This window comes from Peromyscus eremicus, chromosome 1, assembly GCF_949786415.1.
Source record: "Peromyscus eremicus chromosome 1, PerEre_H2_v1, whole genome shotgun sequence".
Classification (NCBI taxonomy): domain Eukaryota; kingdom Metazoa; phylum Chordata; class Mammalia; order Rodentia; family Cricetidae; genus Peromyscus; species Peromyscus eremicus.
In genome coordinates, this window is record NC_081416.1 from 187,405,078 (window position 1) to 187,477,166 (window position 72,089).

Below are 72,089 nucleotides of genomic sequence, written 5' to 3' on the forward strand. Positions count from 1 at the left end.
GGGATTATGTCTGCAGTGCAGGAGAGCCTTTAGGGTGTCTCTAAGTGCTACCATGTCCTGTGATTAAAGTCAATGGGAAACAACAACAGCCTAATCCAGGAAGGATGACAAAGGGCACAGACACATCTGGAATGAAGGAATGGGTCACTTTTCAGGAAAGGAGCCAAGACCTGCTGAGGGTGGAGAAAATACAGAATGGGTAGTAGAGGAAGGTAGTTAATAAGCACTTGTTAAGGCCACGTGACCAGCAACAGAGAGGAAAATTACAGTTGACATTAGTGTTTCCATTGTATTTTTCTAAGTATGCTTTTGTACAGGTATTTGTTGTCTTTCAATTTCTTTATCAAGTGATGTAATGTCAACTAAGAGAATACCAATGGTTATCATATTTAAATTTGAGATACTAAAGTACTGTTCCACAAGTGACATTGACACCTATTCTAAATTTCAAATGCGTTTGCAGCTGTACAAAAGTGGGTTATATCATGTTAGGTGTAATTATGACATGGTTAAATACATAATGCATTTTTTATTCTATTTGGTACAGTTACATTGTGTTTAGCTGTTATTATGACCTGTTTAATGTTTTCAGTTGGAAATTAATCATGACATAAGGAAATGTGATTGTGTGTCAAGTTGACAAGGGATGATGGACTTGTGATGGCTACTCTTGCTTGTCTAAGTTACTACTTGTGCAATGAACTACAATCCAGAAATGGAGGGCACACCTGTGAGAGATTATTTTTGCTTGGTTTGAAGTGAAGTGAATCCACTATTAGTCCAGACCTTAGAGATAGGAAGACAAATGCCTTAATCTATATCTGGAGGTGAAAGGACACATGCCTTCGAAAAGGATCATGAGCCTGGAAGATACAACTTTAATCTGGGCCACACCTTCTGCTGGAAGTCTATATAACAACAGGGAACAATGAAGCTTTTGCTCCCTGTCTACTTGTCCTAGCCTTGATAGCACATCCGTTCCTTCACTGGCTTTGGAGCCTATTTCTTTTGGGTTCCAGCATATACTGACAACCAGTTGAGACATCCAGCCTAGTGGAATGCGTACTAGATTCTTGGACTTTCTGTTCACAGCTAAACATTGTTGGATTAGCTGAACAGTAGGCTGTAAGTCATTCATAGATATCCCCACTATATATATCTTATACCCACTTCTTCAAAAAATTTCCTTGAGTGTTTTATATATGTATTCATTGGGCCTGGCATCCACAACTCTGCATTTTGATTAGATGTGGTTTATTTGTAGTGGTCTCTGTCTGTTGCAAAGAGAAGTTTATTTAATAACTGGTGAAGACTATGCTTATCTGTGGGTATAAGGAAAATGTTTAGATTTTTGTTAGGGATTATGCAGGTTTAGCAAAGTGGTGGTTGTTGGTTCTCCTCCAAGACTTATGACTTCACCAGCACTGAGCAGTCATTCAGGTTTCCAGTACTAGTCAAGGTTTCTCTTTTGTTAACAATTTAAGTCCAATTAAAGAGCTGCTGGTTACCACCAAGGTATGCTTGCCACTGCTGCCCTCAGGAATATTGTACCATGATGATCACTGATGTGGTTCATAGGCATCACAGCTGGATAAGACTGTCATTGTCTTCCACCTTTGGAAGCTTGAATGGTGCTTCTGGTACCATGAAAGCTATTCTTCAGGGTGAAGTTTTCTTTGTTTTTAGACAAGGATTCTCTGTTTATTACCAGTTGTCCTAGACTAACTATGCAGACCAGGCTGGCTGTGACTTCACAGTTTCCCTTTGCCCCTGGCCCCTGAGTGCTGTGATTAAAGGTCTGCATAATTTTGAAAACTATACGTAACTTTTTAACACCATGTCATGACAAACTACTTGATAGACATGAGTAAACAAGTGGATCTTATTTCTGCTAATATTGAAGACCTCTAATCTACTGAATTGGAAACTCTAAATGAAATAGATGAGTTTCCAGATGAAATTTAAACACATGAAATAAATATGTAAACACAATCAGCAATGACACTGAAGCAGTAATAAAATGACCCTCCCTGAAACCTCCCAAACAACACCATGACCTGATTGACAGGATTCTATCAGAGCTTCAAAGAAGAACAGCAAAGCTACATAAATACTTGAAACAAAAAGGAAGACTTCCTGACTCTTAGTATAACCTGATGGTGTACTGATATAACCAAACAGAACAGAGTGCCACGCTCCCTGTCTTGAAAAACCAAAAAAAAAAAAAAAATTCTATTATTAGTTCTCTCTCTCTCCCCCCCCACACACACTCACAGAATGTGTGTATAAAAGTGTGTGTGTGTGTGTGTGTGTGTGTGTGTGTGTGCCTCAAATACTGTCCATTCTCATGTGCTACCTCTCTACTATCCTGGTCCACAATTCCAACAAATCTATTGTGTTCATCTCCATTCATTTTCCTTGTGACTCCATGAGAGTAACCAGAGCCATCTGTGAGACTGTGGGTTTGGACCAACGTGTTGGAGCCTGGTGGGCTCAGCAGAGGACTGCAGCTAAAGGCAGTGATTCTTCTACAATGCATCCATCGCCAACATTTGAAAGGTAAAGGTGTGCCCTGTGAGCCTTTTCCTTTCCTAGACTGATTGTGGTCTAGTGTGAGGTCCATGCAGTTGCTGTTGGTTACTGATTACAACAGCTGTGTGGAGTCTAGAGAATGGCATGTCTTAGCCCTTCCTCCTCTTTCCCTTCTTATTACCTTTCCTCCACCTCTTAATGTTCCCACAGCCATAGATGGGAAGGTGTAACTGACATTTTCAGGGCTGGGACTACATACCTTACTCATTTTCTGTATCTTAGATAGCCAAGAGTCTCTGCATTCACCGCTGCATTAAAAAAATGTTTTGTTTGTTTGTTTTATCTCAAATTACCTTTAGCATGAATCACAAAAGACTAGTTTCTGAGTTAGTAAAATGACAAGACCACCATCTAGTGGTGAGAGCGGTACAGCGCGGGATGAACTCAGCCCTGGGCTGATGGCAATGGGGCTGACCACGGACTTCGGGAGACACCTATTTCTTTCCAAATTCCACGTTCCTGAAATGTCTCTCCCCAAGGCACAAATGCAGTATTTGGTTCTGGATTTTCATGTTTGTGTTAGCGTTGGGACGCTGGAATCTGAATTTAGCTTGTTTTCATTTGGTGTAAGTTGTAGCCCAGGCTGCTGGTAGTCAAGTCGAGGTTAGGCTGCCTGTCTTTTGTCTGAAGATTTCAGAACTCACTGTAGGGGTCAGATACCAGGGTGCAGCGTCCTCCTAGATCCAGTTCTGGTCTAGGCTGGCAGCGAGCATGTGGGGAGGCTGTGCAGAGCGGGTCCAGGGCAGCCTGACAGCTGGAGCTGTGTGGAAGGCAGCCTGAGACCGAGTGGGAGGGACGGTCCCCGATGGGGCGGAGACACACAACCGGAAACAGCGGATGGGAGGATGTGGCACATTGGCTGAGCGTAGGGGAAGAGAGGTGTGTGGGAGGGCTTAGAGTGGTGACGTAAAGGGAAGCTGGGACAAACTATGAGACCAGGGATGTTGGAGCGGGGCCAAGGTCAGCAGTGCTGAGGGACCATTAGTGTTCCTTGCTGCACCTTGGGGAATCGTGGGGGTGCAGACCTGGGTGCGGAGGACCCGGCGGGGTGTCGCGGGGACCTGAAACCTCCCGGGAGCCGCAGTCTCCGCGCGGGGCGGCCTGGGAAAGTCACCAGTCAGCAGCGCAGTGGCGGGAACCGCAGCCCGGCGGCCCTGGAACCTCCCAGGTCAGAGGAGCTGCGGGGCTGGGACACGGGAGGGGAGGGACCGGGGTGCGAGCAGTTTCTCTGCTGTTTATAAGGAAGCCGGCTCCGAAATTCTGCTGTGGATGTCTTTCCCTTGGTGTATTTTAGATCCTATGGAATAAGCCTGTTTCTTTTTTTTTTTTTTAAACTCATCTTCTGATTACCCAAATATTCTTGTAAGAATAATCTAATCGAATGTTTGAATATATCTGTTGAGATTTGCAAACACGATTCTCTTTGCTATGGTGGAAACGACAAAGCTCTTGAAATTTACAATCATCCATACTAACTTCCGTGTTGTACCGCTTCCCTAGTCAAGAGTGGCGTATTTACCTGGAGACTTGGATTCGCCAGGAGCTTTTAGATAATAGTCATGAAAGGAAAGCCTGCAAATTTCATTGAATCTGAAAGTACATTTTATTTTTTTGCGAGTTCCACAGTTTACTTTTAAACATTAACTTTTAAAAGTAAACGTTTATCCACCATTAATTTTCCCTCTGAGAAGTATGCACACTGGGATGTAAATACAGCATTCAGAAAAGTGTCTTTGCCAGGCCTAGTGGCACAGGCCTTCAATCCTAACACTCAGAAGGCAGAGGCAGGTGGATCGCAGTCTGTTGGAGGCTGGTAAGGTGTACATAGTGACTTTAAGGACAGCTAGCACTGCACAGAAATACCCTGTTTCAAGGGAGATAGAAGACGAAGAAAGAAATTGGAAAGCATTATAATATAGAAGAATAATAGAAAGCATCTTTTGAATACTTATGATAACTCATCTATATCAGAAAAATCTCTGCAATAGTCTTTTGTCTCCTTGGTCCAAGAAAAGCATTCTGTCCATAGACACATGACCAAACTGTTATTTTTTTTTTTGGTTCTTGTATTTGCTGTGTTTGAGACCTGAGCTCACAGTGTTACTCTGTCTAGCCCAAACTCACCATGTAGACCAAGCTGGACTGGAAAACAGATTCCACCCACCTGTTTCTCCCAAGTGCTAGGATTAAATGTGTGCACCAACAGGACAATTGAAACTGTTGCATTTTCTTTTGTAGTCTGTTGACAGCCTTTGGTGTGACTGTGGACATCTCCCAGGAGGTGTGGCCATGCCTGGACCTGCTCTGAGGCCTTTGTACTTGCACTGGATGTTGCAGAATTGCAGCAGAATGGTCTCTGTGGGTGAGAATAGTTTGCTTGCAGTCTCCCTTGCTCCTCCTCAGTATTTCTTGACAAACTAATCTGCAAGTCTGTGAGCTTTGTGTGGATGAGTCTCACATCCCACAGAATAAAGTCAAATCCTCAGCGGAAAAAAGGAAGTTTTCATGAAATCTTCTCTCTTATTCATGTATGTCCTTTTGGGAGGTGTAAGACTTCATCATTATTGGTCCATGATCAATTCAGAACCTCACTAGTGTATAATATTCTCTTCCCAATCATTCAGTTCCATTTCTGCCCCTGAATTTTGATTGAACTGTGATTGGAAGTGGGGATTCAAGATACAATAACTAAAAATGCTTTCTAATTGTTTTCAGTATTCTGACACTGAATCATTTTATAATACTGTATTTAGTTTTCTCTTCATCTCCTGAGCACAGTACTGTGTTAGATGTACCCATGTTTACTGAACAATCTCTTTCCCATGTGCAGGGCTCACTGATCACCATGACCTGCTCACCTGTGCTGCAGAACAAAGAGGCCTGGAAGGAGAGAGGAGACAGTAGCTAAGGGTCCAGGTATGGTGGAGACATTGGTGAAGGAGTGGAAAGGGGATCAAGTGAATGTGTAAGTGGGACATGAAATCAGTTTTGCCACATTCTGTTTCACTAGAGATAATTCACTAGAGACTCCCACTGAGAAAAATCTCAGGATTATCCTAATGTGGGCATGTTAAGATCAATCCATGTGAGTCTATTTAATGGGTAATAGGGATTTATTAAGATATAAATACACTCACGAATACAGAACTGAGTAAACAGCTCAGAGTGAATCCACCTGGATTCATGACCCTTCTCCCTTTCCTTTTAAGAGGTCACAAGGGCAAGAAGCACTGCCTCCTTTGGACCCTATAGCCCAAGGTCATGGGCAGAGCAAATACCACTACATTTCCCCTTTTTGTCTAAATAAGAAGGTTCTAAACTTAATGCAAACTATGTACAATAAGAATGAGTATCAAGTATTGTCCAGGAAGAAGAAAGGGTAATAACAAACAAAAATGGAACTACAACCAACAAGAACAACATCAAACAAGAAAGACATGCTAAATGTCCAGAGATGTCCAGAAGATAGGTAAATGACAAACTACCGAGATTGCTCCAATAGCTCTCCTATCCTGAAGATTCTAACTCTAGTACTTAATATGTTCTAGCTAAGATATGAGAAGATTGTAACTGTTACTACCTAGTCTTTAACTCCATCAAAGAACTGAGAAGGAACATACTAATACCTGAGAAAATGGAAAATGCAAGCAAGCAATTTCTGAAATTCTTAGGAGAATAGACAGACAGTTGGCAGCCTGGACAGTCACCTAAAGTTTCTCAGCATTGTTGGGGCATCCGATTTGGCTAAAGGCCTAGACTATCAGACTATTTTCAGAAGGCCTAGACTACTAGACTGTTTTCAGAAGCAGGAATTTTGAAAGACCATCTTATCCTGTCTTGGCAGAGTTCAGTAGTCACTTTTCCTTGTGTCCTGCTCATCTAGAAAGGACAGCATTTATGCTGTCATCAGTAGAAGCAAGGGCAGTTCTTTGCCCAGCAGGCCATTTTGTGCCAAGAAGACAAACTTCCAAACGGAAATGTCTTAGAAGCCCAACATTCTCTCGGGATCAGTTCTGTGCTGCCAGGAGCAATTGTGTCTCACGTCAACAGAATTCTAAATTATCAAAATATCTAAATGCCATGTTCTCTAGGTCTATGAAGTGTTTGAAGATTACCTATCCATCTGACATATCCTTGTGTAAATCTGGAGAACCTAACTAACATAACTATAGAAGTGACAGACATGGGTGACTATAAATCTGTAAGTCTTCTCTACCTAAATAACCTAAGGGCTAAGGCTTTACATTAACTAGGTAAACAGTCTGTAAGCAGACGTACTGTATAAGGACAGTGAACTCAAAATTGTGACAATACACAAAATATCATAAACAGAGATAGAAATGTATAGTGCAATATAGAGTATGACAACAATATCCTTAATATGTATCAATATACAAAGTATCCTAAGCAGGGGTAGAACATACATACAGTATGACAAATATAATTTTACATTTGTAGCAATATACAAAATATTTCAAACAGGAGTAGAAATATAAGTACAACAGATAAAGTTTTGCATTTGTATCAATATACCAATTATCTTAAATGGGAATATAAGAAGAGTTTACATTTGTATCAAATATACAAGAATCTATATCAGTGCAAATTATCCAAGGCTAATAGTTTGCTAAAACAGTTTACTAGATGATACAATAATCTACCTTAAAATACTATACATATCCATTCTCCTTTTTTCTTTTCTAAAGGAGAATACTGAGTCTAAATTTTAGTGTTCCATCCCCAACCCTATAACCATTTATCCATAACCCTGAGAAAATGAAATCTTTGGGAGATTGTTTTCTTAGAATTGCTTCCTGCTGTTTAGGGGGTGACAGTATCTCTGTGAGGTCCTGTAAGAAAGCATAGATAGTTAGGTCTCAGTAGGGCCAGTCTCAGAGTAATGGATAAGGTTGTCTGAGATTCTGGCTAGAAGTGTAGTATGATGGACCATCTCATCTTGGAACTGTCCTGAAGAATTATCAGTCCAAAGCTGATCATTGAGTAATGTGCTTAGGTACAATGGCAGCTTTCTGGATGAGTAGAGTCATTGTTGTGGGGCCCCATCTTCCTTCTGGAGACTTGCTTCAGTGATTGCTATTGGGAAGATTTATTTTTCACTGTGGAAAAGTTGAACATTATTAATATCAAAATGGAAAGTTTGGATTTAGGGTTATTTGATGAAGAATTTCCAAAAATCAAGGATAAGCATGGAAAGAAATAGAATCTTGACAACAGTGATCCCTAGATTATTGATTTTCTTCTATCCCACACCAGTTGGCTTTTCTGATATGAGACAGAATCTTCCAATTTTTTCTTGTAGCAACAAGTTTGGGTTTAGAGAAAGAGAGAACCACATTCCAACTCCAAAGCCAGCTTGATTTATAATTGAATCGGTACAAGAACTATTCTAAAGTTAAAGAGATATTGATGTTAGACTGAGATATATCCCTGTAGAGTATATTGGTACCAATAGGTCCTTCCTTTGTGTGGTAGACATCTAGGTGTCCAAGGCCTTATGATTTCTTGAAGATGGGTATTCCTATTATCCTGTAAAGACAAAAACAGAATCCTGCCTCAACCCTTGTTTGTTAAGTTTTTCTTACAACTTGTAGAGATGTCACATCAGTGGATGAGCTGTCACTACTCCTCATCAAGGGGTTTCTCCTGTTCAGATCAAATTTTTGTTAATTTTGTTGGTATCCATAGCTTTTCTTCTCCTGTAGAAAAAAAAGCAAAAGCCTTTCCCCAATGTAGGAAGTATCCTGGTTTCTATTCCAAGGTCAATACATCTTTGAAGTAAACAATTTGGTTTAGCTTAGGAGTTTTTTTCTGTTGTCCAATGTCTCTCCACAGCTGTTGTCCTTTTCTCATCAGCATTGAGAAATTCAAGGTTAATAAACCATTATGTAATCTATTTCTAGGAGGTCATTGTTACCTCCTTCTGTATATTTAGCATATCCTTTAAAGTTTGGTTGGATCTTTTTTTTTTTTTTTTTTTTTTTCGAGACAGGGTTTCTCTGTGTAGCTTTGCACCTTTCCTGGAACTCACTTGGTAGCCCAGGCTGGCCTTGAACTCACAGAGATTCGCCCAGCTCTGCCTCCCGAGTGCTGGGATTAAAGGCGTGCGCCACCACCGCCCGGCGGTTGGATCTTTCTATGACTGCTTGGCCTATGGGATTGTTGGTATACTTGTAACATACTTTATATTGTAATAAGCAAAAAACTGTCTCATTTTATTGGAGACATATGCTGGAGCATTGTCAGACTTAATTTGTACAGGTATTCCCATGATGGCCATAATGTCTAATAGGTGTGTAGTCCAGAATCAGCCTTTTCAGAACTCATAGGAGTTGCCCATTGAAATCCTGAGTAGGTGTCAATGCTATGGTGTACATATTTTAATCTTTTAGATTCTGCAAAATGAAACGTCCATCTGCCAAATTTCATTTCTTTCTATACCTTTAGGATTGCTTCCTGCAGGTAAAGACTTTGGTTATAGAAGAAAAAAGTAGGATTTTTTTTTTTTAACAACTTCCTTGGCTTGTTGCCAAGTGATGGAAAAGTCCTTTTCAAACCTTTGCTATTATCTACAGTGTTGCTTTAGTGCAATCAATTGTGTTAATTTGTGACTATCTTGAAATGCACTTATGTCTCCATCAATTTTAAGAGTGTAGTTTTCTTTGTGCAACAATATGGTTGGTGATGGTTATCACTTCGAGTTTCAAGTGTCTTTCCACGCTCTCCTGGCTTTGGGATCATTGACTAGACACCTGGTAGAATTCTGTTGCTTGGGATTTTTCATGTGGTTTGACATTGTTTTCTGACAACTTTCAGTATTAATTTTAACTCTTGCTTTTTGACCCATTAATTTGAAAGAGAAGCAACCATGTATTCATTGTTCCTGAAAGAGAAACTCAAAGAAGAGAAACAGTAAGAAATGGTTGATTCTCCAGTAAACATGTCACAGGTCAGTGGTCCTTTCCATTCTTTATCTAAATATGTTATACTTTCATGTATTAAAAGCCTTTAATTTTCTGCTTCTGATGATTTTTTAAGACTTTATTATGAACAATTCTACAAAAATACAAACAATAAAATCACTCACTGAAATTAAGTATGCCCAAAGACTATACAAGTCAATGTACTTATATACAGTTAGAGTTGTTATTGGGAACAGAAGCTCTAGAGCCTCACATGTGATTTTATATTTTCACAGTTGAATATATTTTGATTTACTTCATTACCAAAACCCCAAACACCTTTGGCAGGATTAAAACTAGAAAAGCACTTAGCTGTATATCCTTTTTCGTAACTAGTGTTCATTACCTGCATCAGTCCCTGATAATTTAAACTTTCCTGTTCTCTTTTCTCCATGTTATACTGTGCTGACCTATACATTGCTTCTATACACATATTATTACTGGGTAGATTCTGCATATGAGTGAAAACATGGTATCTTCTTTCTAAAAGTATATGACTGCTTAATATTACACATTTTGGGTCCATCCACTTTCCTGAACATTTTCATTTTATTTTTCTCTTCAGCTGAATTATACTCCATTTTATACAATTTTCATTGTCAATTCATCTTTTGATAATTAGTTTGATTCCAATACTTTTCCTTTTGTGATTAAAACAGCAATAACATGGGGTGTGTTGTTCTCTGGGTATATGGCCTGGAGTTAAAGTGGTGGGTCATATGTTAGTACTCTTTTCAATTTTTTCAATAATCTCCAATTCCCACATGACTGTATTAATTAGTCCATCCCTCCATCAACAGTGAATAAGGCTGCCTTTTTCTCCATATCCCCTCAAACATTTGTTGTCAGGTGAGTTGATAACAGCCATTCTGCCCGAGGTGAGGCAGTATTTCTAAGAAGTTTTAATTTCCATTTCAATGGTTGGTCTTTTGGGGATCCTGGAGTCTTTTGCAATATTTATTGGCCTTTTGAGTTTCTGTCTTTGAAAAGTGTCTATTTATTTCATATGCCCATTTATTGATTTGTAGTTTTATTTCCTCGGTATTTAGTTAATTTAATTTTTGGTAAATTCTTGCTATGAGCCTTATCCAAAGTGTCACTGGTACAGATTCTCTTAGCTATACCATAAACGTTATTTGATGTGTTTTTAGACTTCCTTCAATTTTTATTACTCTTTGGGAGTAAAGTGAAATATTCTTCAAAACTCTGTTGGCTTATGCATATTCTTAGGGAGATTTTGGATTATATCCAATATGGCTGTTGCAGATTTTTCTCTCTGTTCATAGTGGCCCAAGCATGCTCATGAAATTAATTCCGTAGAACACTTACCTTACATGTTAATGTTAAAATTGACAGTATGTAGTGCTGTTACAATCCTTGCTACTGTGGAAAAAAATCAGAACTCTTTGTCTGCAAAATTAGTCATGAATTCTGCCTTCCATACCTACCCCTTTGCTATTTAATGGTGTGACATTGGACCTAGAGTTTAAATATCCCAACTGAGTCTGTTAGAATAGTCATGTAAGGCCCAAGTATACAAAGGATTGAATTGTGTTAATGTTTTAGCATGATGTGCAGGTACAGCATTTAAAGCACATTTCCTCATCATGAATTTTCCTTCTGAGACATGTCTGCTGTGATCCTGTGTAACATAAACACAGAATCCATAACAGATAGACAAGCATGTCCAGACCTTAAATGTATTTCTTGTTTCACGTATACTGCTTGTAAGACTATTGTCTCATCTTGTTTTCACAGAGTTAGAACATTCGTGATAGCATGTGACTGTATTGGAAATCTTCTTTTCGAGTAATGATCTTTGCTCATCTACATTTCACTCCCTTATATATGGAAAGCAATTGCAAGTAGTACATGCTGAAACCACAATTTTTGTTTCAGGGTCTGTTGACATTCAGAGATGTAGCTGTGGACTTCCACCAGGAGGAGTGGGAATGCCTGGATTCTGCTCAGAGGGCTTTGTACATTGATGTGATGTTGGAGAATTATAACAACCTGGTCTTTGTGGGTGAGAACATTTTGCTTGTAGAATTCCTAACCCATGTTTTTTTTTTTTTTTGTTCTACCTTTATAGGATGTAAAATCTGTTAAGCTGTCCTGAAAACACCAACAGGAGACAAGGCAAAGTGTCGTAGTAGGAAAGAACTTTTCCATGCTATTTAGTTTTCTCTTTCCATTTTCCAATTTGAGGTACCGTCCACCCTTCATTTTGGTTCCAAGAGTTCATAAACTCAGTAGCATATAATATTTCCACTCATATCTTAAAGCTCTATGTCCATTATTGTAATTGACTGGTTTTAACTGTGAAAAAATTCAAGATATACAAACTGAAAATACTAAATATACTGAAGAATTTGAGAAGAAATATCAATTGAGAAATCTTGCCTAAATTCCTCTGCTTTCTGTTTTCTTGTACCGAGTGCAGTACTGTCTTACACTTGTGTAATCTTTCTAAAAGTTCTAGCATGGGTCATGGGCTGCCTCAAGAACATGTGGATTATTGTATGCAAGGTTGGTGTGATCACCTGTCCAGAAAGAATGAGATTGCCCTGGAATGTGGAGATGAGAGAGTAGCCACAAGTAGGGTGGGCTAGTGTATGATCAGGAGAACAGTGAAGGGATTTAGTGAAAGAGAAAGCAAGAGCTGAGAATGGTTTTGTCATATTCAGTTGCACTTAAAAGGATTCCTGGTCACTTAACTTAGTGTAGTGTCCTGGCCCCAGGATGCATCCTGTCTGTTGTAATAACTGTTAGAAGGTATTGTGAATTATGCTGACTTAATAGTAGTACAAAATGCAGTTTTATTTGACTATGCTTATAACAGATTGGAATAATTTTACAACATTTTAAGTCTAATGTGAGTCCATGAAGTAGGGTTATTCTGTAATTGCCTTCCTTGTGTGCCTATCTTCTTACTACATCCTTCATTTTCTTCCCAGTGGAGAATACACAGACACCCTTATGGAAAATAATCTTAGGAGTCAGTGTATGGAGTAGACTTGAGAATAACCCTATGAGGAAAGTTAAGAAACACAGCAGTGTGTGGAGCTCAGACAACAGAGAATAGAAATAAGCAATAGGTGCCCATGACAGTCCTGCCTCAAACGATCTAGAGCCTCTGATGTCTGGCAGAATACTGTCTTTGCATCCATTATGTCTGAAGAATCTAATGTGTTTTCCTAGTGAGAAAACTAAACTCTTTGATGCTTTTAAGTAAGACTTTAATCTTTTAAGGGATTGAGTCTTCTGAAAAGTACTCTTTATTGCCTATCACTTAGTAAGTAAAAATACTGTGAACCTCAGATTGGATTAAACTCCATCAATTTCTGAGAAGAATTATTTAAGATAGTGACGTGTGTATTCTAAATATAATTAGTCAGTGAGCTCTATACCAAAGCTAATTAATGACCTTCAGTTATTTTTTTCATCTTTTTCCCAGTTAGGGATTTTTGATAAAGATGAGATATCTATTATAAATCACTGACCTTTGAAGGCTGTCATGCTGTTCTTGTGAGAATCCATACAATTACCATGAGTGAAAAATATCCATTTCTGGGAGCTCTAATCCAAATAGTTCCAGGTATTTATCTTAAAAGAGAACTTAGGAAGATAGTCATTTATCATGTGTTTATTATTGGAACAAGCCCTATTAATCTGAATTATACTAATTTTCAGAGAACTGTTGCAAATGTGATCCTGTCCGTCAACATGTGAAGACTGAAAAGGAGTCTTGTCAGTGTAATGAGCTTGGCAAAGTGCTTCATGACCCCTCCACATGTGCACTTTATAGAACAAGTGAAACTACAGAAAACTCTAATAACTACACTTGCAGTAATCACAGTGATGCCTCTATCGACTCATCAAATCCAGATAGACATGAAAGCATGCACACTGGTGAAGAACTGTGTAAATCTAAAGACAGTGAGAAAACGTTAAATTTGTGTTCCAATATTATTCAAGATCAGAGACTCTACACTGCAAAGAAAGAGCACAGGCAGCGAGAATATCATGACTATTTCAGCTCTGCTTACAGTCTTTTGCAAAAACCAATCTACATTGGAGAGACACCACACCAGTGTGGGATGTGTGGGAAATGCTTCAGTACTGCCTCAAACCTCAGTGTACATCAGAGAATACACAGTGGAAAGAGACCCTACAAGTGCAATGTTTGTGAAAAATCTTTTACCCAGCGTTCAACTCTTAAAATACATCAAAGACTTCATACTGGGGAGAAACCTTACAAATGCAAAGAATGTGGAAAGTCATTTCGTCAGTTGTCAGGATTTAATAACCATCAAAAATTGCATACTGGAGAGAAACCTTACAAATGTAAGGAATGTGACAAATCCTTTGCCCACTGGTCCACTCTCAAGAGACATCAGAAAATGCATACTGCTGGGAGACATTATAGTTGTCAAGAATGTGGCAAGGCCTTTCATCAGCTTTCACACTTTAGAAGCCATTACAGACTCCGTACTGGAGAAAAGCTTTACAAGTGCAGTGACTGTGACAGAGCCTTTACCCACTATTCATCACTGAGCAGGCATAGAAAAATTCATTCTCTAGAGAAGTTTCACAAATGCAAAGACTGTGGTAAGTCCTTCCTTGAATTATCACATCTTAACAGGCATTATAGAATCCATGCTGGTGACAAACCTTATAAATGTGGGGTATGTGACAAGTCCTTTACCTTGAACTCAACCCTTAGAAGACATCAGAAAATCCATACTGGGGAGAAACCTTACAAATGTATGGAATGTGATAAGTCCTTTACCCATTCTTCAAATCTTAGAAAACATCAGAGAGTTCATACTGGAGAGAGACCTTACAGTTGTCAGGAATGTGACAAATCTTTTGCCCACTCTTCTGGTTTAAGGACACATCAGAAAATCCATACTGGAGAGAAACTTCACAAATGCAAAGACTGTGACATGTCCTATATCCATATTGCAAGTCTTAGAATACATCAGAGAGTTCATACTGGAGAGAGGCCTTACGGTTGTAAGGAATGTGACAAATCCTTTACCAGTTGCTCACAACTTAAAAGACACCAGAGTGTTCACACTGGAGAGAAACTTTACAAATGTATGGAATGTGACAAGTCTTATACTAGCTCCTCATATCTTAGAGCACATCAGAAAATTCATACTGGAGAGAAACTTCACAAATGTAAAGACTGTGACATATCCTTTATCCATATTGTAAGTCTTAGAAGACATCAGAGAGTTCATACTGGAGAGAGACCTTACAAATGTAAGGAATGTGACAAATCCTTTATCAGTTGCACAGATCTTAGAAGACATCAGAGAGTTCATTCTGGGGAGAAACCTTACAAATGTATGGAATGCAACAAGTTCTTTACCCAGGACTTTAATCTTAGAAAACACCAGAGAGTTCACACTGGAGAGAGACCTTACAGCTGTCAGGAATGTGACAAATCCTTTATCCAATCTTGTGGTTTAAGGAGACATCAGAAAATCCATCATGGAGAGAAACCATAGAAAAGCAAAGACTGACACATCCTTTATTCAGAGTTCCAAATTTAGAAGATATTTGAAAATTCATACTGGGGAGAAACATGGTTTGAATAATGTGACATAGCATTTTCCAATATTCTCTGCTTACAAATCACAACAGTATACAAAATAGAAACATAAAGATAAGAAACTTGTGAAACTCTTTAATGAAGGTTTACATTTTAAAAAATATCCTAGTTTATATTAAAATAAAATTCTGCAAATGTAACAGTGGGAAAAGCTTTTTTTTTTTTTTTAATTTTTTAATGTATATGTATGCTTTGCCTGCAAGTATGCCTGTGCACTACATGTATTCCTGGTGCAGGCGGAGGGCAGAAGGGGTCATCAGAGCCCCTGAATGTGTAATTACAGACCATTGTGAACTGCTGTGCATGTGTTTGGAATTGAATACTGGTCTAGAAGAGCAACCAGTGCTTTTACCCACTAAGCCATGTCTCCAGCCCCTGGTTAAAAATATAATGAAAACATTTTCTTGTTCAACATCAAAAATTCATAATCATGCTAGGTGTGGTGATGTACTCCTTTATTCCCAGCACTCAGGGTGCAGAGGCAAAATCTCTGTGAGTCTGAGGACATAATCATCTAAATACTGAGTTCCAGTACAACCAGGACTAAATAAAACCTTTGTCAAAAAAAAAAAATAAAATAAAACTAATAAAGTAACAAGAAATATGACAAAACCTTTAGTTTTCACTCCAATTGTGCTATACATCACAAAATTCATACTTCTGAGAAAACATATAAAGGTAGCGAGTATATACTCCACATGTCTTTCTGTTCATTGGAAATTACACCTCCCTAAATGCATTGAATTTGATAAATCCTTTATATAGTGCTGAAATTCCAGAGATAAAAGAAAATTCATCATTAAAGAAAACATTCTGATGAATTCTTTTATTCACCTTCAAAATCTTCATACTAGAGTCAAACCATACAAATAGCAAGAAAGTAACTGACTGTGAAGAGATAGGCTGTGACTGTGACATCACTGGAATGCTGACATACAACTTAGAAATCCCCAAAGTCTAAGGATGTGATGACATACACCTTAAATCCCAGCTCTCTAGAGGCAGAGGAAGGTGTATCCCTGTGAGTTGTAGGCCAGCATTGTTGACATTGCAAATTCCAAGTCATCCAGGGATACAGAGGGAAGCCCTATCTGGAAAATCTAAAACAATAAAAAAAAGAAAAAGCTCTGAGAGTATGCAGGAATTCATTTTGAAGTCCTTAAGAAAACTTGGGAAGAATTTACTTGAAACTCTATAGTAAAATGATATAGCTTCCATTAACTTCCAGTACACCTTCACTGAGGTAAATGAGACTTGTAGGACCCACCCTCTACCATGATGAAATGGTAATTGCACCAGTCTTACACAGTTGCTTGTTCTTAGTAGTTTTTGAACAATTATGAGTCTATGCATTACCAACTACATTTACCTACTGCAAAAGGAGACTCCTTTCACCAACATTGAGAGTAGTACAAAGTGATCATTTTAAACATGAATATTTAGACGGCTGATTAACACTTATGATCATTATCAAAACATTAATAGGTTCCGCCCTACAACCTATAGTTGTCATGTTTTTTTTAAAACCATAGCATGAATTCCTCTCTGGTGCAGGCTTGAAACCCAATCAAGAGAGTTTATTTATGTCCATGAACAGTGGTGCCAGTTTTGCATCACTGAACACATCATGGCTAGTAGGTTGGTATTGTAAGATGCATGGCCTAGGGTAAGTACAACTGTTGACATCATTTCTCTGCCAACAGCCTGCACAGGACTTTCCAGTGTACAAAAACTGATCATGAGGGAGAGTTGCCTGGTAAGTTCAATATTGCTCTTTCTCTATCTTGCAAGCAAAGTATTTGATGTCTTTAGCTACACCATATACTTATGGTGGGCCAAGCAAGAGCAGTGGGAATGATCTGTTTAGTTTAGGGTGACAATGGAACTTCCCTGACCAATAAGTCCTAGACAGATAACCAGAACACGGTACAGAGAGTTTCATTAAATAGACCTGGTGACTGGAAGCAGCATTATTTACCCATGTTGGACACCTGTGTTCAAAGGTTTTAAAATCATGTTTACTATTAATTTGTAAGGGGGATTTCATAAGGCTTCTTCACAAATCTTTACTTTTGGTTGAACCATCTATGCTTCATCCCTTCTCCCTGTCCCATCCCCAGTTAGAGATTTAGCACACATCATCCAATGCCCCATTCTTTTGTAACATGTGTTCTACTATCCTCTCATTGTATTTTTTACTTGGGTTGCAAATGATAGGTTCCCATCTACCTTCTTCACAGACCTCATTTCAGTTCACAGCCCACTCTCCACTACATAATTGAACCATTCTGCCCCCAGGATTCCCACTCTCTAATTTCATATCACTTATATTTTACTACATATCTTCTCTTACTCCATCTCCCCACTAATGGTCTAGTTCTAGATTCCTAGGTTCTACATGTAGTCTTACTTGAACACACGAAACAGTTTGTAGCTTAGACACACATATGTGTAAGAACATGTGATGTTTGACTTTTGGAGCCGAGGTATCTGAACTCATCATAATTTCAGGTTACCTACTGTATGTCTAGATTTCATGCTTATTTTTTTTTAACTCCTGAATAATATGCTGGTCTATATAGATAAGTATCATGTTTTCATTTATCATGTTTTCAGTTCATGCACATCCAGGTTTATTCCATTTCCTAGATACAGTGAATAAAGCATCAGTGAACTTGATGGGCAAATGCTCATTGATAAAATGGCAAGTCTTTGAAGTTCATGCCCAGGAATAGTTATAGTGTATCAGTTTCCTCTGAGATTAAATCCTTCCATCTTGGAGGCATCTCCTTTAAACATAGGGCATGAAAAGTAAGATAGAGGAACAGGATGCTCTAAGGCAATGGCTCTCAAGCTTCCTGAAGTTGCAACCCTTTAATACAGTTCCTCATGTTGTAGTGACCCCCAATCCATGAAATTATTATTTTGTTATTTCATAGTGGTAATTTTGCTACTGTTATGAATTGTAATATAAGTATCTCATATGTAGGATACCTGACATGAGATCCCAAAAGGATCATGACACAAGGGTTGAGAGACGCTGCTCTAAGGGGAGGTGATACATTCAGTCCTGCAGAAAAGCTCAAGGATGTGTTAACCCACCAGCCCTTTGTTATAACTTTGAAGGAACCTCAATATCTGTCTCTTTGACAAAATTTCACACAAGTACAGTATATTAACGACATTATGCTGACTGGACCAAGTGAGCGGGAAGGAGCAACCACTTTGAACCCACTGCAAACACATGTGTGCAACAGAATATGGAAAATGAGTCCAACCAAAATTCAAAGGCCTCTGCCCCAGTGAACTCTTTGGAGTTCAGTGGTGTGGCGCATGCTGAAATATTCCTTCTAAGGTGAAAGATAAGTTGTTTCCCCCGGCCCTCCTCCTACCACCAAGAAAGAAGCTCAACCTTTAGTGGGCCTGTTAGAATTTGGACACAGCACATTCCTCACTTGGATGTGTTCCTTTGGCCCATAAACCAAGTGAGTAGGAAATCTGCTCCCTTTGTGTGGGGCCTGGAACAAGAGAATGTTCTTCAACAGATCCAGGTTGCGTGAAGGCTGCTCTACCACATGGACCATATGATCCAGCTGACCCGAGTGTAATTGAGGTGTCAGAGGCAGAAACGTAAGCTGTTTGGAGCCTTTGGGAGGCTGATATAAGTGAATCTCCAAGAAATAGACCATTGGGATTTTGGAACAAGGCTCTACCATCATCTGCAGCCAACTATTCTTCCTCTCAAAGATATCTCTCGTGGCCCCTGGGCCAAGAGAGTGAGAGAACTAGCCATGCCTTATATCAGCTACAGCATACAAAAGAGTGGGCCCTGAACCACACCTGGGCAGCATATTAGAGCTAACTCTGTTTTCATGGTCACATCTGAGCCAGCTCTGAGGGAGTGAGAGCAGGAGAGTTTACCCTGCCTCTCCTCATACGCTGCCTACAGCAATTGGGAGACGTAGCCGTTCACCTTGCCTGGGCAAACAGTAGAGCTGGCCATGGCATTTTGAGTGAGGGGGACCCGGATTTGGGGGCCCGAGAGCAGGAGAACTGGCCCTTGTAGGCTGCACTGGGTAGGCTGGCTGAGGCACTGCTGGAGAGCTCATCTGGGTAGTGACAATGAGGGAAAGCTAGCAAGCTGACCAACCTAGGCGCAGAACCAGGGCTATGAATTGGTCCACCCAACATCCACCAAATCTATGAACGGTTGGAGCATGTGAAGGGGACAAATCTACAGATCCAAAACATCAGGATCTCCACGACACAGGACAACAGGATATCAAAGAGGAACCCCAGTGGGAGCCCATTATTAGTGGGGTAACAGAGACCCGAGGCCTCTGGCCAGACAAATGATTCATGGTAATGAAAACTTGCAAGTAAAGATGAACAGACTAAATGGTAAACTGTGTCTCAAAGGGCAACAGTACAGCTTCCATGACAGGATTCTTCTTTTTGTTTGTTTGTTTGTAAGTTGTTGGGCTTTTGTTTTGTTTTGTGCTATTTCTTTGTTTTTGTTTTTGTTTTCTTTTCTTTTTGGTGTTTCTTTTAAATTTGGTTTTGTTTGGGGTGGGGAAGTTGCAAGGGAAGATGACAGATGCTGGGGAAAGGTGGATAAGTGGGATTGGAATTCCTGATGTGAAATCCACATGAATCGATATATGTTTGAAAAAAAAAAAAAAAAAAAACAGCTCTTGGCCACCTATTGGACCTTAGTGGAAACTGAATGTTTGACAATGAACCACCAAATTACCATGTGACATGAACTATGTGTTATCAAGTCATAAAGTAGGACATGCACAGCAGCAATGTTTTATCAGATGGAAGTGGTATATATATGATCAGGCCTGAATAGGTCTTGAAGGCAAGTTACTTGAAGAAGTTGTCCAAATGCCATGTTGTCTATTCCTATTGCAATGCTGGCTGCTGCCAAGCATTCACCTATGGCCTCATGTTGTGTGTCCTATAAATGGTTGACTGAGGAAGAGAAGAATATGGCCTGGTTTCCTGATGACTCTGCACATTATACAGGCACCACCCAGAATTGGACAGCTACAGCATTGCAACCCCTTTCTGGAACAACTCTGAAAGACACAGGTGGAGAATTCTTCACAGTGGGCAGAACTTTTGGCAGTACGCAAGGTTGTACAGTTTTTTTGAAAGGAAAAAAATGGCCAAATGTGTGATTGTTCACTGACTCATGAGCTGTAGCCAATGGATTGGCTGGATGGTCAGGACCTGGAAACAGCATGACTGGAAAATTGGTGAGAAAGATATCTGGGAAAGTATGTAGATAGATCACTCCAAGTGGGCAAAGGATGTGAAGATAATTGTTTCCTGCTGTGGGAAGGTCTTTCCATATGCTGTGAATATGTGTTGCTACTGTTGGTTAATAAAGAAGCTGTTCTGGCCTATGGCAAGACATGCTATAACCAGGAAGAAAATCCAAGCAAAGATACAGGCAGAAGGAAGGCAGAGTCTGGGGAGATGCTGTGACCTGACTTGAGGAGCAAGATATAATAGAATACAGGTAAAGCCACGAGACAGTGGCGATGCATAGATTAATAGAAATGGGTTAATTTAAGATGTAATAGGTAGCTAGCAATAAGCCTGAGCCATAAACCAAACCATCTGTAGTTAATATTAAGCCTCTGAGTGATTATTATAAAAATGGCTACTGCTCAGGAGGGACTGGGCGGGATCGAGAAAGTTCAGTCCACAGTGTCCAATGTAAATGCTCATCAAAAGTTCATTTCAGCTCAAAATGACTTCAGTGATCAAGGATGACCCATTCTTTGGCCAGTCAGCCTCTTTCCCTATCCATTCCTCTCATGGCCCAATGGGACAATGAACAAAGTTGCCATAGATGTAGAAATGGGAATTATGCAGGGGATTGGCAACATGGACTTCCACTCACCAAGGCTGACATGGCTACAGCTGTTCCTGAATGCCAGATCTGCCCAAAGCCCAACCAACATTCAGCCCCAGATATGGCACCATTCCCCAGAGTGATCAGCCAGGCAACCCGGTGGCAGATTGAGTACTTTGGACCACTTTTTCCATGGAAAGCACAACACTTTGTCCTTACTGCATTAGACACTTATTCTGGATATGGATTTTCCTTTTTTGCATGGGGTGCTTCTGCCAAAATCACCATCTGTTGACTTACAGAATGCCTTATCTACCATCATGGTATTCCACACATTATTGCTTCTGACCAAAGAACTCACTTTAGAGCAGAGAGGTGCAACAGTGGGCCCACGATCATGGAATCCACTGGTCTTACCATGTTCCCCACCATGCAGAAGCAGCTGGCCATATAGAAAGAAGGAATGGCTTTTTGAAGAAACAGTTACAGAGCCAATTAGGTGGCAACAGCCTGGAGGGCGTGGCAGGGTTTTCCAGAAGGCAATAATGCTTCCATCAATGTCCAATATATCATATGGTTTCTCCCCTAGCCAGGATCCAAGTGTCCCATGAATCAAGGGGGGAGGGAAAGGAATAGGTCCCCTTACTATGAACTCTAGTGATCCACTAGGAAATTTTTGCTTCCTGTTCTTTCAACCTTAAATTCTGCTGGTATAGCAGTTTTGATTCTAGACAGGGAAGCATTCCTGCCAGGAGCCTCAACAAACATTCCTTGGAACTGGAAGATAAAATTCCCTCCTGGTTACTTTTGGCTTCTAATGCCCTTAAAGCAACAAGCTAAGAAAGGAATAAATGTGTTAGGAGGGGTAATTGATCCAGATTACCATGGGGAAATGGGATTGCCTCTCCACATGTGGCTTAGAGGCATTACATCTGCAGCGCAGGGGAGCCTTTAGGGTGTCTCGAAGTGCTACCATGTCCTGTGATTAAAGTCAATGGGAAATGACAATAGCCTAATCCAGAAAGGATGACAAAGGGCACAGACACATCTGGAATGAAGGAATGGGTGTCTTTCCAGGAAAGGAGCCAAGACCTGCTGAGGGTGAAGAAAATACAGAATGAGTAGTAGAGGAGGGTTGTTATAAATACTTGTTAAGGTCATGTGACCAGTAACAGGGAATATTATCATTGACATTAGTGTTTCCATTGTATTTTCCTAAGAATGCTTTGTACACATACTTGTGTTTTCTTTCAATTTCTTTATCAAGTGATGTAACATCAACTAAGAGAATATCAATGGTTATCATATCTAAATTTGAGATACTAAAGTCCTGTTCCGCAAGAGACATTGACAATTATTCTAAATTTCAAATGTGTTTGCGGTTGTATGAGAGCAAGTCATATCATGTTAGGTGTAATTATGACATGGTTAAATATATAATGCATTTGCTATTCTATTTGGTATAGTTATATTGTGTTTAGCTGTTATTATGACCTGTTTATTGTTTTCAAATGGAAATTAATCATGACATAAGGTGTAAGATGAATTGCTAAATCGTCTTATCAATAAAAACCTGGAGCCAGATATTGTGGTAAAAATTGAGAGATCAGAAAAGCAGAAAGAAGCTAGCTACCTTCTTACTACTTGGAGATCCTCAGCCAAAGAGACCTACTTCCTGTATTCCCACACCTATATGCTTTTCTGTTCTGCATCTCACTTCTCTCCGCCCAGCTACATCACTTCCTTTCTGTCTGTATAGACCTCCAGACCTCTATGGTTACTGCTGGGATTAAAGGCCTGTGCCACCACCACCAGCCTCTGTTCCCTAGTGTGACCTTGAACTCACAGAGATCTGGATGGATCTCTGCCTCCTGAATGCTAGGATAAAAGGCGTGTGCTACCATTGCCTGACTTCTATGTTTACTATAGTGACTGGCTTTTTCCTCTGATCCTCAGATAAACTTTATTAGGGTGCACAATATATTGGGAGGCACAATATATCACCACAATAAGGAGATATGATTGTGTGTCAAGTTGACAAGGGATGATGGACTTGTGATGTCTACTCTTGCTTGTCTAGTTTACTACATCTGGAATGAACTACAATCCAGAAAAGGAGGGCACACCTGTGAGATTATTTTTGTTTGGTTTGAAGTGTGTGAATCCACTTTTAGTTCAGACCTTAGAGACAGGAAGACAAATGCCTTTAATCCATATCTGGAGGTGAAAGGACACATGCCTTTGAAAAGGATCATGAGGCTCAAAGATACAACTTTAATCTGGGCCACACCTTCTGCTGGAAGTCTATGTAACAACATGGAAGAATGAGGCTTTTGCTCCTTGTCTGCTTGCCCTAGCCTTTTTAGCACATCCATTCCTTCACTGGCATTGGAGCCCACTTCTTTGGGAATCCAGCATATACTAAAGACCAGCTGAGATATCCAGTCTTGAGGACTGACTACTAGATTCTTGGACTTTCTGTTCACAGCTAGCCGTTGTTGAATTAGCTGGACATCAGGCTGTAAGCAATTCATATAAATCCCCTTTATATATACATATATATGTATATATACATAGACATATATATATATACATACACACACACACACATATATATATATATATATATATATATATATATATATATATATAGAGAGAGAGAGAGAGAGAGAGAGAGATTTATTCTATCAGTCCTGTTACTCTAGAGAATCCTGCCTAATACAAGAGGAGACACAATCTCATGGCAAGCTCCCTGATCATCTGGCTCTTATAATCTTTATACACTCTTCTTCAAAAATTTTCCTTCAGCCTTATATTCAAGAGTATTTTATATATGTGTCCATTTGGCCTGGAATCCACAACTCTGCATTTTGATTAGTTGTGGTTTATTTGTAGTGGTCTCTGTCTGCTGCAAAGAGAAGTTTATTTGATAACAGGTGATTACTACACTTATCTGTGGGTATCAGGAAAATGTTTGGATTTTTGTTAGGGATTATGTAGGTTTAGTAAAGTGGCAGTTGTTGGTTTTCCTCCAAGATTCATGACTTCACCAGCACTAAGTAGTTAGCCAGGTTTCCAGTACCAGTCATGGTTTCTCTTTTGTTAAGAATTTCTTAAGTCCAATTAGAGAGGTGTTGGTTACCACCAAGGTATGCTTGCCACTACTGCACTCAGGGTTATTGTAACATGATGACAGCAGATGTGGTTCATAGGCATCACAGCTGGATAAGACTGGTCATTCGCTTCCACTTTTGGAAGCTTGAATGGTGCTTCTGGTACCATCAAAGCTACTCTTCAGGGAGAATATTCTTTGTTTTGAGACAAGGACTCTCTGTTTATTACCAGTTGTCCTAGACTCAGTATGTAGACCAGGCTGGCTGTGACTTCACAGTTCCCCTTGCCCCTGCCGCCCTGAGTGCTGGGACTAAAGGCTTGCATAACCTTGCAAACTAGACATAATATTTTATTGTCATGTTATAACAGCCGACTTGATAGACATGAGTAAACAAGTGGGTCTTATTTCTACTGATATTAATGGCCTCTATTCCACTGGTTTTTTTTTTTTTTTTTTTTGAGCTGAGGATCAAACCCAGGGCCTTCTGCCACTGAGCTAAATCCCCAATCCTCCACTGGATTTTAAACTGTAATTGAAATAGATTAGTTTCCAGATCCACATTACATATGAAATTTCAACAACATGAAAATAATATGTAAATGCAAGTAGCAATTAGACAGAAGTAATAAAATGACCCCCCCAAATACCCCATGGCCAGATTGATAGGATTCTATCAAAATTCAAAGAAGAACAGCAGAGCTATTTAAATACTTGAAACAAAAATGAAGACTTCCTGACTCTTAGTGTTACCTGATATTAAACCAGGTACTGATACAACAAAAAAAGAAATTACTGACTGCCATGCTCATTCAAAAAATTTCTGTTCTTAGTTATCTCTCTCTCTTTATACTCTCTCCCTCTCTCTCTCTCTCTCCCTCTCTCTCTCTCTCTCTCCATATATATATATATATATATATGTATGTATATAACAGAGTATGTGTATATAAGTGTGTCTGTGTTGTATGTGCACCTCAAATACTGTCCATTCTCATTTCCTACCTATCTCCTATCCTGGTTCATAATCCCAACTAATCTCTCTTGTGTTCATTTCCATTCATTTTGCTTGGGACCCACTGAGATTAACCAGGGCCAGTGTGAGACTGTGGGTTTACAGATATGTGTTGGAACCTGGTGGGCTCTGCAGAGGACTGCAGCTAAAGGCAGTGATTCTTCTCCTACATTCCAACATTTCCAACATTTGAGAAATAAAGGGTGGGTCCTGTGAGCCTTTCCCTTTCCTAGACTGATTGTGGTCTGGTGTGAAGTCCATGCAGCTAAGTATAGCTGCTGTTGGTTACTGATTACAACAGCTGTTTGGAGTCTAGAGAATGGCATGTCTTAGCCCTTCCTTCTCTTTCCCTTCTTATTTCCTTTCCTCCTCCTCTTCCTCAGTGTTACCAAAGCCTTGGATAGGAAAATGTAACTGTGGTTACATACTTTACTCATTTTCTGCATCTGGGACAGTCAAGAGTCTCAACATTCACCCCTGCCATAAATTTTTTTTTCTATATTTTATCTAAAAGCATCTTTAACATGAGCCACAAAAGAAACATTTGTTTGAGAGTAAAATTGGTAAGACCACCATCTAGTGGTGAAAGTAGTGCAGCGTGAGATGAACTTAGCCCTGGGCTATTAACTTCTTGAGACCCCCCCTATTTCTTTTCAAAAATCCAAGTTCCTGAAATGTCTCTGCCCAAGACACAATTGCAGTATTGGTTCTGGCTTGTAATACTGTGTTAGCGTTGGGAGGCTGACATCTGAATTTAGTGTGTTATCTGTTGGTCTAAGTATGTAGACCAGGAGGCTGGTAGTCAAGTCGAGGTTAGGCTGCCTGTCTTTTATCCGAAGGGTTCAGACTCACTGTGGGGGTCAGATACCGGGGTGCAGCGTCCTCCTAGATGCAGTTCTGGTCTAGGCTGGCCGCGAGCATGTGGGAGGCTGTGCAGAGCAGGTCCAGGGCAGCCTGACAGCTGGAGCTGTGTGGAAGGCAGCCTGAGACCCAGTGGGAGGGACGGTCCCCGATGGGGCGGGGACACACAGCAGGAAACAGCGGTTGGGAGGATGTGGCCTATTCGCTGGGTTTAAGGGAAGCGTGGAGCGTGGGAGGGGTTGGAGGAGTGTCGTAAACGGAAGCTGGGACAAGCCTGAGCCGTGAGAAGTTGGGAGGAGCCAAAGTCGGTAGTGCTGAGTACCGATCCCTGTGGTTGCTCTGGGGCCTGCACGGTGGGAAACCGCGTGGTGCAGACCTGGGAGCGGAGGACCCGGCGGGGTGTCGCGGGGACCCGAAACTCCCCGGAGCCGCAGTCTCCGCGGGGCGGCCTGGGAAAGTCACCAGTCAGCAGCGCAGTGGCGGGAACCGCAGCCCGGCGGCCCTGGAACCTCCCAGGTCAGAGGAGCTGCGGGGCTGGGACACGGGAGGGGAGGGACCGGGGGTGCGAGCAGTTTCTCTGCGTTCATAAGGAAACCGGCTCCGAAATTCTGCTGTGGGTGTCTTTCCCTTGGTGTATTTTAGATTCTATGGAATAAGCCTGTTTTTTAAAATTCATCTTCTGATTGCCTGAATATTCTTGTAAAAATAATCTAATCGAACGTTTGAATTTATCTGTTGAGATTTGCAAACACGATTCTCTTTGCTATGGTGGAAACGACAAAGCTGTTGAAATTTTCAATCATCCATACTAACTTCCGTGTTGTACCGCTTCCCTATTCAAGAGAGTGGCGTATTTACCCGGAGACTTGGATTCGCCGAGAGCTTTTAGATAATAGTCATGAAAGGAACGCCTGCAAATTTCATTGAATCTGAAAGTACATTTTATTTTTTTTGCGAGTTCCACAGTTTACTTCTAAACATTAACTTTTAAAAGTAAACTTTTATCCACCATTAATTTTCCATCTGAGACATGTGCACACTGGAATGTAAATACAGCATTCTGAAAAGTGTCTTTGCCAGGCATGATGGCACAGACCTTTAATCCCAACACTCAGAAGGCAGAGGCAGGTGGACCACAGTCATTTGGAGGCTGGCAGGGGATACATAGTGACTTCAAGGACAGTCAGCACTACACAGAAAAACCTTGTTACAGGGGACAATAGGAAACAAAAAAGGAAATTGAAATGCATTGTAGTGTAGAATTATATTAGAAAGCACCTTCTGAAAACGATAACTCATCTATATCAGAAAAATCTCTACAATAGTCTTTTGTCTCCTTGATCCAAGAAAAGCATTCTGTCCATGGACACATGACCAAACTGTTATTTTTTTGGTTCTGTTGTTTGCTGTGTTTGAGACCTGAGCTCACAGTGTTGCTCTGTCTGGCCCAAACTCACCATGTAGACCAGGCTGGACTGGAAAACACAGAGTTCCACCCACCTGTTTCTGCCAAATGCTAGGATTAAATGTGTGCACCAACAGGATGACTCAAACTGTTGTTTTTTCTTTTGTGGTCTATTGACAGCCAGTGGTGTGACTGGGGACTTCTCCCGGGAGGTGTGGCCATGCCTGGACCTGCTCTGAGGGCTTTGTACACAGACTGGATCTGTCGGTGAGAACAGTTTGCCTGCAGTCTCCCTTGCTCCTCCTTGGGGTTTCTTGGCAAATTACTCTGCAAGTATATGAGCTTTGTGTGGATGAGTCGCATATCTCACAGAGTAAAGTGAAATCCTCAGAGGAAAAAAGAAAATTTCCACAAAATGTTCTCTCTTCTTTGTATGTGTCCCTTTGGGAGGTGTAAGGCTTCATCACTATTGGTCCATGATCAATTCAGAACCTCACTAGTGTATAATGTTCTCTTTCCAATCATTCACTACCATTTCTGCCCTTGAGTTTTGAATGAGCTGTAATTGGAAGTGGGGATTCAAGTTACAATAACTAAAAATGCTTTCTAATTGTTTTCAGTATTCTGACACTGCAGGACAGTTGGGGAATCATTTTATAATCCTATATTTAGTTTTTTCTTCATCTCCTGAGCACAGTCCTGTGGTAGAAATCCAGGTGCTTTCTGAACAATCTCTTTCCCATGTGCAGGGCTCACTGGTCACCATGACCTGCTCACCTGTGCTGCAGAACAAAGTGGCCTGGAAGGAGAGAGGAGACAGGAGCTAAGGATCCAGGTATGGTGGAGACATTGGTGAAGGAGTGGAAAGGGGATCAAGTGAATGTGGAAGTGGGACATGAAATCAGTTTTGCCACATTCTGTTTCACTAGAAATAATTCTGGAGACTTCCACTGAGAAAAATGTCCTCAGGATTATCCTATGTGGGCATGAGAAGGCTTTCTACAGAATAATTGATAATGGAGTCAAATACAATTTTATTTGACTATGCATGTCAGTGATGCTGTCCTTATTTATTCACATCATGGATCATGTTTTCATACCATTACTAAGTCATTTTCATTTATTTTATTTTAGTATTTTATGAAAATGAAGAAAATACTTTTATCTTTATTTATTGTTTTCAGAATTTTGGAGCTTTGGTATTCTAACATATTCTTTACCTTTTAGTGTTTTTGTCTGCGTTCCTGATAATAATGCTAACAAAGTCTTGAGAAGAATCAGGAAGTATATTTACAGCCTGCTACATTCCATCTATACTGTCTCTTATTGTTTGTTGGAAATTAGGAGAAATACTTAGAATGCGGCAAGGGCTTATGCTGGTATTGGCTGTGGGTTCTCCTCTAAGATCCATGCCTTTACTAGCCGCGGGGCAACAGGCTAGGTTTCCAGTACCAGGCATGACTTCCCTCTTGTTGGGAGAGTCTTAATCCAATTAGAAGCTGTTGGTTACCACCAAGGTCTGTGTGCCACTCTTGCACCCTTAGGGCTATCATGCAGTGCAGATTATTTTTGTGGTTCATGGGTGTCAATAGCTGGGTATCTGGAGTAGGATGTCAAATCCTTTGAGCATATACCAAGGAATGGAACAGCTGGGTCATGTGCTGAATTTAACTTGAGGGTTTGTTTATTTAATTGAGGATTCTCTATTTTGATTTCCAGTGTGGCTAGTTTTTTTGTTCATGGTGTTTTTATTTCCTATAATTTTGTTTTTATGTTCTTGCTGGTTGGATTATTGGTATTCTTCTGCCTTTTTGAGAAACAATGGTTTGCTGTTTTGCCCATTGATGATTACTCTTCAGTTCTGTATTTTTCTATTCCTCACATGAAAGTTATTATTCCCCATGTTTTCATGGATGATTCTTTGACTCTCCTGTATATGTTTTGCCTCTAATTTATTACCTGAGTACTGCTTTAGTGAAATCAATTGTGTTAATTGGTGACTATCTTAAATGCATTTATGTTTCCATCAATTTTAAGAGAGTAGTTTTCTTTGTGCTACAAGGTACTTTTCTCTTCAAGCTTCAAATGTTATTCCATGCTCTCCTATCTTTGGGATCATTGACTAGACACCTGGTAGAATTCTGTTGCTTGAGTCTTTTCATGTGGTTTGACATTGTTCTCTAACAGCTTTTAGTATTAATTTTAACTCTTCCATTTTGACCTCTTGGTTTGAAAGGGAAGCAACCATCTATTCATTGTTCCTGAAAGAGAAACTCAAAGCAGAGAAACAGTAAGAAACGATTGATTCTCCAGTAAACATGTCGCAGGTCAGTGGTCTTTTCCACTTTTTATCTAAATATGTTATGCTTTCATGTATTAAAAGCCTTGAATTTTCTGATTCTGATACTTTTTTAAATTTTATTATGAAAAATGGTGCAAACAGACAAACAACAAAATCACACACTGAAATTAAGCAGACCCAAAGACTATACAACTCGATGTACTTTTATGCAGTTAACATCATCATAGGGAACAGAAGCTCTGGAGCCTCACATGGGATTTTATATTTTCACAATGAAATATTTTGATTTACTTATCCACCACCTAAAACCCCAAAACCTTTGACAGAATTAGAAGAAAAGCACTTAGCTTTATATCCTTTTCATAACTGTTGTTCATTACCTGCATTCAGTCCCTGATATTTTAACCTTTCTTGTTCTCTTTACTCCATGTTATACTGTGCCCACATATACATTGTTTCCATATACATATATTATTGGGTAGATTTGTCATATGAGTGAAAATGTGGTATCTTCATTCTAAAAGTGTACAACCACACTTAATATTACACATTTTGGGTCCATCCATTTTCTTGCACATTTTCATTTTATTTTTCTTTTCAGCTGAATTGTACTCCATTTTATACAATTTTCATTATCCATTGATCTGTAGATAGATAATTACTTTGATTCCAGTACTTTTCCGTTGCTGATTAAAAAAGTAGTAAACATGAAGTATAAATGTCTCTGTAGTGGGGTGTGTCGTTCTCTGAGTATACGGCCAGGAGTGAAAGAGCTGGGTCATCTGTTACTTCTCTCTTCAATTTTTCAGTAATCTCCTGTTCCCACAATAGCTGTATTAATTTACACCCTTCCCTCTATCAACAGTGAATAAGGCTTCCTTTTTCTCCGTATCCCCTCAAACATTTGTCTTCAGGTTAGTTGATATCAGCCATTCTGCCTGGAATGAGGCAGTATTTCCAAGTAGTTTTAATTTGCATTTCCATGGTGGCCTTTTTTGGGATCCTGGATGCTTTTGCAAAATTTATTGGCTTTTTCATTTTCTTTCTTTGAAAATTGTCTATTTAATTCATTTGGCCATTTGCTGATTTGCAGTTTTATTTCCTTGGTATTTTATTAATTTAATTTTTGGTAAGTTGTTGCTATGAGCCTTATCAAAATGCCACTGGTATAGAGTCTCATAGATATACCTTAAGCATTTTTGATGTGTTTTTGTACTTCCCTCCATTTTTATTACTCTTCTGATGTAAAGTGAAATATTCTTCCAAACTTCTGAAATTGTTATTTGTCTCTGTTGGCTTATGCATATTCTTCAGGAAATCTTGGATTATATCAAATATTCTGATGCATGTTTTTCTATCTGTTTGTAGTGGCCCTATTCACATAAAATTAATTCCATTGACTACTTATGTTATATGTTAATGTTAAATTGACAGTATGTACTGCTGTTACAATCCCTTGCTATTGTGGAAAAAATCAAAACTCTTTGTTTATAAGATCAGTCATATATACTGTCTTCTATACCTACCCCTTTGCTGTTTAATGGTGTGGCACTGTACCTAGAGTTTAAACATCCCAACTGAGTCTGTTATAATAGAGTCATGTAAGGCCCAAGTACACACAGGATTGATTTGTGTCAGTCTTTTAGCATGATCTATAGGAACAGCATTTAAAGCACATTTCCTCATCATGAATTTTCCTTCTGAGACATGTCTGCTGTGATCCTGTGTAAGATAAACACAGAATCCATAACAGATAGACAAGCATGTCCAGACCTTAAATGTATTTCTTGTTTCATGTATACTGCTTGTAGGACTGTTGTTTCATTCTGTTTTCATAGAGTTAGAACATTCATGATAGAATGTGACTATTTGGAAATCATCTTTTTGAGTAATTATCTTTGCTCAGATATATTATGTCCCCTTATATCTAGGAAAAAACTTCCAGGTAACACATGGTCAAACCATACTTTTTTTTTTCAGAGTCTGTTGACATTTGGGGATGTAGCTGTGGACTTCCCCCAGGAGGAGTGGGAATGCCTGGACTCTGCTCAGAGGGCTTTGTATATTGATGTGATGTTGGAGAATTATAACAACCTGGTGTCTGTTGGTGAGAACATTTTGCTTGTAGAATTCCTAACCTATGTTTTGTTTCTTCTGACTTCATAAGATGTAAAATCTGTTAAGCTGTCCTGAAAAAACCAACAAGTGACAAGGCAAAGTTTAGAAGTAGGAAAGAACTTTTTCATGCTATTTAGTTTTCACTTTCCATTTTCCATGTCAGAGGTATCATCCATCCTTCATTTTGGTTCCAAAGATTCATCAATAAACTCAGTAGCATATAATATTTCCACTCATATCTTAAAGCTCTATGTCCATTATTGCAATTGATATGCTTTTACTTGTGAGAAAAATTCAAGATATACAAACTGAAAATACTAAATATACTGAGAAATTTGAGAAAAAATATCAATTGAGAAATTTTGCCTAAATTCCTCTGCTTTTTGTTTTCCTGTACTGAGTGCAGTACTGTCTTACACTTGTGTAATCTTTCTAAAAGTTCTAGCATGGGTCATGGGCTGCCTCAAAGAACATGTGGATTATGTATTGAAGGTAGGCATGATCACCTGCCAGGAAAGAATGAGATTGTCCTGGAATGTGGAGAGGAGAGAGTAGCCACAACTAGGGTGGGCTAGTGAATGATCAGGAAAACAGTGAAGGCTTCAAGTGAAAGAGAAAGCAAGAGCTGAGAATGGTTTTGTGATGTTCAATTCCAGTTGAAAGGATTCCTGATCATTTAACTTAGTGTAGTGTCCTGGCCCAGGATGTATCCTGTCCGTTGTAATAACTATTAGACGGCGTTATATCTTATTACACCTGAATTATGGTGACTTAATACTAGTACAAAAATGCAGGGTATTTTTTTACTATGCTGAAATCATATTGTAATAATTTTACAAAATTTTTGTCTAACATGAGTCCATGCAGTAGGATTATTCTGTAATTTCCTTCCTTGATTGCATATCTTCATATTAAATCCTTCATTTTCTTCCCAGTGGAGAATACAAAGATACCCTTCTGGGGAATAATCTGAGGAGTTACTATACAGAGTGGACTTGATTAAAAACCCTATGAGGAAAGTTAAGAAACACAGCAGTGTGTGGAGCTCAGACAGTGGAGGATAGAAATAAGCAATAACTGCCCATGACAGTCCTGCCTCAAACGATCTAGAGGCTCTGGTGTCTGGCAGAATAATGTCTTTGCATCCATTACTTTTGAATGATCTAGTCTGTTTTTCTAGAGAGAAAAATAAACCCTGTGATGCTTTTAATTAAGTCTTTAATCTTAATGGAATTGGGTCTGGCCAGTACTTCTCATTGCTAATCAATTAGTAAGTAAAAACACTGTGAACTATCACCAGGCAGGCTACCTGGAAAACAGGACCCCAAGAAAGACACAGGGATCGCCCAATGACAGAGAAATGGAATGAGATCTACATGAATAGCCTGGACATGAGTGAGGGTAGTGAAGGGCGAGGGTCGAGGGAAAGAGAGCTTGGGTGAGTGGGAGATCCCAGCTGGATCAACAACAGAGAGGGAGAACAAGGAATAGGAGACCATGGTAAATGAAGACCACATGAGAATAGGAAGAAACAAAGTGCTAGAGAGGCCCACAGAAATCCACAAAGATACCCCCACAACAGACTGCTGGCAATGGTCGAGAGACAGTCCGAATTGACCTACTCTGGTGATGGGATGGCCAAACATCCTAATTGTCGTGCTAGAAACCTCATCCAACTACTGAGGGATCTGGATGCAGAGATCCATGACTAGGCCCCAGGTGGATCTCTAGGAGTCCAATTAGTGAGAATGAGGAGGGTTTATATGAGAGAGAATTGTTGAGACCAAGGTCGGATAAAGCACAGAGACAAATAGCCAAACAAACGGAAACACATGAAATATGAACCAATGGCTGAGGGGTCACCAACTGGATCAGGCCCTCTGAGTGGGTGAGACAGTTGATTGGCCTGATCTGTTTGGGAGGCATCCAGGCAGTGGCACTGGGTCCTGTGCTCATTGCATGAGTTGGCTGTTTGAAACCTGGGGCCTATGCAGGGTCGCTTGGCTCGGCCTGGGAGGAGGGGACTGGACCTACCTGGACTGAGTCCACCAGGTTGATCTCAGTCTGTGGGGAAGGCTTTGCCCTGGAGGAGATTGGAATGTGTGGCGGGCTGGGGGGAAGGTGAGGGGGGCGGGAGGGGGGAGAACAAGGGAATCTGTGCCTGTATGTAGAACTTAATTGTATTGCAAAATAAAAATTAAAAAAAAAAAAAAAAAAACAAAAAAAAACCACTGTGAACTTTGGATTGGAATAAACGCCCCTTCATTAATTTCTGAGACGAAATATTTAAAGATACTGACATGTATTCTTAATATAATCAGTCAGTGAGCTGTACCTCAAAGCTAATTAATGATCCTCAATTATTTTTTCCATCCTTTTCCTAGTTAGTGATTTTTGATAAAGATATCTGCTATAAATCAATGACCTTTGAAGGCTGTCATGTTGTTTTTGTGAGAATCCATACAATTACATTGGATGGAAAATGTCAAGTACTGGGAACTCTAGTCTAAATAGTTGCAGGTTGACATATCTTAAGAGAGAACTTAGGGAGACAGTCATTTATCACATGCTTATTATTGGAACAAACCCTATTAATTTGAATTGTACTCATTTTCAGAGAACTATTGCAAATGTGATCCTGTCCATCAACATGTGAAGACTGAAAAGGAGTCTTGTCAGTGTAATGAGCTTGTCAAAGTGCTTCATGACCCCTCCACATGTGCACCTCATAAAACAGGTGAAACTACAGAAAACTCTAATAACTACACTTGCAGTAATCACAGGGATGCTTCTATTGACTCATCAAATTCAGATAGACATGAAAGTATGCACACTGGAGAAGAACCTTGCAAATCTAAAGACTGTGAGAAATCTTTAAATTTGTGTTCCAACATTACACAAAATCAGGGACTCTACACTGCAAAGAAAGAGCACAGGCAGCAAGAATATGATGACTATTTCAGCGCTGCATACAGTCTGTTGCAACAACCAATCTACATTGGAGAGACACCACACCGGTGTGAGAAATGCGGGAAATGCTTCAGTACTGCCTCATGCCTCACTGTACATGAAAGAATTCATACCGGAATTAAACCTTATAAGTGCAAAGTTTGTGAAAAATCCTTTACCCAGTGGTCAAGTCTTAAAACACATCAAAGACTTCATACTGGGGAGAAACCTTACAAATGCAAAGAATGTGGAAAGTCATTTCCACAGTTGTCAGCATTTCGTAGCCATCAAAAATTGCATACTGGAGAGAAACCTTACAAATGTAAGGAATGTGACAAATCCTTTGCCCACTATTCCAATTTTAGGAGACACCAGAAAATGCATACTGCTGGAAGACATTATAGTTGTCAGGAATGTGGCAAGGTCTTTCATCAGATTTCACACCTTAAAAGCCATTACAGACTCCATACTGGAGAGAAGCTTTACAAGTGCAGTGACTGTGACAGATCCTTTCCTCACTATTCATCATTGAGTAGGCATAGGAAAACTCATTCTCTAGAGAAGTTTCACAAATGCAAAGAATGTGGTAAGTCCTTTCTTGAATTATCACATCTTAAAATACATTACAGACTCCATACTGGTCAGAAGCCTTACAAATGTGAGGTATGTCACAAATTCTTTACCTTAAACTCAACTCTTAAAACACATCAGAAAATTCATACTGGGGAGAAACCTTACAAATGTGAGGAATGTGAGAAATCCTTTACCAAACACTCAGATCTTAGAAGACATCAGAGTGTTCACACTGGAGAGAAACCTTACAAATGTAAGGAATGTGACAAGTCTTATACTAGCTGCTCATATCTTAGAGCACATCAGAAAATTCATACTGGAGAGAAACTTCACAAATGCAAAGACTGTAATATATCCTATATCCATATTGCAAGTCTTAGGAGACATCAGAGAGTTCATACTGGAGAGAGACCTTACAGATGTAAGGAATGTGACAAATCCTTTACCAGTTGCTCAAATCTTAGAAGACATCAGAGTGTTCACACTGGGGAGAAACCTTACAAATGTATGGAATGTGACAAGTCCTTTACCCAGGACTCACATCTTAGAACACATCAAAGGGTTCATACTGGAGAGAGACCTTACAGATGTCAGGAATGTGATAAATCTTTTGCCCACTCTTCTGGTTTAAGGAGACATCAGAAAATCCATAATGGAGAGGAACCATACGAATGCAAAGACTGACACATCCCTTATCCCAATGTCTTTCTGTACATTGGAAATTATACTTCCTCAAATGCATTGAATTTGACAAGTCCTTTACATTTTTCTGAAGTTGCAGAGATAAAAGAAAATTCATCATTAAAGAAAACACTCTGATAAATTCTTACCTTTTATTCACCTTCAAAATCTTCATAGTAGAGTCACATCTCTTGTGTTACAAAATGATAGGCTCCTACATAGCTTCATGGTCATCTCATGAAGATGACCTTGGTTGATCTTTCAGCAGCCCCCTCTCTTCTCCATATGCATTACATATTTGAACCATTCTGCCCCCAGGATTCCCACTCTCTAATTTCATATCACCTATATTCTGCTATCCACCCCATCTTTTTCTCCCCACTAATTGTCTATTTCAGGATTCCTGGCTTCTGCATGTAGTCTTACTTGAACACACAAAACAAAGTTTGTAGCTTAGTCACATATGTGAGAGAACATGTGATGTTTGACTTTTGGGGTCTAGGTATTTGAACTGGTCATAATCATTTCTAGTTACCTACATGTACACCTAGATTTCACACTTCCATTTTAATTTACACCTAAACAATATGCTGCGTTACATAGATAAGTATCACATTATCATTTACTCATGTTTCAGTTTATGCACATCTATGTTGTTACCATTTCCTAGATACATTGAATAAAGCAGCAATGCACATGATGGGCAAATGCTCATTGGTAAAATGGCAAGTCTTTGAAGTTCATGCCCAGGAACAGTTATAGTGTATCAATTTCCTCTGAAATTAAATCCTTCCGTCTTGGAGGAATCTCCTTCAAACAAAGGGCATGAAAAGTGAGGTAAAGGAACAGGATGCTCTAAGGCAGTGGAATACAGGAACCCTTTAATACAGTTCCTCATGTTGTGGTGACCCCCCATCCATAAAATTATTATTTTGTTATTTCATAGTGGTAATTTTGCTACTGTTATGAATTGTAATGTAAGTATCTCATATGCAGGATACCTGATATGAGACCCCAAAGGGATTGTGACAAAGGGGTTGAGAGACGTTGCTCTAGGGGGAGGTGATACATTCAGTCCTGCAGAGAAGTTCTTTAAGCTCAGAAATGGGCGACTTAATAGCTTTGGGAAGTCACAGAAACTGGCAAGATTCACTAGGGCTCCCCAGCCTCAAGCATATATAATCAGTAAGGAGTGCTTGCACTGTCAGACTACTGAACTGCACAGAAGATGCTCAGACCATCCCTTAGGCAGACAGTTGTCAAGCTGCCTGGACCAGACCAGACAAGCTGCTTGGAGGAGGTAGTATCTCTGCCTGAGGTGCCAGCCCCCAGTAGCACAGGGCTCAGGGAAATCCACAGAATCGGCATGTACTAGACTTTTCTATTTAAGGGGGTTAGGGAAAAAGATACACACGCTTGATGTTTTCCTTCAGACTTTTTCTTTATTCTTCTTTTCCATTCTCTATTCTTTATTCTCCTGGTGATTTCCTTCTCTCGTTCTTGATGTTTTCCTTCTAACTCTCATTCTTGTTCTTATCCTTCTAACTCATTTTAACTCTCATTCTTGATGTTTTTCTTCTAACTAATTTAAATCTCATCTTGATGTTTTCCTTCTAGCCCATTTTAACTATATTTTCTTTCTTATAGCTTATATAACCCACAAAATCTTTCAGGCAATATAAAAATTATAATGCGGTTATATTCTGTTTTTCAAGTGAATGATTATAATGAATACAAAACAAACAGTAAAAAACAGCATGTTTTCCATATCCTTTACTTGCTTAAACATTTACATATTACAGGTGAAGAACAAATTTTCCCAAGAACCCATGTACATTCATAACCAAGCAACTTGTTATAGATTAACAGAGTGGGAAAGCAAAGTGTTCTTCTTAGGCCCTTTACTGGCAGGCTGCACTTTGCAGTTACAAAGAAAGGACCAATTACTTTGTTACTTATCTTGAAAGGCAATCTTATATGGAATCTTAAAGGAATCAGAAACTTAAACTTTTATATGTGAAAAAGAATCAGTCAGCTCTACTTTAACTCTTTAGATTGTATACCCACTCATGAATAGTTTTTTATATCAGAAGATTGAGGGCAAAAATGGGTGTAAAGAATTAATCATCACGTTTGGTCATCAACCAATTCAGCAAAAATGGTGCATCAGCTAGTAATAATTGGGCTCCTTTGTTCTTGTTCCCTGACCTTAAAGAGGGTTCCTCATTCAACTATGTGCTTTTCTAAAACTTTAGATTACCTTGAGTTTTTCACCTTAAAGCTATTTGAAAAAAAAAAAAATCTTAGTCTAAGTTATTTTCAAAGCTTTGTTTCAGCTGTGATGCACTCTGAAACCTGTGAACACATCTCCCAACATTAAGGTTAAAAGAATTCAAGCTAGCTGGGCTAACTGGGACTCACACAGAAGAGAGGCACAACAGTGGGCCCATGATCATGGAATCCACTGGTCTTACCATGTTCCCCACCATGCAGAAGCAGCTGGCCATATAGAAAGAAGGAATGGCTTTTTGAAGAAACAGTTACAGGGCCAATAAGGTGGCAGCAGCCTGGAGGGCGTGGCAGGGTTTTCCAGAAGGCAATAAATGCTTTCAATCAGTGTCCAATATGTCATATGGTTTCTCCTTTACCCAGGATCCAGGTGTCCCAGAAAACATGGGAAGAGAAAGTAAAAGATAGTTCCTCTTATTATCATTCCTAGCGACCTACTAGGGAAATTTTGCTTCCTGTTCCCTCAACTCTAAATTCAGCTGCTCTAAAAGTTTTGGTTTCATGTAATTTCAGTTCCTGCCAGGATCTGAAACAAACATCCCATTGATCTGGAAGCTCAGACCTCCCTCTGGTCACTTTTGGCTTCTAATGCCCTTAAACCAAGAAGCTAAGAAAGTAATAAACATGTTAGGAGGGGTGGTTGATACATATTACCATTGGAAAAATGTTTTCTTCAATTCATTTTGCTTTTTAACCTAATGAAATTGACCAGGGCCACATGTGAGATTGTGGGTTTGGACCTATGTGTTGGAGCTCAGCAGAGGACTACAGCTAAAGGCAGTGATTCTTTCACAATCCATCCATAGACAAAATTTGAGAGGTAAAGGGTGGGTCCTGTGAGCCTTTCCCTTTCCTAGACTGATTGTGGTCTAGTGTGAGGTCCATGCAGGTCAGTACAGCTGCTGTTGGTTACTGATTACAACAGCTGTGTGGAGTCTAGAGAATGGCATTCTTAGCCCTTCCTCCTCTTTCCCTTCTTATTACCTTCTTCCTCCTCTTCCTCAATGTTCCCAGAGCCATAGATGGGATGGTGTAACTGATGTTTTTATGCCTGGGACCACACACATTTCTTGTTTTCTACATTTGGGGCAGCCAATAGTCTGCATTCACCACTGCATTAAAATTCTTTCCTGTTTTATCTAAAAGGACCTTTAGCATAAGTCACAGAAGATAAACTTGTTCCCGAGTTAGTAAAACAACAAGACCACCATCAAGTAGTAAGAGCAGCACAGCGCGGGATGAACTCAGCCCTAGCCTGTTAGTAATGGGCTTATGAGTGACTTCACTTGTTTCTTTTAAAAATCCAAGCTCCTGAAAGGTCTCTCCCCAAGGCACAATTGCAGTATTTGGTTTTGGCTTGTCATGTTTGTGTTGGCGATGGGACTCTGGAATCTGAATTTAGCGGGTTATCTTTGGTGTTAGTATGTAGCCCCTGAGGCTGGTAGTCAAGTCGAGGTTTGGCTGCCTGTCTTTTATCTGAAGGGTTCAGACTCACTGTGGGGCTCAGAAACCGGGGTGCAGCGTCCTCCTAGATGCAGTTCTGGTCTAGGCTGGCAGCGAGCATGTGGGGAGGCTGTGCAGAGCGGGTCCAGGGCAGCCTGACAGCTGGAGCTGTGTAGAAAGCAGCCTGAGACTGGGAAGGACCGGTTCATTGAGGCGGGGACACTCACCCGGAAACGGAGGTTGGGAGGATGTAGCATATTGGCTTGTGTAGAAGAATGATGGAGAATGGGAGGGATTAGAGGCGTGATGTAAACGGAAGCTGGGACTAAATTTGTGTGAGCACTGTGAAGTTGAATTGTGGGCCAAAGCCAGAAGTGCCAACTACATTCTCTGTAGTTGATTCGGGTCCTGCACGGTGGGGAGTCCCGTGGTGCAGACCTGGGTGCGGAGGACCCGGCGGGGTGTCGCGGGGACCCGAAACCTCCCCGGAGCCGCAGTCTCCGCGCGGGGCGGCCTGGGAAAGTCACCAGTCAGCAGCGCAGTGGCGGGAACTGCAGCCCGGCGGCCCTGGAACCTCCCAGGTCAGAGGAGCTGCGGGGCTGGGACACGGGAGGGGAGGGACCGGGGGAGCGAGCAGTTTCTCTGCTCTTCATAAGGAAGCCGGCTCTGAAGTTCTGCTGTGGATTTCTTTCCCTCATCGGTAAATTTTCGATCATAATAACTGGAACAATCCTGGTTTTTTTCCTCCCCTTATCTTCTGATGCCAAAATATCCTAGTAATAATTGAGTAGGATATTTGAATTTATCTGTTGGTATTTGCAAACGCGGTTCTGTTTGCAATGGTGGAAACAACAAAGCTCTTGAAATTGACGTTCATCCATACTAACTCCCCAGTTATACCGCTTCCTTATTCAAAAGAGGGGCACTTTTACCTGGAGACTTGAATTTCCCATGAACTTTTAGATACTAATCATGAACGGAACGCCTGCAAATTTCATTGAATCTGAAAGTATATTTTTTTGCGAGTTTCTCAAGTATGGTTGTAAACATTAACCTTTAAAAGTTAAATTTTATCCACCATTAATTTTCCATCTGAGTCATATGCAATGTAAATACAGCATTCTGAAGTGTCTTTGCCAGGCCTGGCAGTACAGGCCTTTAATCCCAACACTCAGAAGGTGGATTGCAGTGATTTGGAGGCCAGCAAGGTCTACATAGTGAGTTCCAGAACAGCCAGGGCTATTTGGTGAGACCCTGTCTCAAAGAACAATAAATTAAAACAACAACTAGAAAAAAAAATACAAAGAAAAAAATAGACCATGAAATGCAAAATGTGTATTTTTTGTGCTGAGTTCTGAATGCTGCATCTTAGGGCCTGGAAAAGCACAGTATGCTGTCTTATGGTATCAGATCACAGTATTTTCAGTTAGTAAAGGTGTTATAAGCCAGGTGGTGGTGGCACACTCCATTCATTAATCCCACCATTGGGGAGGGAGAGACTGGTGGATCTTAGAGTTCCTTGCCAGCCTGGTCTACAGTGTGTGTTTAAGGATAGCCGAGGCTACACAGAGAAACCCTGTTTGGGAAAGAAAGAGAGAGAGAGAGAGAGAGAGGGAGAGGAAATTAAAAGGTATTGTGGCCTCTGCTGCCACCTGGGGCCATGGTGACATCCCATCCCCTGCTGTTTCCAAGGACATGTCTGGATCCCGGGTCCTACCACTGCCTTGGTCTGTACTGATGTCCCCGGCCCATTTTTTCACCAAAGGCCACATGGATGTCCCAGGCATAGGTTTCCTCAAGGCTGGCTTCTTGGCCAATTGTGCTGCAAGTGTGTGACCTGTATGTGAATGAGTCTCACTTCTCGCAGAGAATAGTGAAATCCTCAGATGAAAAAAGAAAATTTTCAAGAAATTTTCTCCCTTTGTGTCCCTTTGGGAGGTGTAAGGCTTCATCATTATTGGTCCGTGATCAATTCAGAACCTCACTAGGGTATAATACTCTGTTCAGTACCATTGCTGCCCCTGAGTTTTGACTGAGCTGTGATTGGAAGTGGGGATTCAAGTTACAATAACTAAAAATGCTTTCTAATTGTTTTCAGTTCTGATCCTGCAGGACAGTTGGGGAATCATTTTATAATCCTGTATTTAGCCTGTGTTAGAAATCCAGGTGCTTTCTGAACAATCTTTTTCTCATATGCAGGGCTCACTGATCACCCAGACCTGCTCAGCTGTGCAGCAGAACCAAGTGACCTCGAAGGAGTGAGGATACACTAAGGATGCAGGTATCATGTAGACATTGGTGAAGGAGTGGAAAGGGGATCAAGTGAATGTGGAAGTGGGACATGAAATCAGTTTTCCCACATTCTGTTTCACTAGAGATAATTCCGGAGACTTCCACTGAGGAGAAAATTCTCAGGATTATCCTAATGTAGGCATGAGAAGATTTCTACAGAATAATTGATAACAGAGTCAAATAAAATTTTATTTGACTATGCATGTGAGTGATGCTTATTCATTCACATCATGGATCATGTTTTCATACCGTTATTGAGTCATTTTCACTTCTTTGTTTTAATATATTGTAAAATGATGAAAATTAATACCTCTAGGTTTATTTATTGTTTTCAGAATTTTTGAGCTTTGGTATTCTAGTACATTCTCTACCTTTTAGTTTTTTTTTGTCTCCGTCCCTGAAAATCATGCCAACAGTGCTTTGATGAAGAATCAGGAAGTACATATACAGACTGTTAAACTGTGTCTACACTGTCTTCCTATTGATATCTGCTATTGTCTGTTGGGAATTAGTGTAAATATTTAGAATGTAATTAAGGGTTATGCTTGTTTAGTAAAGTACTGGTTGTAGGCTCTCTTCCAAGATCCATGCCTTTACTAGCCCTAGGGAAACTGGCTAGGTTTTCAGTACCAGACATGTTTTGCCTCTTGTTGAGAGGGTCTTAATCCATATATAAGCTGTTCATTACCGCCAAGGTCTGTGTGCCACTCTTGCACCCTTAGGGCTATCATGCAGTGCAGATTATTGTTGTGGTTCATGGGTGTCAATAGCTGGGTTGGACTGTTGACTGGCTCCCTCCTTTGGAAGGTGAAATGTTGTATTCTGGTACCATGAAAGCTAGTCCTCAGGAAGGAGGGTCTAAGGTCATATCCATCTGGAATTTTTTGGGTTCTGTCTGAAGGGCATGGCTTATTCAACAACAAGGACTCACCTTCTATGTCTGGGAGGCAGAAAAGGGCAACAGTACTAGTGTATAATGATTTGGAAGTCTCTTGGACAGCTGTGACCAGTTACTTCAAAGCAAACTTCTCTTGCCTGGTGTTGCTGATTTTGTTAGATAATCTGTGGCTCTTGTGAGGAGCATCATCAGCCCAGATGAGAAATTTTTATTTATACTCTAACTGTATTTGCATGCCCACACTTATATGTATTTTAGGCATATTTGGTAGATGGATAATAGTATGATTCCTTAGATGGTTTCAGACATCCCTTCTCCATAATTAAAATCCCTCCCTTTCTTTTCCATTTCTCCCTTCAGATCACATGTTCCCTACTACTCTCCATTACTCTCTATTACTCCCCCACATCCCATAGTGCTCTCTTTTTACTTTTCTGGTTACTCTAGTTACTCCAGGTTATGTACTCACATCTGAAGATTTGGAATTAAGAACTTCCTATGAGAGAGATCATGCTATGTCTGTCTTTCTGGGTCTGGGTTATCTCACTCAATATGATCTTTTGTAAGTCCATCCATTTACCTGCAAAGCTCGTGAATTCAACTTTCTTTACAGCTGAATAGTATTCCACAGTGTATATGTACTACACTTTTACTGTCCGTTTGACAGTTGAAAGACATTAAGGTTGTTTCCCTTTTGTAGCTGTTGGGAAAAGAGCAGCAATGAACATGGGTGAGCAAGTATCTGGAGTAGGATGTCAAATCCTTTGAGCATATACCAAGGGATGGAACAGCTGGGTCATGTGCTGAATTTATTTAACTTGAGGGTTTGTTTATTTAATTGAGGATTCTCTATTTTGATTTCCAGTGTGGCTAGTTTTTTTTTGTTCATGGTGTTTTCATTTCCTATGATTTTGTTTTTTATGTTTTTGCTGGTTGGATTATTGGTGTTCTTCTGTTTTCTTTTTAAGAAACAGTGGTTTGCTGTCTTGCCCATTGATGATTACTCTCCAGTTCTCCTGTATTTCTCTATTCTTCACATGAAATTTATTATTTCCCATGTTCTCATGGATGATTCTCTGACGCTCCTATATATGTTTTGCCTCTAATTTATTACCCGAGTGCTGCTTTAGTGAAATCAATTGTGTTAACTGGTGACTATCTTGAAATGCACTTATGTTCCCATCAATTTTAAGAGAGTAGTTTACTTTGTGCTACAGGATACTTGATGGTGATTTTCTCTTCAAGCCTCAAATGTCTTTCCATGCTCTTCTGTCTTTGGGATCATTGATCTGACATGTGATAGAATTCTGTTGGTTGGGTTTTTCCATGTGGTTTGACATTGTTCTCTAACAGCTTTCAGTGTTAATATTAACTTTTCCTTCTTGACCCCTGATTTGAAAGGGAAGCAAGTCATCTATTCATTGTTCCTGAAAGAGAAACTCAAAGAAGAGAATCAGTAAGAAATGGCTGATTCCCCAGTAAACATGTCGCAGGTCAGTGGTGCTTTCCACTCTTTATCTAAATCTGTTATACTTTCATGTATTAAAAGCCTTGAATTTTCTGATTCTGACAATTTTAAAAATTTTATTATGAAAAATGATGCAAATAGATAAACAACAAAATCACATGCTGAAATTAAGCAGACCCAACGACTATGCAACTCGGTGTCCTTTTATACAGTTAGAGTTGTCATAGGCAACAGAAGCTCTAGAGCCTCACAGGGGATTTTATATTTTCACAATTGAATATATTTTGACTTACTTATCAACCACCAAAATTAGACAGAATTAGAAGGAAAAAAGCAATTAGCATTACATCCTTTTTCATAACTGTTGTTCATTACCTGCATTCAGTCCCTGATAATTTAACCTTCTTCTTCTCTTTCCTCCATTGTTTCCATATACTTATATTATTGGCTAGATTCTTCATATAAGTGAAAATGGGATTTCTTCTTTCTGACACTGTTTGATCTCTTTAATATTACACATTCTGAGTCCATCCATTTTCCTGCAGTTTTTATTACATTTTTCTCTTCAGCTGAATAATATTCTATTTTATACAATTTTCATTATCCATTCATATATTTAGTAGATAATTAACTTGATCCCCGTACTTTTCCTAAGGTAAATTAAGCAGCAGTAAACATGGGGTATAAATAGCTCTGTAGTGGGCTGTGTTGTTCTCTGGGTACATGACCATGTGTTCAAGAGCTGGGTCATCTGTAAGTTCTCTCTTCAATTTTTTCAGTAATCTCCAAACTGATTCCACAATGGCTGATTAGTTTGCACCCTCCCCTCCTTCAACAGTGAATAAGGCTTCCTTTCTCTCTCTATCCCCTTGAACAGTTGTTGTCAGGTCAGTTGATGACAGCCATCCAGCCTTGCTTGGGTGAGGCAGTATTTCAAAGTAGTTTTTAATTTGCATTTCCATGATTTCCTTCTTGGGATCCTGAAGACTTTATTGAATGTTTATTGGACATTTATGTTTCTCTCTTCACAAAGTGTCTACTCCGTTCATTTGCCCATTTGTTAATTTGTAGTTTTATTTTTTTGTAATTTAATTTCCTTCATTTTTTTCTAAATTCTAGATATGACCCCCTATCCAAAGTGTCGCTAGTACAGATTTTCTCTCATTCTGTGGGGTGTCTGTGTGCTCTGCTGACAGTTTCTCTTGATACTTGGGTTAGTTCCTGTGCTGGTAGTGTTCTTTCTAATCAATAAGTCCTTGCCCATCCCAATATCCTCATGGGTATTCCCTATGTTTTCCAGGTTTCTGTGTTCCTGGTTTTAAGTAAGGCTTTTGATCTATTTTGAATGGATTTTGTACAAGGTGAAAAATAAAAATCTAATTTCATTCTCCTGCTAGATCCGGTTTGGCCAGCACCATTTGTTGAAGAGGCCATGTTTTTGTAATGTATCTTTTTGTCTCCTTTGTCAAATATTAAGTAGGCATAGAGTTATGGTTTTCTTTCTGGGTCCTCTATCATCATTTTTGATATAGTTCTGTCATCCTTCTTTCTGATTTTATGATCATACTAGGCTGTATTTATAACTACAAATTTATAATATAATTCCATAAATCCACACTTATATCACTTTTCTCCATTTTCCTCCTTCCCAGATTATCCCTCCCACCCCCCAGGGCAAATATCTCACATGAACTTATGACCTTTAATTTTGAAAATATTTCCACTTTGACACATGAACAAATGTATGTTGATGCCCATTATCTGTAGAGAATGGACTATATCCTTATATACTGTTGAGTAAGGGTCCATGTGTCATGGAGGCTCCATTTGTGGGATCTGTCCCATTTCCTTGAATCATGCTCATAAAAATGCATATTGAAACACATAGATAAGTTTCCACAACATTTTTGAAATGTGTGGAATTAAAAAAGACTTGTATCTTGGTTCTTAATGCTAAATAATACTTAGGTCCTAATACTAAACTGTAGCGTGCTGAACATGGCTGTCACATGTGGCGTGATCCTACCGTGAAATTGATGTTCTTGAGTGTAGATTCAGACTGTAGTCTACTTGTATTTCTCTTTGGTGTTTCATATCACAGTAGTGATGATGTGTCCATGTGTTTGTTGACACCTGATACCTGTTTCTCTCAGGAGAATAGCTGCTCACATCACTCACTTGGTTAGGGGGCTCAATGGTAACTTCCCGAAGTAGAAATATCATTATTTTTCCTTTGTCTTTTTTTCCCCCCAAACAGCATCCTCTGTGCTTTTGGACTCATTATGTAGCATTATGTGGAATGCATCAGTAAAAATGTCTTGAGGCCATGGACAGATTGATGTGCATAAGCCATCACATATGTTGCAGAAAGAACATTCCTCATGATTGCCTTCCTCTAGTCAGTTCCTGAGAGAGTCATGGCTCTACTCCCCTGTGCTGAGGCTCCAGTGTTTTAAAGTAGAGATTTGAGGAATGGGCTCTGACCTGCAGGTTTGCATTTCTGTCCTTTATTCATGGCTCAGACAGAATATGTCACCACTTTGCGCTTTCATGGGAATAACAAGAGAATCATAAACACTACTAACGTAAAATCTGCTAGACAATACAGTATAAGTACTGAAAAAGAACACATCAATGACTACAAAATTCACACACAGTATTTCAGATTTTCTCCTGAGCCATCCTTCTGTGCTCTATTATATTTGCAAAGCACTGGAAGTATCTATAATTTGCAGAATTTAATATATTCGTTCATTTACTCACAGGAAATGTATGTCGGTTTGTTAATCTCAATGTCAAGAATAAGACCATTATCCCAATTTGAGCCAAATTTGAAGCAAGCTTGATTTTTTATTGGGGTGCACCCAAGAGCTGGCCAGCAACTGCCTCCTAAGTCAGGTTAAAGAGAGCAGCACCAAATCCACCTCTTAGTCCCTTTTAAGGAGTAAAAATCATGAGAAGTTTACAGAAGGGAGACAATGGGGCAATAAGGAAATAAAAGAAATCTTTAAAAAGCATCATATGGTCACCATGTGATTAGGGAGGGGTAAGGGAGGTTTAGGGAATTCTCAGAAGTATATCAAGGTTATGGGTTGGGGAAGGTCAGGTTCCAGGAAACAGAGCAACTCAACTCTCACAGTAAATAAAAACTTAATTTTAAAAATACGGCACAATGGCTCCTGCCTTCAAAATGGAGTCAAGCAGGTCCCCCAACTTCTGAATGCATCCACAGTTTCTACTATTATGATATGGTGCGCAGGAGGCCTCTGCAGGTTGGGCCAAGGTGCCTCGGTGGATGAGGGAGACACCTTGCAGAGGAGGGCTGCGGCATGGAGTGGTGGAATGTTACTGTCACCATGCAGACATGGCATCCATGTGGAAAACTTTATTGGGGGAAGAGAGAAGGGAATGGAGGGAAGAAGAAAGAGAAGGGAGGGAGAGAGAGTGGAGGTGCATACCTCACGGGAATAGAAAGCAAGGGAAAGCAAGGGAGCCAGGCGGTGGTGGCGCACGCCTTTCATCTGTGAGTTCGAGGCCAGGCTGGTCTACAGAGCGAGATCCAGGACAGGTACCAAAACTACACAGAGAAACCCTGTCTTGAAAGAGAGAGAGAGAGAGAGAGAGAGAGAGAGAGAGAGAGAGAGAGAGAGAGAGAGAGAGAGAAAGGAGGAGGAGGAGGAGGAGGAGGAGGAGGAGTTTTCTCTTAAAGTGGGCTCTACTTAAGATGACATTAGGACGCTGGGTGGGCCAGGGTATTATCTGCTTATTGGCCAGAATTCCAGGAAGTGGTTCTGAATGCTATCATCTACACTTGCATATACGTGCTTACCTATACTTAAACATTATTTTATGTATTTTTAACTTCCTTCAATTTTTATTACTCTTTGTGAGTAAAGTGAAATATTCTTCAAACTTCTAAAATTGCCTATATTGACTTAGGCATATGCTTTGGAAAATTTTAGATTGTATCAAATGTGACTGATTTGGATTTTTTTATCTGCCTCACAGTGGCCCACATATTCTTATACAATTAGTTCCTTAGAGTACCTGATCTTATATGTTAATGTTAAAATTGACAGTATGCAGTGCTGTTAGTATCCTTTTTACTGTGGGGAAAAAAAGCAAATCTCTTTGTCTATAAAGTCAATCATGAATTCCATCTTCCATACCTAACCCTCTGCTGTTTAATGGTGTGGCATTGGACCTAGACTTTAAACATCCCAACTGAACCTTTTAGAATAGATTCATGTAAGACCCAAGTACAAACAGAATTGATTTGTGTGAGTGTTTTACCGTGATCTACAGCTACAGCATTTAAAGCACATTTCCTCATCATAAATTTTCCTTCTGAGACATGTCTGCTGTGGTCTTGTGTAACATAAACAGCATCCATAATAGATAACCGTATCCAGACCTTAAATGTATTTCTTCTTCCTTCCTGTATACTGCTTGTAAGACTGTTGTTTCATCCTGTTTTCATGGAGTTAGAACATTCATGATAGAATATGACTATGTTAGAAATAATCTTTTTTAGTAATTATCTTCACTCACATTCCATCTCTTTATGTCCAGGAAAGCACTTCCAGGTTGTACATGGTCAAACCATATACTTTTGTTTCAGGGTCTGTTGACATTCGGGGATGTAGCTGTGGACTTCCCCCAGGAGGAGTGGGAATGCCTGGACTCTGCTCAGAGGGCTTTGTACATTGATGTGATGTTGGAAAATTACAGCAACCTGGTCTCTGTGGGTGAGAACATTTTGCTTGTAGAATTCCTAACTGATCCTTTGTATGTACTGACTTCATAGGTTGTAAACTCTCTGGTAAGCTATCCTTGAAGTCACAGGAGACTGGGAAATTTTGATAGTAGAAGGGAACCTTTTTGTGGTATTTAGTTTTTTCTTTCCATTTTCCATCTTCAAGGTGTCATGTACCCTTCATTTAGGTTCCAAGATGCATTCACGAACTCAGTAGCATATAATATTTCCACCACTATCTTAAAGCTCCATGTCCATCATTGCATTTTACATTGTTTTAATTGTGGGAAAAATGTGAGATGTGCAAACTGACAACACCCCCTAAATATGCTGTAGATGCTGACAGGAAATAGCAATAGGAAATCATTAATTCCTCTACTTTCTGTTCTCTTCATGTACTGAGCCCAGTACTGTGTTAGACATCTATATTCTTTCTAAAAAATTCTAGCATGGGTCGTGGGCTACCTCACAGAACATATGCATTATTATATGCAAGGTTGGCTTGGTCACCGGTTCAGAGAAAATGAGATTGCCCTGGAATGTGGAGAGGAGAGAGGAGCCGCAACCAGGGTGGGCTAGCGAATAAGCAGGACAGCAGTGAAGGGATCAAGTGAAAGAGAAAGCAAGAGATGAGAATGCTCTGACTATATTCAATTCTACTTAAAAAGATTTCTTATCACTTAACTTAGTATAGTGTCCTGGCCCCAGGGTGCATCCTATCTGTTGTAATAACTGTTAGAAGGTATTGTGTCATATTGCACCTGAGTTATGGTGACATAATATTAATACAAAATGCAGTTTTATTTGACTATGCTGACATTAGATTGGAATAATTTTACAAATTGTTAGCCTCATGTGAACCCACAAAGTAAGATTATTCTGTAATTGCCTTTCTTGTATGCATATCTTCATATTATATCCTTCATTTTCTTCCCAGTGAAGGATACTAAAACACCCTTCTGGGAAATAATCTCAGAAGTCAGTGTACAGAGTGGACTTGAGAATAACCCTATGAGGAATGTTAAGAAACGCAGCAGTGTGTGGAGCGCAGACACTGGAGGATAGAAATCAGCAATAGGTGCCCATGACAGTCCTGCCTCATATGATCTAGAGCCTCTGATGTCTGCCAGAATTCTGTCTTTGTATCCATTATGTATGAAGAATCTAATGCCTTGTTTTAGAAAATAAAATAAACCCTTTGATGCTTTTAATAAGCCTTTAATCTTAAATGGAATTGGGCCATTTATTTAGTAAGTACAAATACTGTGAATCTGGGATTGGGTTAAATTCTTCTTATTCAATTTCACAGAAAAATATTTTAAAATATTGACATGTATTATAAATATAATCACTCAGTGATCTCTATCCCAAAGCTAATTACTGACCCTCAATTATTTTTCCCATGTTTTTCTAAGTTAGATGTTTTCAATAAAGATGAGATATCTATTATAAATCACTGACCTTGAAGGCTGTCATGCTATTTTTGTGAGAATCCATATAATTACAGTGAATGAAAAATGTCAACTACTGGCAGCTCTAATCTAAAAAGTTCCAGGTTCACTTAAAAGAGAACTTAGTGAGACAGTCATTTATCATATATTTATTATTGGAACAAACCTATTAATCTGAATTATACTCATTTTCAGAGAACTATTGCAAATGTGATCCTGTCCATCAACACGTAACTAATGAAAAGGAGTATTCTCAATATAATAAACTTGACAAAGTGCTTGATGACCCCTCTACAAGTACACTTTATAAAACAGGTGAAACTACAGAAAACTCTAATAACTACAGGTGCAGTAACCACAGGGATGCCTCCATTGACTCATCAAACCCAGACAGACATGAAAGCATGCACACTGGAAAAGAAACTTGCAAATCTAAAGATTGTGAGAAATCTTTAAATTTGTGTGCCAACCTTACTCAAGATCAGAGACTCTATACTACAAAGAAAGAGCACAGGCAGCGAGAATATGATGACTATTTCAGTGCTGCATACAGACTTTTGCAACAACCAATCTATATTGGAGAAACACCGTACCAATGTGGGAAATGTGAGAAATGCTTCAGTACTGCCTCAAGCCTTACTGTACATGAGAGAATTCATACTGGAAAAAAACCCTACAAGTGCAACTTTTGTGACAAATCATTTAACCAGTGTGCAAATCTAAAAACACATCAGAGACTTCATACTGGAGAGAAACCTTACAAATGTAAAGAATGTGGAAAGTCATTTCCACAGTTATCAGCACTTAAAAGCCATCAAAAAATGCATACTGGAGAGAAACCTTACAAATGTAAGGAATGTGACAAATTGTTTGCCCACTGTTCTAGTTTCAGGAGACATCAGAAAATCCATACTGATGAGGAACGTTATAGCTGTGAAGAATGTGGCAAGGTCTTTCATCAGATTTCACACCTTAAAAGCCATTACAGACTCCATACTGGAGAGAAGCCTTACAAATGCAATGACTGTGACAGATCCTTTCCCCACTATTCATCATTGAGTAGGCATCAGAAAACTCATTCTCTAGAGAATTTTCACAAATGCAAAGAATGTGGTAAGCCCTTTCTTGAATTATCACATCTTAAAAGACATTACAGGATCCACACTGGTGAGAAGCCTTACAAATGTGAGGTATGTGACAGATCCTTTACTGTGAATTCAACTCTTAGAACACACCAGAAAATTCATACTGGGGAGAAACCTCACAAATGTGAGGTATGTGACAAATCTTTTACCAAGTACTCACATCTTAAAAGACATCAGAGTATTCACACTGGAGAGAGACCTTACAGATGTAAGGAATGTGACAGATCTTTTACTGAGTTCTCAACTCTTAGAGAACATCAGAAAATTCATACTGGAGAGAAACCCTACAAATGTGGAGAATGTGACAAATCCTTCATCCAACGGTCAAATCTTAGAATACATCAGAGAGTTCATACTGGAGAGAGACCTTATGTATGTAAGGAATGTAACAAATCTTTTACTAAGTGTTCAACTCTTCAAGCACATCAGAAAATTCATACTGGAGAGAAACCTTACAAATGTATGGAATGCAACAAATCTTTTACCCAGGACTCACATCTTAGAACACATCGCAGAGTTCATACTGGAGAGAGACCTTACAGTTGTAAGGAATGTGGCAAATCTTTTACTAGGCGCTCATATGTTAAAGCACATCAGAAAATTCATACTGGAGAGAAACCATACAAATGCAAAGACTGTGGCTTTTCCTTTATCCAGATGTCGAATCTTAGAAGACATCAAAAAATTCATACTGAAGAGAAAAATACTGTTGTAAATAATGTGACATAGCATTTTCTGGTGTTCTCTGTTTACAAATCACAACAGTATACAAAATAGAAATAGATAAGAAAATTTTGAAAGTCTTTAATGAAGGTTTACATTTAAAACAATATCCTAGAGTGTATATTAAAATAAAACTCTACAAATGTAAGAGTGGGACAAGCTTTTTATTTCTTATTGTGTATGCGTGCTTTGCCTGCAAATATGTCTGTGCACTACATGTATGCCTGGTGCATGCAGAGGACAGAAGGGTTCGTTGGATCTCCTGAAGCTGGCATTCTAAGTAGTTGTGAGCTGCTGTGTATGTCTTGGGAATTTAAACCCCATCCTCTGGAAGAGCTCTTAACGACTAAGCCATGTCTCCAGCCCATGTGAAAAGCTGTAATAAAAACATTTATCTTGTTCCACATCCAAAAATTTATAATAGTGCCAGGCAAGGTGATATACCTCTTTAATTCCAACACTCAAGAGGCAGAGGCAAGAAGATCTCTGTGAGTTGGAGGACATCATCACCATCTACATACTGAGTTACAAGACAGCCAGGACTACATAAATCCTGTCTCAAAAAAAAAAAAAAAAAAGTTATGATAAAGTAACAAAGCACATGACAAAGCCTTTGATTTTTCCTTTAATTCGGTACATGATGAAATTCATAATTCTGAGAAATGATATAAAGGTATACCTTGTATAATCCCCATATCTTGCTATTCATTGGAAAGTACACCCCTCAAGTGCATTGGATTTGACAGATCTTTTACATAGTGCTGAAATTGCAGAGATAAAAGAAAATCCATCATGAAAGAAAAAGCAGTTAAGTTCGTATCTTTTATTTACCTTCAAAATCTTTATACGAGAGTCAAATCATACAAATATCAAGAAGATGACTAACTAAAGAGATAGGCTGTGAATGTGACATCACTGGAATGCTGACATACACTTTAGAAATCCCCAAAGGCTAAGAATATGGTAACACATCCCTTTAATCCCAGCTCTCTGGAGGCAGAGGAAGGTGTATCCCTGTGTTTAAGGCTAGTCATGTATAAACAACAATTTCCAAGACAGCCAAGGTTACACAGAGACACTCAGTCTTGGGGAAAGAAATGAGGGCACTGGGGGAAATCATTTTGAAGTACTGAAGGAAAATGGGAAATTTAACTGAATTAAAATAAAATGATATAGCTTCCTGTCTTAGTTTGGGTTTTTATTGCTGTGAAGAGACACCATGGCCATGGCAACTCCTATAAATGAAAATATTTAATTGGGGGTGCTCACTTACAGTTTCAGAGGTTCAGTCCATCATGATGGGGAGCATGGCAGCGTGCAGGCAGACTTGGTGTTGGAGCTGAGAGTCCTATACCTTGACTCAAGAGGCTACAGGAAGTTGACTGACAGTCACATTGAGGGAAGCTTCAGAAAAAGACCTCAAAGTCCACTCACACAGTGACATACTTCCAACAGAAGGTGTGACCCAGATTAGTGTGCCCTTCAGCCTCAAGTTCTGGATTAAAGGTATGTGTCATCCAGCCTTCTCCAACAAGACCACACTTCCACCAACAAGGCCACACCTAGTAGTGCCACTGCTTATGAGCTTATGCAGGCCAAATACAGTCAAACTACCACGCTTTCATTAACTGCCAGTAGACCTTCATGGAAGTAAAGGAGACTTGTGGGACCCACCCTTAGCCATGATGAAGTGGCAATTTCCCATTCTTACAAAATTGCTTATTCTTAGTTTTAAGTCTCTGTATTACTCACTACCAACTGCGCCAGGAGACTTCTTTCACCAAGGATGAGTGCCAGTGTCCATGTCAGAGTAGCAGCAGGTGGCAATTGAAGTTCAAGGTGTCATCCCACCAGGAGGAGACTCACTGATGGGCCAATCTCAGTCAGGCAAGGCTCCCCAAGACCACAGACCACAGAGTTTCTTTTCCTCCTGCTGTGCCTCTACATGTTTGTTGTTGCTATCTTTCTCTGATAATCTGCCATGGTTGAATTGGGTGTGGGGAGATTCCCTACTGCCTGTAATGTAATGTGTTTATCTCATGGAAACATCCCATTCTACTGGGCATTTTTACCTGTGGATTACTATGAAGATGATTTCTTCTTATACTGTACTATCTAATTGATAATAATAATAATATTAGCTTATACAGAGTTTTGATGAATAAAGGTAAATACAAGGAAATATTACATGTCTAGAGCCTATGAGTTTCACTTAAGGAGCTGCCTAGATCATAACTGAAGTTAATGGTTAGAGAAACAGTTGAATCCCAGGAGCCAGGCCAACATGAATTCCTTTAATTTTAATGCTGAAAGACATAGTCACAAGTCTTGGTGTGCATCATTACCTGAAACAAAATGTTTTTACCTTTACTCTGTAGGGATTTAGAAGAATCACTATATGGGGTAGATATTTGATTGAACATGTGTTTTTTTAGGAGCACCTTGACCTTAAAGAATCCTTATGGAAAACAATGATTGTTTTACAGAAGGGGGCCTTGCAGCCATCCCATGACTTTGGTCACAAGACACCTTAGGCACACCTGGGGCTCTTGTATTATTGTGTATTACACACAATGCATAATGAAGGACTAGAGTCATGGAGGGATGTGATAGTCTTCTTCAGTAAGACATGCAAATTAAGGTTAGGGACCTTGGTATGAGGAAATACTTTATGTAACAATCTATAAGTATGCTTTTGTATGGCTGTTGAGGTTCATGGCCAACCTAGTCCAGTTCAGTCAGTCCATAAGAAAAAGCTGGAGAATAAAGAAGGAAACCATCAAGAGAGTATGTGAGTATGTTTTTCACTAACTCTCTCAGATAAAAAAAAAAAATCTAGTTTGCGTCAATGCTATGGATTTTCCCTTCAAGTCCTGTGCTGCCTGGAGGCTGGTCCCGCAGACAGCATTAGATGAGAGTAGTACAAGTTGATAATTATAAACATGAATATTTTGCTGGCAGATTAACAACATGATCATTAACAAAATATCAATAGGTTCTGCCCTTGAACCTGTAGTTCCCAAGCCATGATTTTACCATGGCATAAATTTCTGTCTATGATGTAGGCTTGAAATCCAATGAAGAGCGAGGTTGGTTGTGTCCATAAATGGTGATGCCGGTATTGCACCAGTGCACACATCTTGGCTAGCAGGTTGGTACTGTAGGATTCATAGTCCAGGAGTAAGATCATTGACATTATTTTTCTGAGAACAGCCTGCACAGGACCTTACATTACAGTGCTACAAAATCTAGCCAGCCAGGAGAGTTCCCTGGTAAATTCAAGATTGCTCTCTGTCTCTACAACCAAAGTCTTTGGAGTCTTCAGCAGCACTATTTACGGTAGCTATTGCAGCCTGAAAGACCAGCTCCCAAGACTGCACCCAGGGTTGCAGAAAGAATGCTTTACAGAGCAGTGGGATTTTAGGAATTTTTTTTTTAATCTGAGGATCTTTAGAAATAAGTTTATATATCTCAGTGAATTAGACTCAGACATGAACTGAGGGGGTCATATGTTATTCTTTTACAGCTCCAATTTTCTGTTTTTTGTTTGTTTGTTTTTGTTTTGTTTTTTTGTGTTTTTTTAGCTCTAATTCTCTAGCTTCTTTTCAGTTCTAATTTCATGGCTTCTTTGTTCTGTGTGGCTTATATACACAGTCAACAGAAGGCTTGACGCAATAAAAAGAAAAGTTACAAAAGCTACCTCTCAGGGTCATAGCACATTCCATGACAACACATACACAGGGACATGGTGCTTGGCACTTTCCCGGCAGTGGTACTGAAAGTGTTCCAAATCTAAAAATATATTCTCTTATCCTGTTTCTAACCCCACATCGTAAGGCAGGGAACTTGATACTCTTTATTCAAGGCTGTGAGGCCAAACCATTCTCTGTTGTTCTGGCTAATAGTGAAACTTTTCCTGCATAAAGCTGTTTCTGTCTGGATTTGGTTAATTGGTTAATTGCTATTGTTGTCCTCCATATAAATTTTAGGACTTAAACATAAACAGTTAGTTACCTGAGCCTTGAATTTTATACCATAAACTAAGGTTGGAAGTTTGTGCATGGTGTTATTTGCTAAGGGATTTAGTAGGGAATGGTTGCTGGTCACTGTTATCAGCCAGGCCTCACTAGAGAAACTGGTATAGTATTTTAGGTTGCTTTGTATTTAATAACCTTGGTTAGACATCTGCAACTCTGTCCCTGTGCATATCCATTTACAGAGACATTCAGTCTAGTTTGAATTTGCTCTTGAGGTTTTGAATCAGTAAACTGTATGTGGCTTGTCTTAGAATTGTGAAGAAATTGTTTACTTTATACCAATCTGAACTAATGATAAAAAAACAGGGGGGCCTAGGTGTCTTAAAGTCTTTGTGGAACCATAGATCTAGTTATGAAGCATGTCCTAGTAAATTTTTGTTTATCAAAATTATATAGCTTAATGAGAAGTCATTGTCTTGATCATTCATAAATATATATGCTCAATAGATGGAATATATGCATGCTATAAACACAAGCATTGGGGAAATACCCATAGCTGTTTTTAGGGAAGAAATGTAGTAGCACATGGGAAAAATTACAGACAGAAGCAACAGTGTTTACAGTCAGTAGTCCCGTAAGCCTTGCTTGAGGTTCCTCCATCAGGGAGTTATTTCTCTGGTGAGTCAGCACCTGGATTATCAGTTGCCATCTGCTGTATATTCTTAATGGCCTCTGGCAGGTGGCCAAGCAAGAGTACTGGCAATGACTTGTTTTGTTTGGGGTGGCTCTAGGACCGACCTAATTAAATGTTTTCTTTCATAAGAGTTGCCATGATCAAGGTGTCTCTTCACAGCAATAGAAACTTTAAGACAGAAGTTGGTACCGGGAACTGGGGTATTGCTATGATAGGCCTGACCATGTTTTTGTTTGCAGTAATATGGACTTTGGGACTGAGGATTAGAAAATCAGTTATTTTCTACTTTAAGTCATACTTAATGTGCCATACTAGTGGGAGCATGGAAGACAGTAGTGCTGAATGTGATTTTTTGAACTGTGGGAATTAAGAAGCTTCAGAGGATAAGTGAAAGGATGATAAACAGCACTGGTGGTGGCGCTAGTTACCTCATGGAAAGGTCATGATCACGACAGAACCCAGTGTCAGTTTTTAGAGCTTTATTAGGAGGGAAAAGGTTGGAGGAGAAAGAGGAAAGCCAGGCCTGATGAGAGAGAGTAAGATGGTGGGGGGAGAGGGAGCAGAGCAGAGAGAGGGCAGAGAAAGAGGGTGAAGTCTGCATCCAGATTTTAAGGCACAGATTGTATGACCACTCCACACAGAATTACCCAATACTACCTTCAAGAGACTTCTTTCACTAAGATTGAGAGTAGTAAAAATTGATAATTCTAAACATGAATATTTAGAGGTCAGGTTAACAAAAAGATCCTTAACAAAGCATCAATAGGTACTCTTCTTGGACTTAGAGTTCCCAAGCTTTGTTTTTTGACCATGGCATGAATTTGTCTTTATGGATCAGCTTTGAAATCCAATCAAGAGAGACATTGATTATGCCCATAAATAGTCATGCTACCATTGCACCAGTACAAACAACTTGCCTAGAAGGATGGTATTGTATGACACAGGGTCCAGGGGTAAGTAAGACAGTTAACATCTTTTCTCTGAGAGCAGCCTACAAAATGTAACCATGAAGGAGAGTTTCAAGGTATATTCTACATTGTGTACCTTTCTCTCTCTCTCTCTCTCTCTCTCTCTCTCTCTCTCTCTCTCTCTCTCTCTCTCTCTCTCTCTCTGTCTCTCTCTCACACACACACACACACACACACACACACTAACAATACACACCATGTTTTTGGTGTCTTTAGCAACACCATACACTTAGGGAACTCAAGCAAGATCACTGGCAATGTCCTGTTTTGTTTAAGGTGGCTCTGAGGCCCCCCTGACAAGTAGGTCCTAGGCAGATAACCAGTACTTGGCACAGAGAGTTCCATTTAATATTCCTGTGACTGGGAGCAGCATTATTGACCCATGTGTGATACCTCTGTTTAAAGTTTTAAAATTATACTTCCAATTAACTTGTAAAACAGTGGGATTTCATGAAGCTTCTTCATACAGTCATCCTTTGGTTAACCCTCCCACACCTCCTCCTTTCTTCTTGCCCATCCCTAGTTGAAAATCTAACATGTAGTATTCCATGACCCATATTTAGTAATACTTGTGTTCTACTCTCTTTTGTTATTGTATTTTTTACTTGCGTTACAAAATGAAAGGTTCCCATGTAGCTTCTCATGGACATCTCATTTGGGTTGACCTTACAGCAGTCCCCTCTCTTCTCCATCCATGCATCACATTTTTGAATATTCTGCCCAATCTCTAATTTCCTATCACCTATATTATACTATTCATCCTCTCTTCCTGCTTCTCCCCACTGAAGGTATATTTCTGCCTCACTGGCTTCTACATGTAGTCTTACTTGTACACAAAAAGCAACAAGTTTGAAGTAGGAAGCTCATTCTGATTTACCCATTTGTCAGTTGATGAACATCTAGGTTGATTCTGTATCCTAAATACTATCAACAAAGCAGCATTGAACATGATGGGAAAATTCTCATTGGAGAAATGGCAAGTCCATGGAGTTCAGCCTAGGAGTGTTTACTGTGTATCAATTTTCTCTGAGATTAAACACTTTCATTTTGTAGGATGATCCTTATACACAGGATATTAAAAGCTACATAAAGGAATGGGACACTCCAAGGCAGTAGTTCTCAACCTTCCTATCGTTGTGACACTTTGAAATGTTCCTCTAGTTGTAGTGTCCCTCAACTGTAAAATTATTATTGTTATACTATTTAACTGTAATTTTGCTACTGATATGAATCATAATGTAAATATCTGATATGCAGGGAATCTGATATGTGATCCCAAAGTGGTCCTGACACAAGAGTTGACTGCCATTTTTGTGAGGGAAAGTGAAATACCCCATTATGCAGAGAATCTCCAGAAACTTTTAGACAACTTAATAGCTCCAGGAAGTCACAGAAACTGGCAAGATTCATCAGTGCTCTCTTGCCTCAAGCATATATAATCAGTAAGGACTACTGAAACTGTCAGACAAGTTCACATGCACAGAAGATGCTCAGACAAGGCATGGAGCAGACACTATGCAAGTTGCCTGGACCAGGCAAGAGAAGAAGACAAGCTGTCTGGAAGAGGCAGTGAGTGGCTTGAGAGACACTTCCAACCTTCCTTAAGCTGCCTGCAAGCTGTGCAGTGATTTCCCAGGTTTCTCGCTTCATTAGGCTTCTCCTTGACAGGGTGATGCAGCTGTCTCTGAGTCCTTTGTGATTTTATAACTAACCTCTCACTGCCAGTTGGAAGGTCACCCCAATAAAACTCATGGGTCTACATAGCATTAGAAATGACTCAGTGCTTTAGAGTACTGTGTGCTCTTTCAGAAGACTCACTTTGTATTTCTAGCACCCTCACATGGGTACTCATCCTGTAACCTCAATTCCTGGATGTCCAATGCCCTCTTCTCGTCTCTGCTAACGCTAGGATCACATCTGTACACTGACACACATGCAGGAAAAAGCATCCCAAAAAGAGAAAACAAATAGAACCTCATTGGTTCACCAAGATAAACAGTGTTGGTTCCCATCTTTAATTTTCATTGATTCTTTATCTGCCATTAGTAGATGTTTATAATTGTTTCCACAAGAATAGTGTCAACATCAGTGCTGTGACTGGGTAGCAGAGTAGTTTTCTTTCTTTCATTTATTCATTGTTTTGAGAATGTGAGACTGATTTCAAAAGTTCATTTTCTAACACTCACTCCCACAGCAGTGTTTGATCTCCTCTCCCCACATTATGTCAACATTAGTTATCATTTCTATTCATGACTGTCATTGTTGCTAGGGCATCATGGAGGCTTAAATGATTCCTGTCTGCTTTCCCAAGTAGATATGTATCTCATTTGTTTGTTTTAGTTTTAGTCTGGGTTTGTAATTGTTTGTTATTTGTTTTATTTATTTTTTAGATTTATAATTTTGAATTTATTACATAATTAGAGCTTTTCTTCTCTCACTTTCCTCTCTACAAATTCTCCCATACACCTCTATGCTTGTACTTAAAAGCATAGCATCTTTTTATTAATTTTTATTGTATGCATATATGTCTATTTGTATATACATATAATGATAACTAAACTGCTCAGTATATATTATGTTACTTGTACATGTGTTTTCATTGTTAACCATTTTATATTGAGTAACCAGTTAGTGTGCTCTTCCCAGGGGAGACTATTTCTCCTGCTCCCAGAACCCCCCACTTGCCTGTAATTCTCTTTGTAGTGTTGAGGCATTGTGGGCTTTTACCCATCCACTAGAGTATGTCCATTGTTCTTGGCATTTCAAGCTCACATTTGGGATGCCATGTTGGTGAAATTTTTTAAAAATATTTTTATTTTATAACTAATTTAATTTTACGGATCAGCCACGGATTCCCCTGTTCTCCCTCCTCCCACACCCAGCCTCCCCCCCCCCCCAATTCACCTCCTATTCCCAACTCCTCCACGGCAAGATCTCCCCTGGGGAGTCAGCCCAGCCTGGGAGATTCAGTTGAGGCAGGTCCAGTCCCCTCCTCCCTACACCAAGGCTGAGCAAAGTGTCTCAGCCTAGACCCTAGGTTCCAAAAAGCCAACTCATGCACCAAGGACAAGTCTGGGTTCCACTGTTTGGGGGCCTCCTAAACAGTTCAAGCTAATCAACTGTGTCACTAATCCAGAGGGCCTGGTCCAGTTTCATGAGGGTTCCTCAGCTATTGGTTCAAAGTTCATGTGTTTCCACTAGTTTGACTATTTGTCGTTGTGCTTTTTCCAATCATAGTCTCGATATCTCTTGCTCATATATTCCCTCCTTTCTCTCGCCGATTGGACTCCTAGCTCCACCTGGGGCTTGGCCATGGAACTCTGCATCTGCTTTCATCAGTCACTGGATAAGAGTTCTATCATGACAGTATGTTCGGCCATCCAATCTCAGAATAGGTCAGCTCAGGCACTCTCTCAAACATTGCCAGTAGTCTATAGTTGAGGTATCTTGTGGATTTCTGGGGACCTCTCTAGCACTCTGCTTCTTCCTATTCCCATGGGGTCATCATTTATCATGGTAGACAAAGCTTCTGGCATTGCTAGGTGTGATGGTTATTCTTGGCTGTCAACTTGACTACATCTGGAATGAACTAGAATCCAGAAATGGAGGGCATACCCGAGAAACATTATTTTTGCTTATTTTTAAGTGACTGAATCCACTTCTACTCTGGAACTTTGAGATAGGTAGACAAATGACATTAGTTCACCTCTTCAGGCTGAAGAACACACTCTTTTGATCAGGATAGAGAGACTAGAAGATATACCTTTAATCTGGCCACACGTTCTGCTGAAAGCATACAAAGACATGGGAATAGGAGTCATTTTCTCTCTGCCTGTTTGTTGGCTAATTTTTTAGCTAGCATGTCCATTCCTTCACTTGCATTGGAATCTTCTTTGGGCTTCCAACATGTACTGAACACCAGCTGAGACAGCGATCCTTTGGGACTAGAAATTATTGGATTTTTGGCCTTTCTGTTACATCCAGCCTTACTTGGATTAACTGGAAAGCAGCCTGTAAGTCATTACAGTAAATCCCTAACACACACACACACACACACACACACACACACACACACACACACACACACACACATTCATTCTATAAGTTCTGTTACATTAGAGAACTTTGTCTCATACACCAGGAGAAACAGTCTCACAACTAACTCTCTGGTCCTCTAAGTCTTACAGTCTCTACATCTTCCACTTCATGAATGAAGCTTGAGCTTTAGGTACAGGAGTGTTTTAAAGATGTATCCATTGGGCCTGGCTCCACAACTCTGCATTTTAATTACTTGTGGATTTTTGTAGTGTTCTCTGTTGAAAAGGGAATGTTCCTTGATGAGGGGTGAAGACTAACTTACCTGTGGGTACAAAGAAAATGTTTAGTTACTTGTTAGGGATTATGATGGTTTAGTAAAGTGGTGGTTATTTCTTTTCCACCAAGATTGATGTCTGCATCAGCAGCAGTCCTGTTATCATGTCTGGAAAATTACCCAAGGTAACTGCACAGCCTACTTGATTGAAATGAGTGATCAACTGGATCTCCTGTTTACTGCCATTAAAGAAGTTTATGATACTAAATTTGAAACTCTTATTGAGATAGATGAATTTCTGGCCCATCGGTTGTGGCACACACCTTTAATCCCAACACTCAGGAGGCAGAGCCAGGCAGATCTTGTGAGTTCAAGCCCAGCCTGTTCTACAGAGGAAGATCCAGGACAGGCACCAAAACTACACAGAGAAACCCTGTCTCAAAAAATATACCAAAAAAAGAAGAAATAGATGAATTTCCAGCTGAAGATAACATACAAAATTTCAACAACATGAAATAAAGATGTACACAGAACATCAGAACCAATGTGACTTAAGCTGGTATAAAATGCCACCTTGAAAACAACTACCTGACCAGATTGACTGGATTCTATCAAAACTCCAGAGAAACTATCTAGTCTTCAACTCCATGAAAGACCACAGAAAGATATAATATTACCTTAGTAAACAGGAAATGCATTGCAAACAACTTCCAAAATTTGGTATTTGACACAGACAGTTGCCTGCCTGGACAGTGATCCAAAGATCCTCTCTAATGTTGGGGCATCCATCTTCAGTCACTAGGCCTAGAGTTTATAGCTTCTTCTTCTTGTGTCTTGTAGAATACTTGTGAGTCTTCTCTGCAAAGCAGGAACCTGAAGAACCATTTTGCCCAATTTTGGCAAATTCAGTAGTCATTTTCCTATGGGTCCTGTATGTCCAGTTTATACAACATACTATCATCAGTCCAGACAAGAGCAGCCTCTTCCCCAAATGGCAGTTTTTGCCAAGAAGAAGATAAACTCATTATAGAGAGTCTTTTATGTCCATCTTTCTTTTTTAAGTAAATTGGTGCTGCCAGGACCAGACATGTCTCACTGTCCAGAAAGTCTAAATTTTTAAAGCATTTTAAAAGCCATATTCTGTAGGTCTTTGAAGTGTTTGAAGTTTACGTGCCTAATTGAATTATATCTATGTATACCTAAAAACTTAATTAACATGACTAAAGATTGACTTTCAAGAAGACTAATTATAAACCTGTATTTCTTAATTATCCATTACAATTTCAAATGAGCTGCACAAACATACCTCAGACAAGAGTAGAAATATACATAAAGTATAACAAAATTAACTTTAAATTTGTATCAATAAACTAAAATCTATAGCAATGTAAAATATTTTAAACAAGTTGTTGCTCTTTAAAAGCAGATTCAATAATCTACCCTTTCATTCTATCATATCTGTACCCTACATTTCTATAACAGTTGGTTCTGAATTGAAGCTTATTCCAGGGTGTGGTGATATTGTATTTCCCAATATATCGTGCACCCTAATAAATTTATCTGGGGTCAGAGAACAGAACAGCTACTAGAAAGACATAGAGGCCAGAAAATGGTGGCACTCACACCTTTAATCCTAGCCTTGTGGAGGCATGGATATGTGTGAGTTCAAAGCCACACTGGAAATAGCCAGGCAGGGGGACTCGTGCCTTTAATCCCAGGAAGTAATGGCAGAAAGCAGAAAGGTATATAAGGCATGAAAAACTAGGTGGATAAGCTTTTAGGCGTTTAGCAACAGTTGAGCTAAAATACTTTCAGATGAGGACTCGAAGGCTTCCAGTCTGAGGAAACAGGATCTCAGCTGAAGAACTGGCAAGGTGAGGTGGCTGTGGCTTGTTCTGCTTCTCTGATCTTCCAGTATTGACCCCAGTACCAGGCTCCAGGATTGTTTTTATTAATAAAACCTTCTAACAATTCGTGCTACACCAGGGGAATCAGGAAACATGGTGACCTCCAGTTAAAGTAGGGGCTTATGGAGGCCATGTGACTAATGGAGCTTTGGCTGATGTCTCACCCACAGTAGGTCCAGTCGGTCCCCAGACTCATCCTGTGGTTATTGCCCTAACTACTTTGGCATGTCCATTGTTCTTGGTTTTGTCCAGCCCACATTTGGGTGGTCATGTTGGTGAGATTTTATAAGCACAGCTTCTGATGTTGCTAGGTGTGATGGTTATTCTTGGTTATCAAGTTTACTACATCTGAAATGAACTAGAATCCAGAAATGAAGGGCATACCCAAGAGATACTATTTTTGCTTATTTGGACATGAATAAATCCACTTTTAGTCTGGAATTTCAGACAGGGAGAAAAATGCCATTAATCCACATCTTGAGGCTGAAGGACCAACACCTTTGAAAAGGATAGAGAGGATAGGCCACACCTTCTGCTGGTAGACATGGAAAGAGGCATCATTTTGCTCACTGCCCATTTGTTAGGTCATTTTTTTTTGCTAGCACATCCATTGTTTCACTGGCATTGGAGCCTACCTCTTTGGGATTCCATTATGTACTGAAAAGAGACAAGACAACCAGCCATGTGGACTAAGCAACTGCTAGATTTTTTTGACTTTTTGTTATAACCAGTCATTGGTTGATTAGCTGGACAGCAGCTTGTAGGTCATTACAATAAATTCTCATTATATATAAATATAAATAAATACATAAATATTCATTTCATAAGTTCAGTTACACTAGAGAACCCTGACTAATACACTAGTAGACATAATCTCACAACAAACCTCCAGGTCCTCAACCTCTTTTAATCATTATAGCTCCTCTTCAGGAGTGTTTTACAGATTCATCCAGTGGGCCTGGGCTGCACAATTATGCATTTTGATTGACTGTGGATTTTTGAAGTGATATCTGTTGAAAAGTGAAGTTTCCCTGATGAGGGGTGAAAGCTAAGATTGCCTGTGGGTACAAAGGAAAATGTTAGTTATTTGTTAGGGATTATGATGGTTTACTAAAATGGTAATTGTTTGTTGTCCTCCATGATTCATGTCTTCACTCACACCAATAATGTAGACACTTTTTCTTTACCTGTCATTGTTCTCTTTTGTGAAGTGGTCTTAAGTTTAATGAGAGAGGTGTGGGTGGTTGTTGTATGATACTTTGTTTGTGTTCAGACAAATAAATCTTGCCTGCAGATCAAAGTGTAGAGCTAGCCAGTAGTTAACCACAGAGGCCTGGCAGTGGTGGCATACACTTTTAATATTGGTTGGGGAGGAGGAAAAAGGAAGATCTGGAGTTCAAGGCCACCTTGGGCTACACGAGATTGAATCAGTCTAAAAGAGAAACAGAGCTGAGTGGTATTGACTCACACCTTTAATCCCAGCACTAGGGAGGTAGAAAAAGGAATATAAGGCAGGTGGACTCAGGATCTTGGCCCATTCAGTCTTAGAATATATAGAGACAGGTCCCCTCCAGGATTTGGTTTGAGATTTCATAGAGGTAAGAATTCTCTGGTGGCTGGCTGCTCTCCTTCTCTGATATTTCAGTTTTCTCCCTTAATATCTAAATATGGGTTTTTACAATAATGCTAATTAGGATCCCAATTCAGGTTACCACCAAGGTATGCTTGCCACTACTTCTTTCTTAGGGCTACTGTTTGAGGATCACAGTTGATGTGGTTCATAGGCATCATAGGACTTTTGTTTGGTTCACTGCTTTGGAAGCTTGCATGGTCCTTCTGAAACCATGAAAGCTATTGCTCATGGAGCAAATTACATGATTTTGAGACAATGTCTCTGTGTCTTTCCACTTTCCTAGTCTCACTGTGTAAATGTCACTGGCCTTGAACTAGAGTTCCCTAGCCCAAGACTCCTGAGTGCTGGGTTAAAAGGCTTGCATGACCTTGCTGAACTAAGCATAACTTTTTGTTATTATTGTTTTTGTTACTTGCTCTGTAGCTTTTGCTGACCTGGAATTCACTCTGTAGACCAGGCTGGTCTTGAAATCACAGAGATGTGTCTGTCTTTGCCTCCTGAGTGCTGAGATTAAAGCTGTTTGCTACCACCACCTGTCCTGTTATCATGTCTTGACAATTATACAAGGTAACTGCACAGCCAAAATGATAGGAATGAGTGATCAATTGGATCTCTTTTTACCTGACATTAAACACTTTCGTTACACAAATAGGAAACTGTAATTGAAATAGATGAATATAACACACCAAATTTAAACAACATGAAATAATAAGTAAGTAGATATGTAATCAGAACATCAGTAGCAACGTGAATGAAGCAGGTATAAAGCATCATGCCTACAACTACCCCTTGAACAGATTGACAGGATTCCATCAGAACTCCAGACAAAAACTAACATCAAAGTTACTTTAAATACTTCTTTTTTTTTTTTTTTTTTTTTTTTTTGAGACAGAGTTTCTCTGTGTAGCTTTGCACCTTTCCTGGAACTCGCTTTGTAGACCAGGATGGCCTTGAACTCACAGAGATCTTCTTGCTTCTGCCTCCCAGTGCTGGTATTAAAGGCGTGCATCATCATCATCATCATCACCACCACCACCACCACCACCACCACCACCCCCACCACCACCCCCCCCACCCCCCCCCACCCCCCGGCTTGAAATACTTCTTAACAGTGGCACACACCTTTAATACCAGCACACCAGGCAGAGGCAGGCTTATCTCTGTGAGTTCAAAGATAGCCTAGTGTTCATAATTCCATGACAGTCAAGACTAAAACATAAAACTCTTGTTCAAAACAAAACAAAATAAAGCAACCAAAAACAAACAAAATCTTCTTGACACACAAAAAGGGGGTTCCCCTTGACTCTTAGTTTTACCTGATATTAAACCAGATAATGTGCAGGGTGTGGTGGCACACTCCTTTAATCCCAGCATGGCAGAGTAGAGGTAGGTCATTCTCAGTGAGTTCCAGATCATCCTTTTTTATAAAGGGAATTCCAGTACAGCCAAGGCTGTTACTCAGACAAATCTAATCTCAAAATACCAAAACCAAACCAAAAGAAAAAACCAGATAATAATACAATGAAAAAGAATGTACAGACTGATATGGTAATTTAAAATAAATTTCTAAGAAGGGCAGGGTGGTGCACACCATTAATCCCAACACACCCAAGACAGAGGTAGGCAAATCTCTGGGAATTTAGTCCAGCCTGATCTACAAAGCAAATTCCAGAACTGCCAGTGTTACACAGAGAAACCCTGATTCAAAAACCATGAAATTTTTTTTAATAATAACTGTTTCACACTGACATACATACATATGTGTACATATACACTCTGTGTGTGTCTGAGCATGCACATATCAAACACTGCCCACTCTCACCTCCTACCTGTCTGCTATCCTGGTCCACAATTCCAACCAATTTCTTTAGAGTGTTCATCTCTATTAATTTTGCTTGGGATCCCTCAAGATTATCCAGGGCCATCTGTGAGACTGTGGATTTGGAGCTCTGTGTCGGAGTCTGGTTGGCTCAGCAGAGGACTACAGCTAAAGGCAGAGATTCTTCTCCTACACTCTATCTATAGACAACATTTGAAATGTAAAGGGTGGGCTCTGTGAGCCTTTTCCTTTCCTAGTCTGTGGTCTAGTGTGAGGTCCATGCAGGTCAGTACAGTTACTGTTGGTTACTGATTACAACAGCTGTGTGGAGTCTAGAGAATGGCATGTCTTAGCCCTTCCTCCTCTTTCTCTTCTTATTCCCTTCTTCCTCCTCTTCCTCAATGTTTCTGGAACCATATACGGAAGGTGTAACTGACATTTTTTGGCCAGGAACCACATACCTTACTTACTTTCTACTTCTGGCACAACAAGAGTCTCTGCACCCACCAGGGATGGGTGGGGTTAGTGTGTGTGTGTGTGTGTGTGTGTGTGTGTGTGTGTGTGTGTGTGTGTCTGTCTGTCTGTCTGTCTGTGTCTCTGTCTGTGTTTTGGGTGGGAGTCTAATCACCTTATCCTGAATCACAGGAAACAACTTGTTCCTGAGTTAGTAAAATGACAAGACCACCATCTAGTGGTGAGAGCAGTACAGTGCTAGATTTATTTAACTTTTGGATTTGTTTAATTGAGTAGTCTCCATATCAACTTCCAGAATGGCTAGGTTTTTGGTCATGGCATTGTAATTCACTATCCTTTTCTTATATTTTTGCTGTTTGGATTATTGCTAGTATTTATGTGGTGATATGTTGTGTGCCCTAATAAAATTTGCCTGAAGATCAGAGGACAGAACAAGCCACTAAATTGAACATAGAAGCCAGATAGTGGTGGCACACACCTTTAATCCTAGCAGTCAGGAGGCAGAGATCCATCTGGATCTCTGTGAATTCAAAGCCACCCTGGACTTAATGAGATTGACTTAGTATAGGAGAGAAAACAGAGCCAGGCAGTGGTGGCACACATATTTAATCCCAGTACTGGGAAGCACACATGCCTTTAATCCCAGGAAGTGATGGCTGGGCAGAGAAAGGTATATAAAATATGAGGAGACAGGAACTAAAGGCATTTGGGATTAGACCTTTTCAGCTGAGGAAGCTCATTCAGCTTGAGGCCTCTTGGCTGAGTTCTTTCAGGCTGAGGAGTTGGTGAGGTAAGAGGTCATGGCTGGGGCTTGCTCTGCTTCTCTGATCTTTCAGCCTTTACCCCAATATTTTGTTTCAGGTTTTTTATAAGACCATTTTTAGATTCTTACCACATATCTTTCTTCCTTCTGTGTGAGAATTGGTGATTTGCTGTCTTGCCCATGAATCATTACTTCCAAGTTCTCCTGTATTTATGTAGTCACCACAAAGAATTATTATTTCCTGTATTTACATGGATAATTCTTCTGATACCCCCGTATAAATTTTGCCTCTAGTTATTGTCTGCAAAGCTGCTTTAGGGGCTGGAGAGATAGCTCAGAGGTTAAGAGCACTGAGTGTTCTTCCAGAGGTCCTGAGTTCAATTCCCAGCAACCACATAGTGGCTCACAACCATCTGTAATGAGATCTGGCTCCCTCTTCTGGCCTGCAGGGATACATGCAAAACAGAATACTGTATACAAGGCTGCTTTAGTGAAATCAATTATTTATGTTATCTCAAGACTATCTTCAAATGTACTTATGTCTCTATCAATTTTAAGATAATTTTTTTCTTAATTCAAAAATATGGGTTAACAATGATTTTCTCTTCAAGCTTGAAATATCATTCCATTCTCTTCTGGATTTGGGATCATTCCTGGACACCTGGTCATAGTTTGTTGCTTGGGTGGTTTCCTGTGGTTTGACATTTTTCTCTAACAGCTTTCTGTGGTGGTAGTTTGTGTATGCTCTTACAAATAAACCTTGCCTGAAGATCAGAGGGCAAAGCCAGGCACTAGTTATTCATAGAGTCCAGGTTGTGGTGGCACACACCTTTAATCCCAGTACTAGAGAGGCAGAGGCAGAGACACAGACAGGCAAATCACTGAAATTTCAAGGGCACCCTGGGCTACACAAGACTGATCTGGTTTAAAAGAGAAACAGAGCCAGGCAGTGGTGGCACACTCCTTTAATCCCAGCACTTGGGATCTTGTGTCTTTGTTCCCAGTGCTGGGGAGGTACACATAGCTTTTTGGGATAAGATGTCATAAGGCTGGGCAGAGAAAGGAATGTAAGGTGGAAGGAGACAGGAGCTCAGCACTCTTTCAGTTGGAGAATCTCACAGGTTTAAGAACACGCAGCTGGCTGTGTTGCTTCTCTGATCTTTCAGCTTTCCCCCTGATATCAGACTTTGGGTTTTATTAATAAGACCAACAAGAATTTGTGCTACAGCTTTCAGTATTAATTTTTTCTTTTTTTTTTTTGACCCCTTATATGAAAGGTCAGAAAGTCATCTATTCCTTGTTCCTGAAAGAGAAACTCAGAGAAAAGAAACAGAAAGAAATGGCTGATTCTCCAGTAAGCATGTTCCAGGTCAGTGGTCATGCCTCGTTTTCTAGAAATGTTATATGTTCAGATATTGCAAACCTTTAATTTTCTTCTACTGACAATATTTTATATTTTATTATGACAATTGTTGCAAATAAACAACACACACACACACACACACACACACACACACACACACACATACACTGAAATTACCTGGATTCAATTACTGTATAAGTACTGTACAAATACTGCAATTTTATTTAGTTAGAGTAGTCATTGGAAACTTAAGCTCTGGAGTCTTTCAAACGGGGCTTTATATTTTTGTTATTGAATATATTTTTATCAACTTATCCGTCAGAAAAACAGAAAAATTACTTTGGAAGCATCACAGCTAGAAAATTACTTAGTTTATATCCTTTTTTGTAGCTAGAGTTTTCCTGCCTGGTCCACAGTCAGGACAAATCTCTGACACCTGCCAGTCCCACAGCTGCTCAGACCCAACCAAGTAAACACAGAGACTTGTATTGCTTACAAACTGTATGGCCGTCACAGGCTTCTTGCTAACTGTTCTTATATCTTAAATTAATCCATTTCTATAAATCTATACCTTTCCACGTGGCTCGTGGCTTACCAGCGTCTTCATATGCTGCTTGTCATGGTGGTGGCTGGCAGTGTCTCCCTCACTCAGCTTCCTGTTCTCTCAATTCTCCTCTCTGTTAGTCCCACCTATATTTCCTGCCTAGCCACTGGCCAATCAGTGTTTTATTTATTGACCAATCAGAGCAACAGATTTTACATACAGACCATCCCACAGCACTTTTTCACAACTGTTGTTCATTACCTGTATTCAGTCCTACCTCAACCCTGTTATTTAACCTTTCTTGATCTCTTTTCTCCATGTTCTGCTAAGCCCCCATGCATTTTGTTTCTCATAGACACATATTATTGGCCAGTTTCTGCATATGAGAAAAAATGTGATTTCTTCTTTCTGGCACTGTGTGGCCTAACTTAATATTACACATTCTGTGTCTAACCATTTTCCTGCATTTTTTCTCTTCAGCTGAATGGTATTCCATTAAGTATGTGTACAGTCTTCATATAATTAGTGTAATTCTAATACTTTGCCATGTTGAAGTCAGTAGCCGTGAATGTGGAGTGTAAAGATCTCTGTAGTGAGGTGTGGAGTTTTCAAATTATGTTCCCAGGAGTGACATTGCTGGGTCATACATTAGTTCTATCTTCATTTTTTTAATAATCTTGAAACTCATTACCACACTGAGTGTATAATTTTCACACACCCCCAACCACAGTGAATAAGGCTTCCTTTCTCTTCCTACCTTGCCTAACATTTGTTTTCTGGTTAGTTGATGACAGCCATTCTCAGCCTGGGGTGAGGTGATATTTCAAAGCAGTTTTAATTTAGGATTCCATTATGGAGTTTTCTTAGGGATTCTGAACTCTTTTGCAATATTTATTGGCCCTTTGTATATTGGTCTTTAAAAAATGTCTATTCAGTTCCTTTGAGCATCTATAAATGGCAGTATAATTTCCTTGGTATTTAATTTCTGTAAATCTTGGTAAATTCTAGGTATGAGCCCCTATCAACAATGTCACTGGTACAGATTCTCTTCCATCACTTGGGTGTCTGTGTGCTGTGCTGATGGTTTCCAAAG

The 72,089-nt window shown here is 39.7% G+C and overlaps 3 protein-coding genes and 1 pseudogene across 5 annotated transcripts; all 4 read left to right on the forward strand.

The window, feature by feature from the left end:
• The first annotated feature begins 9,514 nt into the window (after nucleotides 1-9,514).
• LOC131894273 (zinc finger protein 54-like) lies at nucleotides 9,515-15,335 on the forward strand. Its single transcript, XM_059244500.1, has 3 exons — nucleotides 9,515-9,559; nucleotides 11,472-11,598; nucleotides 13,266-15,335. The coding sequence occupies exons 1-3, from the start codon at nucleotides 9,530-9,532 to the stop codon at nucleotides 15,089-15,091; spliced, it is 1,983 nt and encodes a 660-aa protein (XP_059100483.1). The 5' UTR covers nucleotides 9,515-9,529; the 3' UTR covers nucleotides 15,092-15,335.
• Nucleotides 15,336-28,195: 12,860 nt separating this feature from the next.
• LOC131894283 (zinc finger protein 54-like) lies at nucleotides 28,196-38,684 on the forward strand. Of its 2 annotated transcripts, XM_059244518.1 has the most exons (4): nucleotides 28,196-28,289; nucleotides 29,691-29,781; nucleotides 31,737-31,863; nucleotides 34,492-38,682. In XM_059244518.1, exons 2-4 carry the CDS (start codon nucleotides 29,773-29,775, stop codon nucleotides 36,078-36,080), a joined length of 1,725 nt encoding a protein of 574 aa, XP_059100501.1. In that variant the 5' UTR covers nucleotides 28,196-28,289; nucleotides 29,691-29,772; the 3' UTR covers nucleotides 36,081-38,682. The 2 variants fall into 2 exon arrangements, with proteins under 2 accessions (XP_059100501.1, XP_059100493.1); XM_059244510.1 differs by lacking the exons at nucleotides 28,196-28,289; nucleotides 29,691-29,781 and having other exon boundaries at nucleotides 31,548-31,863; nucleotides 34,492-38,684.
• Nucleotides 38,685-42,010: 3,326 nt separating this feature from the next.
• Nucleotides 42,011-52,690, forward strand: LOC131894296 (zinc finger protein 54-like). Of its 2 annotated transcripts, XM_059244536.1 has the most exons (4): nucleotides 42,011-42,090; nucleotides 44,401-44,492; nucleotides 49,089-49,215; nucleotides 50,870-52,690. In XM_059244536.1, the coding sequence occupies exons 2-4, from the start codon at nucleotides 44,463-44,465 to the stop codon at nucleotides 52,546-52,548; spliced, it is 1,836 nt and encodes a 611-aa protein (XP_059100519.1). In that variant the 5' UTR covers nucleotides 42,011-42,090; nucleotides 44,401-44,462; the 3' UTR covers nucleotides 52,549-52,690. The 2 variants fall into 2 exon arrangements, with proteins under 2 accessions (XP_059100519.1, XP_059100512.1); XM_059244529.1 differs by lacking the exons at nucleotides 42,011-42,090; nucleotides 44,401-44,492 and having other exon boundaries at nucleotides 48,174-49,215.
• A 17,759-nt stretch (nucleotides 52,691-70,449) lies between these two features.
• LOC131903460 (zinc finger protein 54-like) overlaps nucleotides 70,450-72,089 on the forward strand; it is an 8,439-nt pseudogene continuing 6,799 nt past the window's right edge.

What these genes read in the sequence shown, in the direction of transcription:
- LOC131894273 (XM_059244500.1), top strand. Translation starts at nt 9,530, where the DNA reads ATGGTTGATTCTCCAGTAAACATGTCACAG. An exon ending in CTCCAGTAAACATGTCACAG is followed by an intron (nt 9,560 to 11,471) that starts GTCAGTGGTCCT and finishes TTTTTGTTTCAG; the next exon opens with GGTCTGTTGACATTCAGAGA. An exon ending in TAACAACCTGGTCTTTGTGG is followed by an intron (nt 11,599 to 13,265) that starts GTGAGAACATTT and finishes ACTAATTTTCAG; the next exon opens with AGAACTGTTGCAAATGTGAT.
- LOC131894283 (XM_059244510.1), top strand. Translation starts at nt 31,551, where the DNA reads ATGTATACTGCTTGTAGGACTGTTGTTTCATTCTGTTTTCATAGAGTT. An exon ending in TAACAACCTGGTGTCTGTTG is followed by an intron (nt 31,864 to 34,491) that starts GTGAGAACATTT and finishes ACTCATTTTCAG; the next exon opens with AGAACTATTGCAAATGTGAT.
- LOC131894296 (XM_059244529.1), top strand. Translation starts at nt 49,032, where the DNA reads ATGTCCAGGAAAGCACTTCCAGGTTGTACATGGTCAAACCATATACTT. An exon ending in CAGCAACCTGGTCTCTGTGG is followed by an intron (nt 49,216 to 50,869) that starts GTGAGAACATTT and finishes ACTCATTTTCAG; the next exon opens with AGAACTATTGCAAATGTGAT.